Source organism: Sceloporus occidentalis, unplaced genomic scaffold (genome assembly GCF_023333645.1).
Source record: "Sceloporus occidentalis isolate IW3139 unplaced genomic scaffold, rSceOcc1.0.p SCAF_14, whole genome shotgun sequence".
Taxonomy (NCBI): domain Eukaryota; kingdom Metazoa; phylum Chordata; class Lepidosauria; order Squamata; family Phrynosomatidae; genus Sceloporus; species Sceloporus occidentalis.
The window spans coordinates 953,676-1,025,764 of record NW_028316994.1 but is presented as its reverse complement, the minus strand read 5'-3'; the positions used below and the strand labels follow the sequence as shown (position 1 = coordinate 1,025,764).

Sequence of the window (72,089 nt, the reverse complement as noted above, 5' to 3'; positions counted from 1 at the left end):
GGTGGTCATCTGTTGGGAGGGCTTTGATTGTGAATTCCTGCATGGAAGAATAGGGTTGGACTGGATGGCCTTTGAGGTCTCAGCCAACTCTATGATTCTATGCTTTTATGATTCTATCTTCTTTGGTTTTGCAGATACCTTCCAATTTTCTTTCTCCTTTGTCTTCAGGAAGGCTCTCCTTCTGGCTACTAGTAACTCCTTCTGTGGTTATAGTAGGAATTATGTCCTACTTTTTAGTCATATGTAATACATAATTGTGATAGGTTTGTATAAGGTGTTAACGGACACTGAGCTCCCACTCGTGCATTCATCCACAATGGAACATCTTGGAAGAGTGAAGGCAAAGAAAGAAGAAAAAAACCTCCCCCATGTTCTTTTATTGTCTTTGGTGCTACTGTTGTGATTCCTGCTTGCAAAGTTAATAAAACAGAAGAGGTGGGCGTGATTTCAGGCTCACAACTTGAAGGGAAAATCTAATTTCATGTTTGAACCCCTCACATTTGTTATGGAAATAATCTGTTTCCAATTTTGGAAAAATACACTTACTTTGAAGGCAGTGTGAAGCATTCTGGGGGGACTTTCCCCCCTATGGAAAAATGCCACATGTGAACATTTAACCAGCTTTCAAGGTTACAATTTTAGTTGTAAATGAAAATTATAGACACATTCTGTAGGCATACAGTTTAGGCAAACACAACTATGCCCACTCCGAAAATGCTTCTGTGTATTCATTAGGAAAATCCATTGGCTGAAAGTTGCCTCAACTCACTTTGCTGGGCTCTTCTTCCAAATAAAGGGGAGAAGAAAGTCATTTGGGGACATTTCTGTGGAGGCAAAACTGATTTGATTTACAGGTGCATGGTACTAATAGATTATATGGCATGATATTCCAAGGGCCTCTTTCTTTTCTTTCTTTCTTTTTTAGATTAGATATTTTCATTAGATATTTTCAAATGTCGTCTCTTTGGAAATGACAAAGCATGATGATATAGCATATAGTATGGTGAAAGTAGCATTCTCGTGTTAAAAATCATTGTCCACTATACTGCCAAGTGTTCAACTAGGCAATTTCATCACCTTTGCAGTGGGCAAAATAATAATAGGATGAAGAAGAAGAGGAGGAGAGGAGGATGAAGAAGAAAAGGAGGAGGAAGAGGGGCTAAAAACATTTCATAACAAATGTATATGTAAACTACATCACCTGAACCTTTCCTCTCACCTGAAATGCCCACCATTACCCAGACTTTGGAATGCATCATTTATTCATTTATTTAATCGTATAATCCCCTCCCCCCCCCCCAAAAAAAAACCCTTAGAATCAAGGCTACTTACAAAACTGAAAACAAATACAGATAAAATCACATACAAAAGCATAAGTAAAAGCATCCATGCCCCCATGGATCCTTTGGCAGGTTAGTCACTCCAGGTATGGCAATAATGGAGAAACGAACAACTGATCAGATTGGATTCTCTACAGATGTTTTGCTCTCACAGTCAGCAGAGACCTATAGATAGTAATGTCTGCTATGAAGTCATTGTTTTGACTTGGATAACTTAATTTTTTCTATCAATTTTCTAATACTATTCTTCATTTCTGTGTTTCTTAGCGTAAAGATAATTGGATTTAGCACTGGAGTGATTGCTGTGTACAACACTGAGGTTATTTTGTCCATTGGAGATACCCAGAAAGGGCGGTCATAAATGAACATTGCCGGAACAAAATGTAAGCTCATGACAATGATCTGTGCAGAGCATGTAGACAGGGCTTTGTTTTTGCCTTCTGTCACATACATTCTAATCTTTAGTAGAATTACAGCATATGACACAAGTAAAATACAGAAAATTAATGTGAGGAGAAGGCCACTGTTACAAGCCATCAGCAACTCTGCAACATATGTATTTGTGCAAGACAGTTTGACCACCTGTGGAACATCACAGTAGAAATTGTCTATGATATTTGGTCCACAGAAAGACAACTGAAGTATAACCACTACCTGGACCATGGAATGAGCAAAACCACCCAGCCATGCTCCTGACACTAAACCAATGCAAACTCCTTGGTTCATGATAAGCAAATATTGTAGTGGTCTGTAGATAGCTATGTATCGGTCTACAGCCATTACAACTAGGAAGAAGACAGCAGCCCCTCCTGTGCAATGAAAGAAAAATATTTGCGCAATGCACCAGTTGAAGGTGATGGAATTTGTATGAGAGATTAAGTCCCACAGCATTTTGAGTGCTGTCACAGAGCAGTCACTGATGTCTATGACAGCCAGGTTGGCTAAAAAAAAGTACATGGGTGTGTGGAGAACAGGCGTGTAAATCACAGTAATGATAATGATGAGGTTCCCAATCCAGGTTAAGATGTACATGGAGAGAAAAATGAAAAAGAGGATGGATTGAATCTTTGCACTCTGAGAAAAGCCCAAGAGAATAAATTCTGTCACTGTTGTGTTATTCTTCTTCAAAGCCATTGGTCTTTTAAAAATAGAGGCAATAAAAATAATATTTGTGAGAGTATCTTCCTCTGTTGCCCAGAAAAGACATTGAAGCTTTCATTCTTTTCATCAATGGTTGCTCTGTATTGAATAATCACACAATATGGGAAGTCTTAATTTCAATATGCTAACTGGTGCAAAATTTCGTTTTTGTCAGCAACATCAGTGGAATATAAGCTATGTTGATTATTTTCACAAAGAGGACATTTCTAAACATTACTTTCATAAGTAACCATAGTTTCTTCCTGTACTTTCCCCTTCCAAAAAACATTTGTTCCAGGCACTTTTATCTGGAGAAATTCGGTTGCCTTTCTCAGCTGGGAGAAATGTAACATTAAAGAGGATAACATTGGTCAGTATGAGCATAACTCCCTCTCCCCAACCAACTTTACTGGGCATCATTTGCATGGAGAGAAGAAGGTCCATTCTACTGGCAATGAGAGACGTGATGAAGGTCATTTTTGTCAGGATTTATTGGGGGGGGGGGGGTAGATAGAAACTTCACTTAGTTATTGACTTAACTACCATATCTACTTGACTATAAGTTGACCTCACGTATAAGTCGAGGACAGGTTTTGGGGTCAAAATTCCTCCCCCATCCCTGCTGAAGCCACACTTTGTACATTATGGAACATTTATTAAAGCATTATGTAGTGATTCAAGCTACCAACTTACAAACACAATTAGTCTGTTTACATTCCCTTGAATCATCCCCACTGGTAATAATAATAATAATAATAATAATAATAATAATAATAATAATTTATTTATAGCCCACCCGTTCACAGAGAATCAGGGCAGGTTAAAGCAGTAAAAGAATACATCACAAACCAAACAATTTAAAAATTAATCCCTACTATACACTAGTAGAAGGTCCTTCTGAAAGCACAAGAAGATGCAAACAATTTTAACCAATCTTCTGAACTCACTGCACTATATTTCATGAAACTTTGAGGAAAAACAAAAATAACAAGTTTGGATAGCATGGTGATCTACAGTAATATCCTTAAGTAAGGAGAATTCCTGTCCTGTAATGTAATAGATGCATTGTTCTATTGCCAAATAATAATGGGGTTTAAAATGTATACTAATACCTTTGTTAGCTTCAAGCAAAATATCACAAAGTCATAGGAAGATCTGTCAAGGAGTTCACTGAGTGTGATGAAAAATTCTGGGGAATGAATTGCTCACAACTTCATGCCCTTTTGCTTGGTTCTAATAAATCCATAAATAGAATGTCAAGTACCTTAATTCCCAAACCTCAATCATAGTCTCTATTGGAAGAAGAAAACATCTCACTGATGCATGGTTACTGTGATCTTCTGAAGACATGAAAATACAACTCCATCTATCAGCTAGTTTGATTACATAGTTTTATTATATGTGTGGTTTTCTTTGGCTGATAATAATTTAACTTGGTCACTACATCACATAGCATGATTGTAAGATTTAATGGGAGAGACATTGGAATCTCTCTAGGGAGGTAAATGTAAAATCCACGTGGTGTGGAGAAAGTAGATAGGGACACACTTTTCTTTTTCATCATACTACTACCTGAGGTCATCTAATAAAACTGAATGACAGGAGACTGAGTACTGAAGAAATGTAATAATCCTCCACAAACACAGTAAATAAGCTGTTGAATTTGCTACCACAAATTCTGTGAGATACTTATCCTTCCCATCAGAGTGCTCTGATGCTCCACCAAGCTACAAATCCCAGGGCTCCATAATAACAATAAGAATTATTATTTATTTATAGCCCGCCCAATCACAAGGAGTCCAGGTGGGTTACAGCAATAAAAATACATAGAATACAATAAAATAAAATACAAGAAAATAAGATTAAAGAGAGTGATGTAAGTCACAGAATTCACAGCTAGACCTGATGGAAGTGGGCCTGTCTTTTTCACTCTCTCCCAGGTCTGATGATGACAGTTGGTATGGAGGGAGGGTTCTTCTTCTTGAGGCAAGAATTTTATGGAAACCCACTCTGTGACTTTGGGTGACTCACACAGCCTCAGCCCCAGAAAATCCTATTATAGGTATTCCTTAGAGTTGCCATATGTCAGAAATGATTTAGAGACCTACAGCAGCAGCAACAACAACAACTCTTTGAAGAGAACTTAACTGGAGTGGCATCTGAACCTTATTTCAGATGAGCATTTTGTATCACTTCACCATATCTATTTATACTTTGTATTTTTATTCTATTTTTATTTTATGCATTTTATGTTGTATACTCTCTCTCTCTCTCTCTCTCTCTCTCTCTGTGTGTGTGTGTGTGTGTGTGTGTGTGTGTGTGTGTGTGTGTGTATGCCTGCCCAAGGATTGAGATGTGATTACCCCTGGATGTACCTGTAATCAGTCTGTCTGCTATATTCTGAACCAGTTGGAGTTTCTGGACTTGGACAAAGGTTGCCCAACATACAGCTCATTGCAGAAGTCTAGCCTTGAGGTTACCAGCACATGCACTACCATCTGTAGGTCCTCCAGTTCTAGAAAGGGGGTACAGTTGGCTTATCAGCCAAAGCTGATAACAGGTACTCCTGACCGTCACATCTATCTAAGCTGACATTTGTAGAGACGGATCCAGGAGCACTACCAAATTGCTAATTTAGTCTTTCAGGGGGAGTATGACCCCACCCAGAACTGAATGACACACCTCCAGTCCCAGATTAGGACCCTTGATAGCAAGTGCCTCTGTCTTGTCTGGTTTCAGTTTCAATTTGTTTTTCACAATCCAACTCATTATCTCTTGTACAATGTACAAATGTACCCCCCAAAAAGACAATCCTACAATTTTCCACTTATAGGTAATCCTTTTTTCTCTATACTCATCTTTCTGGAGTTGAGATCAGCTCTAAGAACAATAACATAACATTTAGGGAGAAAGATGAACGCCAAGAGAGCAGTGTTGGAGGCCAAGATGGCAAAAATCTCCACAGCCACAATGTTTTTGCCTTTGGTGCTCATGTAACTGGGAATAAAAGTGATCCAAACACAGCAGAACACCAACATGCTGAAGGTGATGAATTTGGCTTCATTGAAAGTGTCAGGCAATTTCCTGGCTAGGAAAGCTATAATGAAACTGAGGATGGCCAGAAAGCCTATGTAGCTAAGAACACAGTAGAACATAGCCAGAGATCCTTCATTGCATTCCAATATGATTTGCCCATGGTTTGAATTCATTTCAACATCTGGGAATGGAGGAGAAGACAAGAGCCATGCAGTACAAAGACACACTTGGACAAGGGAACAGGAAAGGACAATCGCATTTGCAACTTTTTGCCCTAGCCATCTTCTCATCCTGTTGCCTGGCTTTGTGGCCAGGAAGGCCAGAATCACAATGATAGTTTTTGCCAACACACAAGAAACTGCAATAGAAAAAAGAATGCCAAAGGCAGTTTGTCGAATTAAGCAGCCCACTGTCCCAGGCCTGCCAATAAAGAGGAGGGAAGAAAAGTAACAAAGCAAAATGGAGGTGAGAAGAATGCAAGTGAGGTTCCGATTGTTGGCTTTCACAATAGGGGTACTCCAGTTTCTTATGAAAACCTGCATCACCCAAACTGTTATTGCCATACATGAAACAGCAAGGGAAATAAAAGAAATTGCCAAAGGTTCCCTATAGCTTAGAAAGTTGAAGACTTTTGGATTACAGTTGTCTTTGTTCTGGTTTGCATATTCATCTTCTGGGCACTTAAGACAATGAATTGCATCTGGAAAAAAAAATAAACACTGTCAGTTTTCTGTCCTCTTTTTCTTTTTGTCTTTTGTCTTTTGCCTGGTTCCCATTTTTTCTAGGCCCTTCACTACTAGTAAGAACATTGGAGGAAATCTATGGATTGAGCCACTTGTTCTTCTGCAAACTTGACTGACAAGTACATCACCAACCAAACAGTTGTTCACTGGCTGCTTTGGGGCAGTGCCTGAGAAATGGATTTAGGAAAAGAAATCTTTTCTTTTGTCTGCCACTTAGACTTTCATTAAGGCCCACACTGCTGGTGTGGTTATTCTCCAGTTCCTCCATGTCCATTTTCATATGTATAAACATTTTTGTTGCAACATTTATGAATGGTGTAAGCTGCTAGGTGAAAGAGTTAAAAAAGAATTTTACCCAGCAGTGTGATGGTTTGGGTGTTGGAGGCAAGGGTTTGAACCCCTGATCAGCCATGGAAACTCACTGGCTGACCTTGGCAAATTATATAGGCAAAGGGACCCCACCCACCCCGCCAAGAAAACCCCATCAGCTTAGGGTTACCATAAATTGTAAACAGCTTGAAGACACAGCAGCAGCAGCGGCATAATGCTACATTTCATCATTTTTATTTTCTTCATAGCAACTGAGTTGTTGTTGTTATTATTATTATTATTATTATTATTATTATTATTATTATTATCTGAAATGAATAACCACTACAAGCATTACTTCAGTTTCTTTCCAGCAGTAGACAGAGAACTGGAGCACCACCATAAAATATTTTGGATTTTGACTTCAATTTCAGTTCAGAGTGAGGGCCACTACTTCTATCACAGTGCCCACAATGCCAGGTCTCAAGAATGGATGTGCCTCAATTGTCTGTTCTGTGGAAGGTCTGTTGTACTCTTACTAGAACATGCTGTTTCTAACAGATGGACTGGAGCACCTGTGGCTGTATCATCAGGTCTAACACCACAATGAACTCTGTCAACTGTAGTCAGCAAAACTGTACTCATAGTTGCTGCATCACATGACTGTCTTTCCCTCCATCTCACTTCCCTGTTTCCATCTTCTGAACTATACTGACAGTAGATTTGTGTGCATACTTGAATAACGCATATTGAAACATACCTGTCTCATTAGAAAACATTCCTTCTGGGCAGAGAATGCACCCATAGCAACAAGCTGGTTTTCCCTCCTGAACCGTCTTGCTTTGTCCAAGATGACAGCTCTCAACACACTTGGATTGCGGTGGTATCTAATAGGTGAATGAGAATAAACAGCAAACATTTCATACTTTGACTACAACTTATATTTTTACATGATCATGTATAAATTTCAGAATCTGGCTCAGAATTTCTAGAGAGACAGTTAACAGGGCCAGTTTCATAGAGAATGGGGTATGTGTGAAGAAAATTAATTTCATATGAGTAATGGGCTGTAATTTCATAGTAGTAGTTGTCCAGTGGTGCAGGGCTGCTCACATCTCTGTGTTGATATTTTCCTTTTCATTTTGCAAAGCATTTGGGCTATAACTTCAGTTCCTAGCCAATGAGTCCCTCTCATCCTGAAAGTTCATTCTTTAATTTCCAAGGGAATTTTGCTTGAGATTATGTAATGACCAATGAGATGAAGCTATAATTTCAATTTAATATTGCTTTTGAAATTTGCTTAACCAGAAGCTGTCATGAATCATAGGATTATATATATTTTTTTCTTTGCTCATGAGATGTCAAGAAATTCTTTGCACTTTTGTTGGATTTGGTAGACTAATTTTTGTGGAACAACTGCTGATTGTAAAAAACTGCATTTTCTGTCATGTTCTTGACCAAATCTATTTCAAATCTTTTAATCAACAAGTCTTCTTAGACTGTCATTTTGTTCTTCCGTTTGTGTTCCATACATGTAAGTATGTGCTTTGCTTCACAAAGGAACAAGGCAGTGATTTTGCAGAGACCTTTGGAGGCAAAATACAAAAAAACTTAATGAAAGCAAAGTAGTCTATCTGCTTTTTTGCACCAGAGGAGCGGAATCCTGTGCAGGATGACATTTTCTCAGTAGGTTGGCTTGATGTTTCAAGATAGCCTGTCTCACTCAGAATGAAAATTCTGAGGGATGGATGGTTTTGGTCTTGTTTGATAGCAATAGGAGGAAATTCATCCAAGTCTACTTCACTTCTGGTGTAGATTGACCAATGAGTCTGAAGGCATGACCGAAGGTCAGGCAAGATATGGATCCTTAGGATCCATATTTTCTTCTCAATCACTGCATGACCCGCACCATCATCAAGAACAAACAAAGGTGGTGCATTTTTCTGTGGGGGTTAAGAGGGTGAGTGTATGTTTGGTCTTCAGCACCAAGGATGGGTATCTCTCTCCACCCTTTGAAAGGATGATGCAATATATGCCATGCATCCTAAATTATTGTCTAAGAGATACAGGATTACACTAATAATATCTCACAGAATACAAAAAATAAAATAAAAATAAATCATGTTAACTTTATCTGAACCAAAACCTAACATTCAAAGTAACATGATGACTCAGTCTCTTCTGCCAATCTGGATAGAGCAGCAGCTTGATGAGTTCTCTTCAAATCAGAAGCTCAGTTGGGAGGTGGCTTCATTCCATCTTGACTTCTCCAACACAAAAATGCAATGAGAAATTAAGCAATATGATCTGGTATCTTGACAAGCACTATTCAAGATGGCAATTCAGTTAGTAGTCACATTCCATCTCCTCCCTTTCTATATGCCCCAATGTTACCCATGCTGCTCCATATATATTTTGGTATAAATGATAACCCTTAATGACCCCTAGATGAACTCTAATAGCCTGTCCACATTGCCAGCAAGGCATGAGGACATGTACACACACCCCTGAGGGGCACCCACATCATCATATCTAGAGAGTCGCATAAGAGGATTATCATATGACCAGGAAGAGCAAATGTTTGCCTTGCCTGAGGCTCTTGCCCCCTCCCCAGGTCTGTTGTCCGAGCAGCTTAAGACCACTAAGACAATCAGACAGGGACATCCAGCTGAAAAGCAAGTAATTAAACACCTTTGTTCTCACCATCAAGCACCTTTGCCAGAAGCAAGATTTTGCCTATAAATATCATCAGATTTGCTTGTTCACTGGGCCAGTCTGGATGTCAGGGGGAAGCTCTGTCCCCTTGAACCCTGACCTGGCTCCTGGCTCCTGATTCCTGGCCAGTCATTCCATGGCTGAGCCTCATGCCATCCTCATCATATTCCATTTGGATTCCTGGAGGGAGTCTACATTCTGGTATGTATCACCCCAGTGATGCCTAAAATCCTATTCCATGCTAACCTATGCTTTTCCTGAGCCTTGTATGTGTGTGTGTATGCTAGTGAATCGTATGTGTTTTCTCCCATTATAAATAAATTGGTTTTAAATTCTAGAAGTCTGTCTCAGCTCCATTTACTGGAATCCCCTGGTCTACTCCGTATACATATCGGGAGACGACTCTGCAAGGGCCGTCGTAGCAGGCCCTCCTCTTGCAATATTTGAGCTAATAACAATAATAATAAAATTCCCCTAAACGGACCCTTGGCTACACCAATGTGCAGGGAGGAAACTGGGACCCTGTCTCCATAGGCCAAAAGGCCTGTCCCTCCTCCCCAGTTGTGGTGAAAGCAGTCCAGATGATGTCCAACATGTTCCACATCAAAGTAAAACAGCCTCACAACACATTAAAACAACAACAATTTACATATGGCTCATATTCCCAAATTTTTCCTAATTATTGTCTAGTATTTCATTTATCTAGTATTTCATTTATCTGCAGTTTTTAGCGTCCCATACAGGAATGTAATGACCTTTGAGAAAGACAGAAGAATCAAAGACAGTAGGCTATGAAATACTTTAAAATAAGGTCATTATTTCCCCAGCTACAAGCAGTTGGACACAGGCAATCTGATTCTTCTGCAGATACATGGCAAAGCCATAATAAGATGTATGGGTAGAATTTATCTCACAGCAGTGCTACAACATTTTAATTAAAGCAACTTGAAATTCACTTTTGACTTCAAGTTGTGCAATATCTTCCTACCTGCTTTAGTCTGCTATTCCACACAATGTCCTCCTTGCTGATAGTGAAGTCATGATTTGTTGAAATGGTTGCAATCAGGTTTTTAAGGACAGATGCATTGGGGAAAATGAACCAGTTCACTATATCATAGCCAGTGGAGACTTCCCCATTTTCAATCAAGATCTCTTGTCCAGCCCCATTGTTAAAATGGATGTTGTTTAGGAAATAGTTCAGCTGCATTAGAAGAGAATACAATATAAAATTTTATAGAAATAAGCCTGCTATGTGAGCTATCATTCAGTCCTGTACAAGAAATTTTAAAGTCAGTACCAGACTGTGCAGCAGTGCAATTCCGGTGCTATGTAAATGTTTGAGGTTTTTTATATTATTATTTGAAGAATTAAACTGGGAAAGACCATTTTTGCACTGAGGCAGCATATTGTAAAATGTGCACAGCTGGAATTGCAGCATATCCCTGCTTCTCTCCCAACCCCATCTTTTAAGATGCTTCAACCTTTATGTGTATTTGCTTGCTGGTGGGGAGAGGAGTGCGGCAGAGAATAGTTGAACTACTTTCCTTTAACTGGACATATAATGACAGGTTTCCACCAAACCTCCATGGATCTCCTGGAGAGTAACGCTATGCATCTCAACTATAGGGATACAGCTGTATGCTTAGTTGGCAGAGAATTCTTAGATTTCTCTCTACTTGCTGCTCAGAACAATAGAGAATGACAGCATTACTGCTGATTTTTTTAAAAAAATTAAACCCATACTCAAAAGCTTCCAGTTAGTTCTACAGATTCATTCGTTGTGGCTGATGCCAGACCACCAAGATCAGTGCACTGATTAGATTACCTGCCAAGGTTGAGTGTTAATGTTTTCAGATCTTCTTCTGTTTAGAATTGTTCTTTGCTTTAAACCCTGAAGGGAATGCAAGACATGTGCTACAGCATATACTGCATTGTAGATACTGAAGCTCTCACCAGTCATTTCTGCCTCAAATGTATATGTAGGCAAACTGTCCAGTCTCTCTTTTCCATTACACACCCTACTGTGCTCACAGAATGCAAAGTTTTCCCCATTAAATTCACAGTTGAACGCTGTTCCCCAGAAAAAACAGAGAAAACGCATCAGTGCCTTATCATGTGTCAATGTCTTGAGAAAGTCAAGAAACCCTGGCACGGGTTCTCTGTGGACTGAGAAAGAAAATGTGCCATTGTACGTTTTGGTAGGTGAGATGAACCAACTGATTGGTTGAGTGAAATCCCACCGTGCTGTTGTGATCCAAACCTTCCCAATATCGATATTTTCATCATATTCATCCTTTCCTAAAAGGATGGCTAAACCACTCAGAGAATTATAGTCCCCACTGACAATCATCACATTCACTTTCATCAGCAGAAGTTCTGAATTTAATTTTGACATCTCTTCAAGGTAAGCATAATCCCAAATGGATGCTGATCCTTCTAGCCTGTACAGGTATGCAACACAAATGCTATTTTGGGATAGCATAGACGTCAGGATCTTCTCAAAGCTTTCTCCATCCCCATCTTTTGAAACTATGAGGCCAATCCATGTCCATCCAAAATGCAAAAGGAGATGCACAATTCCTATGGGTTGAATAGTTTCCCTTGGTGACATCCGATACAAAGAAGGCAGATTAGCTGAATCTCTTAGCGTAGTTTCAAATGCCCCATAGTTGAGCTATTAGGGAAAGCATTAGTTCTTAGATCAAAGAAATAGCAAGGGTCCAGATTTTTCAAAACTCAGTTTGCAGACCTATTGTTTTTTCAAAGGAAACTGTATTGAAGCATTACACGATATTCTGTATTTTATATGAAAACAACACATATATCTAGTTTTCATAGGGAAAATAATCCTATAAGATGTGTAGATGGAACAGGCCTTCTAATAAATCTCCATTGTATCAAACATTGTACATCAGCTTGCACAATTTTAGGCTACAGTTCAGCTTTTAAGTGGATCATTTGTCAGTCAAAGTTTTTCCAATAAATTGTATTGAGATTTATTAGAGTGTTTAGGTACTAATGACTGTAATATCAAACAACTATTTAAAATCCCTGATAAGAATGCCCATCCCCCAAAAAAGATAATACAAGAGTTGTTCCAATAAAAAACATGTCAATCAAATACTGATCAGGTAGTTTAGGTATTAACAATTAAATAATTTCAGGCCACAGATTATAAACTCCCTGATCATTATGTCGACACATACTGTATCTTTGGTCTTACCAAGCTTATAATAACCGTTATATTTATTTTGGATAATGAGGAAAAAAGGAAAAGCTTTGATTTGTACATAAACTTAAACCATGTCTTTGCATTTTCAGGTAAAGGCTTTAGCTCTAAAGAAGAGGAAATTCTTTTGTTTGCAGCAGATGTTTCCTATCTTCAGTTAAAAACATATTAAGTAGAAAGAAGTAGGAAAAGACCTCTATAGCAGAGCCACTGCCAACCAGAAAAGAGAATGTAGATCAGGAAAAAGAATTGTGTGTCCATGGGACAAGATCAGTGTTAACTTCAGAGGTGTACTGACATGTCTGTTACCCTGACTCACCTACCAATAATTTAAGAGGAAAACATCATTTTTGGCTGCAAAAAATCCTCAAAAACATTACATTTTCAGAGCTGTAACATTTTGTTTTCAGGGCTGCCCATCTAAAAGTACCCATTTAAATAAGGGTCTGCAGGCAATCCATTGTCACTTCCAGGTTCCCCAAATAAGGACAACATTTTCCTCCACAGCTCTGGAAACCTGAAAGAGGGCTATACTTTTTTTTGGTCTCTGGAGCATGCCTATATCTGACATGGATGGACACTTATTCTTATTTGGAATAAGATAGCTTCCGAAAAGTCAACTTAAATGAATGTAGTCCAGGGAAGAATAAACAGGAGGAGAAGGAGATCGTAAATATTGTTATGCATACAAACAAGCATACCTGTGGGATCTTGAAATGACTCAAAACTGTGGCCATCTGTTTGGCATTTTCTATGTTAAGTCCCCCAATGATGGCAAGCACATCTATATTCATATCATCTTTGTAATTAGGTACGTCTTTTTGTTCTGTGAACAGTAAATCCAGCATAATCTCATATGTAATCCTTGCATCATAGAGGTTGTCATAGATGTGGGAGCCCAGTGTTATGTTTGGCAAGAGCTTGGAATTGTTATTGATCTCACCAATGGCAAAAATCAAGGAGAGGACATGTTGATAGTTTTTAATCACCGCACTGCAATGAGATTTGCAAAGACTCACAACACCTTCTATCACTGGTACTGACAATTAGTTCAACATATGTGAAGAAACATGCACATACATAAGTTTTGGTGTGGCTGTAGAATTATTCGTTTGAGTAGGGAAAAAAAGAAGTTACTCAACTGCTTGTCTCAACTAGAGCAGACCATGTAAGCAATGAGTTTACATAAGTGCTGACTTACCTATAGTTATTTAATTCAAGAGGTCTATTATTTTTGCAGCTAACAATTGGATTTGGCAATATGGGGAGCACTTGTTTACAGATTTGGAGCATACTTCACTCAGCATTTTTATAAACTTATAAAACCCCCTAATATAAGTCATAGAACATGTAGGTCACTGCCATGAAGGTATGTGATGGCTAAGGGTGGGAAGACTGGCTGGTGTGGTTCACAATTTATTTATCTCCTGATTAGATTACTATGATGTGTGAGGCTGCAGTTGGTCTCAGGTGTACCTTTTAGTAACTATATCATATTGGTCTTACAAGAACTGCAGTGGCTTTCAATTGGTTTTCAAGCACAATTCAAGCTTCACTGATTTTGATGTAGAAAGTCCTAAACAGCTTTGAGTCCATGATATCTGAAAGATCGCCTTCTCCCATGTAAAGCTGCCTGGAAAATGAGATCTTTAGCAGAGGCCCTGTTGTGTGTCCAGCACCTTGTGAAGCTAGATTGGTGTATACATATGGACACAATTTTCTGCTATAGCACCTGGAGTGAGGATCTCCCTGCTATGGGAGGTTAAGCTGGCTCTATCTGTTCTGAGCTTTCAGGAGACAGCTAAAACCACATTGATCCTCATGACCTTTGGTGTCTGAAACCACTCTGTCTGTTTTAATTGCTTATTTATAAATTATTTAAAAAAATAATTTAGGAAGAATTCAGCATTGTGAGAAATATAATGAAAGAGATATTCAAAATATTCTTAGCTACATTTGTGCTTTTTATAAAACAAAACATCAAGACACAGACTGAAGCAACAACAGTTTCTAACCTCATACTTGTATGTTGACTTTCAGTGATAATCCACTCCCTTCTGTAATAAATACAATTGTTCATATTAACCAAGAGTGGACTTACGTAAATATTTCCCGACTTCTTTTAGGAAGTTCATTAAAATTTACCCCAAAAGGCTGAGGGTATATTAATGAGAATATTCCACCAATTATGGCTTCTCCTGGCTTATATAAATTGTCTTTGACTTCTCTAATGGTGCTACATTTGCCTTTCAAATCTTTAGAAACAAAAGAAGGGAACAGCAGCACAAAAAGTAACAGGATTAAGAACCAGCTGAAGTGAAGGTTATGTCCTTCCATTACAGTTGTGATTCTGAATTACAAATCCGAACCCCAGTGAATGGTATAATGAGCAATTCACCCAAGAATATCAATCGATTTTCTAAGGAAGGAGATGGAAATTATAACTGTGGACATTCACAATCTGTATAAGAACTGTAGTGAACAAGTTTTTGATATTGTCCTACTGTGCTGTGGATGAGCAGACACATCCGAGTGGCATGCTTTAACTGCAGCAAAAACATTGAATTAATGATTATTTAATGTCCTGCATCTTTATTCTGCACTTTTTGGCTGTTACTTTCTCAAGAATGAACAACTAATAACAGTGATTGTGATAATTATAGAGTAGATATAAAACTCCGTAACATAACCATTCTTTCTATGAAATGATAAAAACATGTTTACAACATCTGAGTTCCAATGCAATGGCAAAAATGGTTTCCTTTGGTACTGCTCTGGACATACAAAGATTCAATGGGTATGGATGAGACCTAGGTTTAATTTCCATGGTCATAACGTGAAGTTGTCCTGCTTCTGACAAAGAAGGATGGAGCATGGAGGAAGTGTCTTGTAGGAAGACATGACTTATGAATCATTACCAAGTTCTAAAAAAGAAAAGAAAACTAAAAAAAGTATGGGTTTTGGTGGTATGAAATTACTATAACTGTAGTGTGAGAGAACCCTCATCTTACTTTCAGTGATCATGAGTTTTTCAGAAACAAAGTTTATAGTTTATGCAAATTTGAAAAATATGATTACAAAGGCCAAAACCTTTGACATAGTATGGAGGTTCTTGCTTGGTATGGTTTATACTTATTCTCCTGTATTCTCCATATCACCTGAACATAAACAGCAAAATCAGGCCTATGACTAACATCTTCATTTTTTCCCCTCCTGTCTGATTTGTAACACCTTGTCTAATGCAGAATCCAGTGGAGCTTCAAAAGCTTTCAATGTGTATATTGTGCATTTTGATTGGCCAATAAAGGTATCACTGTCTGGGGGATTTTTTATGTTATTGGATTTGCTATATGGCCAACAGAGCTACCCCTGGACATACTCTCATGTATAACCTACTGTTTTATATTGCTTCTGCATCCCAGAAAAAAAAACCTTCCTTGCCTTTGGCAAGACATGAGCTTTCTCTGACTTGAATAAACTTTCTCAGATGTAAAGCAAATGTGACAACTGTTACTTTTTACAATGTGAACTTGGCCCTGGTCATGATCGGGGAGGGATTTAGGTCAGAGGGAGGGCAAAGGGCGGAACATGCCTCCCTTCTCACACCAGTTGCTTTGCATAAAAAAAATTGTGTGTGTGTGTGTGTGACAGAATATGCGAATGCTTGTGTCCCCTTTTAAATTTGGCAAATTGCTACAATGTGTGAATGCTTTTGCTACATATGTGTTTGTAAGGAGAGATGGCATTCTGGGGTGGCAATCGGAGGGAAAGCAAAGAAAGAGGATGCAGAGATTGTATGAGGTGGCCTCTCCTGCAAGCGACATGTATTATTATTATTATTATTATTATTATTATTATTATTATTATGACAGATTATGTGTGTGCTTTGGGCTGGAAGGAAAGGGAAGAAGCTGGCATGGGAGGGAGGCAAGGGCTTCAGAGGTAGCATTGGGCTTGAAGGAAAGGGAAGGGAAGAGGTTCCAAAGAGGAGGAAATGCTGGGCTGAAAGTGAAGAGGAAGCTAGAGTCTGGCATTCAGAGGGAAGGCTGTGGAAACCTATGACTTTGGGGGAGTCACACTCTCTCAGCCTCAGGGTAAAGGAAATGACAAATCTCCTCAGAACCACTCTTGCCAAGAAAACTCCAGGATGGGGTCATTTTAGGGTTGCCATAATCTGTAATGACCGAAATACACACAAAACACACACACACACACACACACACACACACACACACAAACTGGTTTTTAAATTTGACAAGTGGACAGGATATGTGAACACTGCCATCAGGGGGGAAAGCACTCATTCCGTTGGCCAATGGTTGTAGGATATGTCACCTTTGACGAAAGTGGATGTGAATTTGATTGACAACAAAGGAGACTACATTTTAAAGTGGTACTGCAAATGTGAACTTCAGAGGGGCAAATTGCATTGATCAAAGTAAAGGGTAGTCAGAACTTCTACCCGGGGAGATTTGGTATGGGGGCAACCGGATCTGCTCAGTTCTATCCAGGGCAAATGGGCTAGTGAGAATGGGGCCTAAGTGACAGTTTGGACTTGCATTGTGAAGACAGACCACAATGTCAGTGCGTGTGTGTGTTAATGGCCCATGTAGACATGCCCTAGAACATATAAGATGTAAAATATAAAACATAGATAGAATTAAAAGGAATTTAAAAGCATACCCATTGTCTTTTCTATTTTATTCAACTTTCTTAAGACTGAAAGCCACTCAAAGAAACTAAATAGTTTTGCTCCTGTTGAATATTTTGAAAGCACTGCTTTCAAAATGTCATTGGTATTATCCAGGAAATTGCACTATGTGATCTATGCACTATCCTTTGGCGGAGGAGATGACAAAGCTGTGCCAGGAATATTATTTTTCATACAACCTTTAGAAACAGTGTTATGTGCTCAATGTGCTATTTCCAGGGAAAATACCAACTGCATTCGTAAAGTATTCAGCAAGATCTGTGCTTTCTAGCTTCCTAGAGAAACTTTTGTCTTCAAAGACCTCAATGGAAATAAAGAAGAAAATTGTTTAAATGTCCTGAGACCACATTGCATTAAGGCATATTCATTATAATACATCTGTGCTCACACACATGCACACAAGGCACAGTAAATTAGGTATAGAAACTAAAGTCAAAATCTTGTATACATCCAGAGCCTTGCAGGGCACTGATACCTTTTGGGACACATGGTTCCTCTTTACTCAATTCATTAATGAACATGGTCAAGCTAAAGGGCCATGAGATTCACAATCTCAATCCTGGAAAGATAACTACCGAAGACAGAAGATTCCCCATGTTGCCATAGTCCATTTTATAACCATAGACTCCCTATAGTGCTATACCTTTTGTTGTGTAAATTTTAGAAATAAAAATCTTTGCTTGAAGTACAAAAATACTAAATCATTCTGTTCTGAAGCACTGCTCATTAGACATCCAAATTTCACATTCTCTCTACCTTGTACTTTTTCGAGATGTATTGTTTTAATGATGTTGTATTGGTTTTGCTACATTTGTACAGGACCCTATAATATCAGAATGCAGGGGGCTTTAATACTGAATTCTTTTAATCTTGACAATGCTGACTCTTCGGCTTAGTAACAGAGATGAGTACCACCCCCTACGGTTGGACGTGACTTTACAAACTTGTCAGTGGGGAATACCTTTATCTATAAGGCAAATTTCCTTTTCACCAACTTCCGCAAAGCCTCCTTGAAATCATTATTTCTCAGACTGTAGATGACAGGGTTGAGAAGTGGTGTTACCACAGTGTAAAACACAGAGACTACCTTATTGAGATCTGAAGAAAGGCTAGCACTAGGTTGGATATACATAGACATCATGGTACCATAATATATCATCACCACAGCCAAGTGTGAGCCACAAGTAGAAAATGTTTTTTTCTTTCCAGAAGCAGAGGGGATTTTCAAAATAGTGAAGATAATGAACATGTAAGAGACCATGGTAAGCAGAAAACAAGTGAAAATTACTAATACAGAGAGTGCAAATATGATTATCTCAGTGACTGAAGTGTCAGAGCAAGAGAGCTTCAGCAAAGGTGGGATATCACAAAAGAAGTGATTGATTTGATTGGAGCTACAGAAACTTAGTTTGGAGATCAGTAAAGATGGCAACAATCCTGTGAGGAGGCCACTCACCCAAGACCCTATTGCCAAATGAGTGCAAAACTGTGTGTTCATAGCTACTGTATAATGCAGTGGGTCACAAATTGCCAAGTACCGATCATATGCCATCACAGACAGCAGAAAGCATTCTGTTGCCCCAAAGAAGACAAAGAAGTAGAGCTGGGACATGCACCCAGTGAAGGAGATAGCCTTGTTTCCTATGAGGAGGCTGCTGAGCATCTTGGGCACAATAGTGGTTGTGTACCAGATCTCTAGGAAGGAGAGGTTTTGGAGGAAAGAGTACATAGGAGAGTGCAGGCAGGGCTCCAGCTTGACCACTGCAATGATGATCACATTGCCTGTGATGGTTAACATGTAGATAAGTAAGAACACAGTGAAGAGTGGAGTCTTCCACCCACGAAGGCTCTGGAATCCCATAAACTGGAATTCAGATATGATGCTGCAGTTAGCCATTTGCCTCACTGTTTTGATGTCTCCTGGAAATATAACTGAATGAGAAATTAGACTGTTCAGTACCTTTTCTGGAAAGAAAGAGAGTGAATGATGAATAATAGCAGTTACAATGGTAGAAAATTAAATTATTCTGCATTTCATGACACTTATATGGATATCATCTTTGAATTTTGTACAAAATCCAGTTTATTTGCATTTCCTCATTGCATCTCATTTTAAATGAGTGGCAAAAGGACCTAAGAAGAACCACACTGTATCTAAACAAAGTTTTGTCTAATCTTTGCATTCTGTTTCCAGAGAACAACCCAATGTTGCTAGACAGCTTTCAAGCAAGACAAGCAATATCTCCATGAATTATCTCCAGTATTTGCTATTCAGGTGTATAAGATCTCTGGGCTTGGCTTGGTTGATCTATTTAGCTGTCATAAATATTACCCACAGATAAACTAATTTTCAATTAAGTTATCAAACTACTTCCAGATCTTAGAAGTAACCAGTTTTAAAAAATATAATTACCTGTAAGTTATTTATATTGATAACAAGGTTACAATGAGGTGACATTTCAAAAGACAATATACAAGAAGACATACAAAATTCAATATGATGATAGGCTGAAGCACTGTTTAATCTGGGGAGCAGCAGGAGATATTTGACATATAACTATAAATTACTATGTTTATGTAAACACAAGTAGAGGATGGTGGTAAAACTCCTCGGAAGCAATACATGTTAAAACAGCGATGACTAAAGAATATCCCATGACATCCCCTATTTAAAACAAAATAAAAAGAAGTTCTTTGCATTCTCTACTAGCTATTTGCAGCGGGGTTTCATTTCACCAGTTCCTCAAAGAGCTGTTTTATGTTAGAAGCCTTTTTCTCCCCAATGGTAAATTATGGTAATTCTGTTTGTTTGTTTTTAAAGGATCCCAGAAAGGTCTTATATCTGAATTTGATGATGAATTGTATTGAGAAATATACTTTGTATGTTGAGATGGTACTTTATAGTTTTTTCACTGATCTCCTTAAATGCTCATGTCATATTAAAAATGCTTACTATACTTTAATCCTATTCTATCCCTAACCTCTAACCCTGTGTATCTACAACAATAATTCCGATATGGTTATTTTGATTGTGGTGCAGTTATTCTATAGAATGAATATTACTGACGACAGACTTAAAAAAAAACAGTGACAGAGAATGATGTAATAAAATCACAGACATGTTGCTAATCCTATTAAGCCCTACCAAAAACATATAAACATTGTGACTCAGAACTGCTTTGATATTTGAAGGAGTGCATCCAAGTTGCATTTTGCATTTAATTTCAGATGCGATTATTATGATAGTTTTAAAATAAATAAGATGGATCAAATGTTTAATTCCATCTATGCCAAAATCTTAGAAAAAGCTTCCCAATGCAGCTTCTTTCAGAAATGTTGCCATTCTGGCTGGAGAAGATGAAGTTTGTTATTACTCCAGAAATGGTTTAACAACAACTAAAATAGTCATGCAGGACAGAACAGCACATATTATCCTGTTTGCCTACCTGAAAAAAGTAGAGCCATGTAGACCTATTTATTAATTTATTGTTGTATTGGCCCTTGATTGTTTGCTGCCACAAAACCATTAATACAATGAAAAATATCAAGAAATCATACAAATAATTCAACACTTCTGTCCAAGGAATACTAAAATCAGACTTAAACACCCAAAACGTATTTTTCTTTTTCTCTTTTTTTAAAAAAGTAGGCTCCGAAGACAGATTTTTCCATCTTTGAGGTCCATGTTCTTTGGGGTTTGAGTAGAATGAATGGATTTAAAAGGTAGTTCACAGAGAGAAATGTTCATTGAGAAGGTATTAGAATTCTTTCATAGCTGCTAGCATAACTTAAACATCATCTGTCTGAATTAAAGACAGGTACAAAACCAAATCACAATGATGTTTAATACACAGCTATTCCTCCCCCTTTAAACCAGAGGTGTCAGTATCCTGACTTTAGCATGTAGAAAGGGAAGCTTATCCTATACCAGTTGCAATGGCAAGATAGATTTCCTTCCAATTTAATTATGAGATTTTTCCCCCTTTAGCCCTAATGATAACTTTTCACTAAGTTCTGTAAGGAGTGGAGATCCATTCTGACCATAGGAAGGCTACAAAGGGATAAACCATTCACAGTGATCTGGACAAAATTCCACCCATTTGTAATTAATGGAAAACAGAAGCCATAGGTGTCTGCTACTGAATGAACATAACTTGAAGTCTATCCGATAGAGTAAAGGTTTGAATCCCCACTTGGTGACCTTGGCAAGAAAATCTTATGATATGGTCACTATAAGTCAGAGTCAACTTGACAGTTCATAATAACAAGCCAAATAACTCACCTATGAAACTATTATAGTTGTCTTTTAAAGAGAAAGCTGGAATAGCCACCTGATTATTTAAATTGTTTCACTTCAGTTCAAAAAAATAGATATGAATTTACTAATCAAAAATCATATATTTGGACTGAGCATCCAAAAGGAATAGATAGAACAAGGTGAGGGTTGCTTAGCCTTCTGCGGGGAAAGGTGTTGCGCTTCTAGCAAAAGAGAGAGAATTGCTAGGGCTTTTCAAGACTTGGGAAACACCCCAGGGATACAATTTGTATGGTTTCTGGAGAATTCCCAGTTGGCTACATGGAAAATTTGTCCCCAGGTTTTGTACAGTAATGAAGACACTAAGCTCAAAGCATATAAGAAGAAAAAAAACACTCAGCAAAATATTAATAGGGAGAAATAATTTAAAATGCAGGATGCAATTATCATTATCTTTATCTGACTAAGGAGTGGTTTGAGATAGGCTTCATATCCACATGCTTTAGAAAATGATGCACATTCTGTTCTCCAGTGCATACATTTTATACCATTTTCTACAGTATTTTCCAGTTTTCTAACATCATTTTGGTGGGTGGATTATTCAGAAATAGAATGAAGGAGGCCTTTATTTCTGGGAGAAAGCTAATGCAGTGGCTCTCCACTTGAATAGTTCTGTAAAGTGAAAGAACTACATATGTCCTAGAAGGGCATTCAATCTTGAGAGTAGAAAGCAGGAGAATACTCACTGGCCCTATCTCTCTGTTATGTCAATGCCCCACAATTGTTACCACAGAAAATATTACAGTTAGGGTCTGCTGCTTTGGAGCCTTCTTTAGGGTGGGCAGATCTTGGGATGGAAAAAATATGCATGCATATTTGATTTCTCAGCTGAAATGGGGGGGGGGGGTCTCTTTGCTTAGGAAACTCTAGAAAGAAGACTGTCATTAAGACTCTTCAGTTTGCATATCTTCTGGAACATACCTCCACTCCTGTGCAGACAATTTAGTTGTTTTTAGTTATGTCCCTTCAAGTTGTTTCTGATTTATTATGACCCAAAGGTGAACCTATCATGAGGCTTTCCTGGCAAGATGTGCTCAAAGGGAACATCTGTCATTGCCTTCCCCTGAGGCTGAGAGAGTGTGACTCAAAGGCTGAGTAGAGATTTGGGCCTTGGTTTCCTGGAGTCTTAAATCCAGCACTCAAATCACTACACTCTGCTGGCTCTGTGATATACTGCTATACAGAAGAAGGAAATAATAGGGCTTTTAAAGGGAATATACTTGGGGTCCCCCCCCCCCCCAACTATAATCAGCTTGATAAGGTCCACAGCAGTCCATAGCTGAGGTATGTAAATAGCAAAGATGTACAGATAATTTCTGCAGACTTTAATCTTTTCTTCTAACTCTTTTTCAAAAACATTTTCATGGGGGGAAAAGACCTCTTTTCCACATTTTTCACATAGATGAACATCTTCACATATACATCTAAATAAATGTAGTGGATTTTTTTTTTATATTTTAAAAAATAAATATATTTCAAATAAGTGGTACGTTTGTTTAAAAAATGCATGGAAATAATTTCAAACCGAGAAGGAGATGTATTTCTGGGCATAAAATACTTCAGTTTCCACATTCAGTCAAGATGATAAAGATCTAGGGGGTCATTCACAGGCTTTTTCTTTTTTCTTTTTGGTAGTGGAATGATGCAAATAACCTCACTCACATATTCTACTTTTGTTATTCACATTGTGAAATGATATCAATCCACATCTCCTTGAGTTTTACATGAGAGTTGATGGCTGAGGCAGGGCAGGGGGTCTCCTATTGCCAATCCTGGGCTTGGACTTGGCAGTTGAGGGCAGGGGGAAGATACTGCTTTCCTCCCTGGAAGCCACCAGAAGTCAGCCTGTAGCAACCAGTGTGGAGGGAAAGAGTGAAAATTACTAACACAGAGAGTCCAAGATGATTATTTAAATTACTGAAGTGTCAGAGCGTTTCTTCATAAAACCGGCTGGGAGAAGCCTCAGACCCCTGAAGAACTGGTGATGCAAATATAGTCAAACCACATTTAAGGTATGCTCAGTTTAATACAGGTCTCTTTGCATCATTATTCACACTGCCAACAATACGAATCATTGGGGGGAATGGTATCATTTATCCTGGGTTAAGTGGATTTTTTGTATTCCCTCCCCCCCCCCCCCAAAAAAAAAAAACTGATTGGAGTGCATTTGGGATATATATGATCAACAGGGATTCAACCCACATTTATCCTGGATTATTTTCACCATGTGACTAGCTCCTAGGATGGTTGCCAGTGGGAGGCAATCCAGCAGCAGGGAGAAAAGAAGCTGAGCATAACACTGCGATTCATATAGTCACTTGGGCTCCATCTATATTATATAAATAATTTAGTTTGACAACACTTTAACTGCCACGGCTCAATTCTATGGAATCCTAGGATTTGTAGTTTGTTGTGGCATCAGAACTATATTACAGGGAAAGATAAATATTTCACAAAACTGCAAATCCCAGAATTCAATAGCACTGAGTCATGGAAATTGAAGTGCCATCAAACTGCTTGATTTCTGCAGCCCAAGTCAATGATGGGGAAGAGTGATTTGATATAAACCCTCCACAATATCCTGCCCCTCATTTTGGGGAGAGGGTCATTCAGAACAGGCTTTGCTTCACTATCTAAGTCCAAGTCCCAAAATTTTACCTTTCCCCCTGATTACCATGGGAGAAAGGGGGCTTTCATTTGTTCTGCATAAACTGGAACAGGAGTATGGGAAGAATAGAACTGGGTGGCATTGTAATTTATTGGTGTGACAGGTCACCAGACCTGACAAAGATCATTCAAAAGATAACACCCTGAGTCACCTTTAGGTTGAAAAGTACTTCCCACATCTATCCTTGGATTGTGGGATCTGTGGATGGAGAAAAGGAACACATTGGAGGCACATCCCAAATTATTATTATTATTATTATTAAACTTTATTTCTATAGCGCTGTAATTATACACAGCGCTGTACAAAGTCGGTAAAATTAGAAGTAAATAAAAGCCTGCCCAAGGCGTACATTCTAAGATAATAACAATAAAAGAGGAATAGATAAAATTACCATATAGAAAGAAAAAAACAGAGTAAAAACATCAAATATCAAACAAATCACATCACATCAAATATTGTCAGACAGCCAGATAACAATCACAAATTCCCTGAGAACGCTTCCCTAAACAATATGGTTTTCAGCTCAGCCTTAAAGCTGGTTAGGGAAGTGATGAGCCGTGCATGCAGAGGAAGAAGGTTCCAGGAATGAGGGGCAGCTAGAGAGAAGGGACGGATCCGGGACGGGGCAGAGGAGATCCTGGGTTGAGAGAGGAGGTTTTGGCTACCAGAGCGGAGAGTGCGAGTAGGGATGTAGGGAGAGAGAAGATCGGTTAAATAAAGAGGGGCCAGCCCATGCAGGGCTTTAAAGGTGAGTAGCAAAAGTTTGTACCTGATGCGGAAAGGAAGAGGGAGCCAGTGAAGGGAAGACAACAGAGGGGAGACATGATCATAACGGCGAGCGAGTGAAATAATGCGTGCAGCTGAATGCTGAACAGAAATTAATGGGTGGAGATGAGAGAGGGGAAGCCCTGCCAGGAGGAGGTTACAGTAGTCTAGTCGTGAGACCACTAGGGCATGGACCAGTGTCTTTGCGGTAGAAGCTGAGAGATATGGACGGATTTTGGCGATATTATAGAGAAAAAATCTACAGACTTTGGCTGTAGTCTGGATCTGTGGGATAAATGACAAAGAGGAGTCAAAGATGAAACCGAGACTGCAGGCTTCCTGGACTGGCTGGATCGAGATGTTATTGATGGAAATAGAAAAGGAATAGTGAATGGTGGGCTTAGGAGGGAAAACAAGAAGCTCAGTCTTGGACATATTGAGCTTCAGACGCCGATGGTGCATCCAGTGGGAGACAGCTGTTAAACAGGATGACACTTGCTGCTCTAGCTCTGGTGAAAGATTAGGGGTGGAAAGGTACAGCTGGGTATCATCGGCGTAAAGATGGTAGGAGAAACCAAAAGAACTGATAAGTTTGCCAAGGGAGAGTGTGTATAAAGAGAACAGAAGGGGACCCAAAACAGAGCCCTGAGGAACTCCAACTGATAAGGGGACAGAAGACGAGGTATGACCACCTGAGACCACTGAAAAAGATCGATCTGACAAGTAAGATGTGAACCAATCGAGAACAAGGCCCGAGAAACCAAGGTCAGAGAGTACATCTATTAGGAGACAGTGGTCCACGGTGTCGAAGGCCGCAGACAGATCGAGTAGCACAAGGATAGAATAAAGGCCATTCGCCTTGGCCCGCAAAAGATCATTTGGCCCGCAAACACATACATTAAGTCTTTTGGACATCCATAATTAAAATGTGGCTCTTCAAACTCCAACCATAGATCAGTGTATTCTGGGCATGGATGTTGGACATGTCCATAATTTCACTGGATGAGGACTTTAGGGGATTTCTTTCCTCATGCACTTCCACAGTTTGGAGCTATCACCAGAGATTTTATTATAAATTGTTTCACCATATAGTAGCCCTAGCTCACCCCCCAAAACTGCAGATGTGAGAGAAAATAATCTTGCCATTCAAAGAATTTGAAAGTTATGCAGACTGAAATAAATAATTGACCATAGCAACAAACACGTTTTCATAGTTTTTGTGGGTTTTTCTGGCTATGTGGCCATGTTCTAGGAGAGTCTATTCCTGACGTTTTGCCAGCATTTGTGGCTGGCATCTTCAGAGAAGGGTCTCTGAAGATGCCAGCCACAGATGTTAGTGAAACGTCAGGAATAAACTCTTCTAGAACATGGCCACATAGCCCAAAAAACCCACAAAAACTAGGGATGCCAGCCATGAAAGCCTTTGACTTCACAAACAAGTTTTCACTTCCTGAATTATTCAACAGCTATGCTCTTCAATAGCTAGCAATAACTCTAGTTGTATAGGTCCAGGCTTGTTCCTGTTACCTTATCCATCTTGGCCAGTGTCTGTTGCTATATATTGCTGTATATTCCATAACTGACCTATAATGAACATCATTTTCAATCTATGAAAAGACAAATTGTTCTTGCTAATCTAAACAGTCAGTTCTTCTCATGGTGCAATCCTAAACTTTTCAGAAGCAATGATGCACCTTACACTAAGCAATTTAAAACATAGTTTTGTTTTTGTTTATGTTTTTTAACAACAGCATAGGATTTTCTACATAATTTAAGTATTATTGTACTAACTAATTGGTCTTTATAACACTTCTGGGGATTTTACTTGCATAGAAAGGCTCTTGAGGTAGAAATTCTCAAAGGTAGGTTGGCATATATTTTAAAATCAAATATGAAATCAATGAACAGCACACAGTGAGAGATGACAACGTGAAAGAAGACAGGTTCTTTTACAGGTAAGGAAAATAATGTTTCCTGGCTGCCCATGTTATCTCAGATCGGTTGAGTTTCCCTTATCCACAATTGCAAAATCTGAAATATTCCGAAAATATTTTCCCAATGGTTCAGTGTATACAAACTTTGTTTCATGTACATATCTCATATATTGACCTATACACAAATACAAGTATTCTCAAATAAAGTAAAATAAACTAAAAATATCTGAAAACCAATATAGTTCTCTTTCCAAGCATTTTGGATAAGGATGACTCAACTGTATACATATTTCTTTTTTTTAAAAAAAAAAAAAAGGTTCAGAAACTAAGCTTCACTCTCCTCTACTATGTTGAGAGTATGCATTCATATATATTTAGTAACCAGAGACGCTGGTAAAATTCAGTGGGCTGATTCCAACCCAATCTACTCTTATGTGTATGAGCCCTTTCTTTGTTCCTGAAGTGCATAATGGAATAAGGAGCAGAAAATACTTGTAGACAAAGCTCTGTGTAAAAATTTTAGTGACAACAGCCTACAGCATCTTTGGTGCAGCATAACATTGACTAAGCTAATTTTCATATTCTGCTGTTTTTGTGTGTCTTCAAGTCATTTCTGACTTATGGCAACTTTAAAGCAAACCTCTTATGGAGCATTCTTGGCAAGATTTGTTCAGAGGGGTTACTTTTGCCTTTCTCTGATGCTGAGAAAGCATGGCTTGTACAAGGTCACCCAGTAGGTTTCCATGGTGGTTGGGGACTTGAACTCTGATCTCCTGAGTGTTATTACAGCACCACTCGGGCTCTCAGTTTTGATACAAATTTTAACTATCTTGTTTTTTCCCTGCAGAAAAATGACATCCAGTTTGGAATTAAATATGAAAGTACATAACCAAACAGAACCTTTGGAATTCATCATCCTTGGGTTTAAAGATCTGCAGGAGGTACACTTCTTGCTCTTCATTGGATTCCTGGCCATTTATTTGTTCACAGTGCTGTGGAACACCTTCATTATCATCATAGCCACATTGGATCAGCAACTCAGAACCCCCATGTATTTCTTCCTTGGGAACCTCTCCTTTCTGGATATCTGCTACACTACTACCACTATTCCCCAGATGTTGGATCTTCTTCTTAAGGAGAAAAGTAGCATCTCTTACATAGGCTGTCTACTCCAGCTGTATTTTTTCTTTTCCTTTGTGGGTACTGAATGCCTCCTTCTGGCAGTCATGGCATTTGACCGCTACATTGCTATCTGCAACCCTTTGCAGTATTCTCTAGTTATCAGAAGAAATATTTGCCTCCAACTGGTTACAATATGCTGGGCTGGTGGTTTTCTCAATTCTGCAGTGCACACATATTTTGCCTTCAGGTTACCTTTCTGTGGTGACAATCATCTAGATGCTTTCTATTGTGACATCCCACCACTGCTAAAGCTGTCATGTGGAGACATTACTCTCAACCAAAAGCTTTTGCTAACTATTGGCCTATTCATAGCTTGGACACCACTTTTTTGTATCCTCCTATCATATGCTTACATCATTTCAACTGTCTTGAAAATACGATCCACAGAAGGGAGACAAAAAGCCTTCTCCACCTGCTCTTCTCATATCACTGTGGTTCTCCTCTATTATGGCAGCTGCATTTTTACCTATTTGAGACCCATTTCTTCCCAGTCATCTGTGAATGCAAAGTTGATCCCACTGATGTACAGCATCTTGACTCCATTGTTAAATCCTGTCATATATACTTTGCGCAACAAGGATGTGAAGAAAGCTTTGAGAACCATAATGGCAAAGATGTGAAGAGTTTATACCAACCGTCTATGTATGTATACACTGACTTTCAACCACAAGGCTCTTAATGACCTTTGTACTGAAAATAACATTGCATCCTGAATAGAGAGAAAGGGTAGATATAAATCAAATAAATAAATCATATCATTGTAACACATTTCTTAAAATAAATACAAATTGCCAAGCTTCTCAAGGTTAGCTGCATACAAAATACAGAGATGCAAATATAGTTTAATCATACTCTATCCTTATAAATTTGCTGTTCTTATGCATTAGGGAATTAATTCTTCACTAATTTTCTTCTTGAAGAAGAAAGTGAGTAATTTTAGCAGTTTTTCTATAATGGTGTGAAAGTTTCCAAAAACTGCACAAATTTTGAATGTTATGCCTAATTCAAGACTTCCGTCAAAAATCCATCTGTGAAATTTAAATGTGGAAAATATTACTGTGAGTGTAGGGCGCAGCATCTTCTGTGCAGAAAATGATGTTTTTCTGCAGAAATGATATGTACAAATGCTGTTCTTTGCACAAAAATACTACATGCAGATTTCCCATAGAACAAGCCATGAACTGCAAAGATTCTCATCAGCTGAGGATTCTATTCATCAGGGCTTTTCAGCACATTTTTCAATCATTTTTCAATTTTTTTTCCAGTTTTATTTTGGTATTCTCCCCATCTGTGCTATACATATACTGCCCATTTTTTTAGATCAATAATTGTGTCATTATCATTCTGCTAGAACAAGATTCAATGAATATTTATTTTAAAAGATAAGCTAGTTTAAAACCAGGGTAAAGCTATCAGAGGCTGGCTTGTGCTCCCAAAAGCAAGGAAACGAGAAAGCAAACTAGATGTCTTCATAGATGAACCCCATATCAGGAAGTTGCTCTGAATTGCCTTCTTAAAATTTACCTTCCATACATGCACCACTTGCCTCAGTTTTACAAGCAAAAATCCAGATAGAGTGAATAGGGCAGAGATGCCTTACTTTGTTCTGGTTCTGTGTTATCGAGTTTGGATTTATATCCATTTTGGGTGCCAAGCGATCAAAAATCATGACCCCTGACTGACCCCATTGCAGCCGCCATTACCCTAAAAGCGAGCTGACCACGTAGCCACGCAGCCTTGCTGGACCTGGTCATAGGAAAAGGTAGATTTAAACCTTAAAGAAACCAGTTCTGAGAGTTGCCCTACCAGTTTTTGCAGGCAGCCTGAAACAATGAGGACAAAAGAAGTTTGCCTCACCTATTGATAATAATAATAATAATAATAATTTGTTTTATTTATATACCGCTATTCCAAAGATCATAGCGGTGAACAGCAAGTAAGCTAATTAGCAAGTAAGCTAATTTGCCCCAACAGTCTGGGTACTCATTTTATAGCGAACTCCTCGGAAGGATGCAACCCTGAGTCGAGCTTGAGCCCTTTTGCTAGTCTTGAACACGCAACCTTGTGGTTTTGAGTGAATGGCTGCAGTACAGGCATTTAACCACTGCGCCACCAGGGCTCCCTGATGGCATTAAGTACTCAGCCATCTAGATAGTGGTCCTCTCCCAAAGAAGTGGCAGACCCTTTTTGTGTATCTATTGTTTAGCTTTAGTCTTAGACAAAGATAAGCCATCAAGACCTTTGTTCCGCAGACAGCTATAGCCTGCAGACATGTTTTGCAGTATAAATAGGACCTAGATTTCAGCCTTCCTTGGGGCTTGTGAGCTGAAGTTCCAAACCTCAAACTCTGTTGAGCAACTGCTCAGGAGCTGTCTTGGGTACTGCGCCCTGCTGAAATCACTTGGGCAAGTCAAAGCCCACTGTCTCTTTCGGACCTCTTGTTAGCTTAGCCCGGTGGAACTTAGCTCCTAGCCATTGCGGTCGCCGCTTGCTTTCCCCGTTCCCCGCGGCCGTGTCCACTTTCCAACATCCCTCACATCCGTCGCTTGGAGAAGACTCCTAAGGTAATTATTTCAATGGTGCCTCTATCCTTTCTCCTTTACTCCCAACCTCTCCCCCTCCCTTGCTTTAGCATTGAATGTGTGTGTGCGTGTGTGTGTGATCCCTTTTTGTTGTGTGTCTTTAATAAATGTTTATATTTTAATTGCAACTCATTGGCATTGGAATCTCTGTTTCTTGGGGTTGGACTAAATGACCTCTGGTATACACATAGGGACACGATCCTGCTGCGTGCATTGTTAGGACATGTCTCTTGTAAATTTGAGCTAATTAAATTCCCCTAATTCGATCCTTCCTAACATCTGCATTAACTTATGATGAATCTGAGTATTACTACAGAGGAATCATCCTTGAGTTGGAGCATGCCTATGTTTTCACATATGAAATGTAGCATCCCAATACCCTTCCAGTAAAAACCTATTCATTAATTTGCATGCATGTATGTGTCTTCATTCACTGCCAGTTCAGGTTTCTCTATCATTTGTACATGAATTAGATTATGTAGAATACTACAACACAAATTAGGTGTCAATATTTGGAGACATTTTTAGGCATTCAGAAAACTTTAATGGAAGCCAGAGGGAGAACTTCAGCCTTCTCTCCCTGTTCTACAATTTGACTTTATATGATCACATGCCATAATAATAAAAATAGACATCACATAGAAGGCACATCCCTGTGAAAACATTGGTATGCTAGCTTAATTCCTTCAGAATAAAACTTCTGGTCAATTACAACCACATCATCAGAATATCTGTGATGTTCACTGAGAAGTGAACCTCTGTCTTCCAGGAAAAAAGACAAGAGAAATGACACTTCTGATTCTACTGATCTACTGAATTCTCCTGATTTTAGCTAAACGCTGAGGACAATACAAGCAAGATGATAAGGAATGGGATAGAATTTGGGAACAAATTGAAAAATTTATCGGTTCAGATAAAAGAAAATTATTATAAGTTGATTTGGAAATGGTACCTGACTCCAGTGAGATTACATAATATTAAAAAGAATAATTCAAAAAATTGTTGGAGAGGCTGTCAAGAAGTAGGGTCATATAAAAATATGTGGTGGCAATGTAAATATGCACAAAACCTTTGGGGAAAAGTGCTATTAGAAATAGAAAATATTATGAATCTAAAAATAGATAGAAGACCGAGTATAGTTTTGTTATCGTTATATAATTCAGGGAAATGGGGAAAAAAGATTTGGTAACAAGTTTGCTCACAGCAGCGAGATTAATAATAGCAAGGTGTTGGAAAACGAAAATAGATGTAGAAGTGGAGGATTGGTACAAAGAGGTATGGAGATTAGCTATTAATGATAAATTGACATGTAAACTGAAAGTTAAAAAAAGGACTATGGAAAAGAAATGACTTTGAGGGGATTTGGAAAGAATTTGTTGAGAAAGTACTGAGAAAAGAAGATGGAAGATTACCTCCAGAAGATGAACTGAAATTTTGGATGGAATACAAGGATGGAAATGGCTCCGGGGAAGGGGGGCAATGAGCGGTATATAAAACAATGTGTTAAAATGTAATAGTATGTAATAAAATGTAGTGAGATATTTGTTTATGGAAATATTATAAAAAATTAATTAAAAAAACAAGCAAGATGATTCTTCATCACTGTTCAGTAATACGTTTGAAGATTAATTTTAAAAGAATTTTATGAAGAGATGGATTTTCCTGAAGGACACAGTGAGAATGGGCTAATAAAATACCATTGAGTTACTGGTGGTGGGGGGGTAGTCTTGCCATGACTTGCAGTCACATAATACTAAATTCCACCCTTTCCCTGTATTCAAACGAGCTTTCATTTCTTTATTTCCACCTGATAAAAAGGCTTGGTGGGGGCGGGGGGACAACCTCCATTGGTGGGGAAGAGGATAGGAAAGATCATTGCATAATTGGACCCGGGGCATCAGAAGGTGTGCAGGGGTGTTGGCTCCACCAGTGACACAAATGGGGAGTGACAACCTCAACCATTTGCCTTTGGGCAGAAATGGTCTGTGGTGTTCATCTGCTTTCCTTTAAAACACTGGAGTTCACTAGAAGAGAAAGCGTAAGTAGAGTGATGCTCACTGGATGGAGAAAGGAAAGGCCTCAGGTTTATTTATTTATTTATACTCTTTTAAAATTTCCTTTAAAAACATTGCATATTACCAAATTTTCACTCTAACCATATGAAACTATGTAAACACATTTAAGATGTGTGGATGATATTGTAATTGTCCTCCTTTGGACATGCTCCAGTTTCTCAATGTCCTTTTTGAATTGTGGCGCCCAGAACTGGACACAATAAAGCATCCCTGACAGATGGCCATCCAGCCTCCATTTGAAGACCTCCAAGGAGGGAGACTCCACTACACTCCGAGGGAGTTTGTTCCACTGTCGAACAGCCCTTACTGTCAGGAAGATCTTATGGCACCTTTGAGACTAACTGAAATAAAGAAGTTGACAGCATGAGCTTTCGTAGACTACAGTCTACTTTCTCAGATGCATTTAGTAGAGTAGAATTCAGGGACATACATATATATGCCATTTGTATGTGAGAATGTTGATTCAAATTCAAAATCTTTGGATTCTACAATAAAAAGGAGTTGATGTCATCTACAAATTCCCTTATCTAAGCCATTTATAGAGTTGTTGTTCAACCACTGGATGAGAAACAACCATTGCTAGGTTCTCTCTGGGCTTGTTCTGTTTGTTCTGGGGAAGGGTTTTGACTAGCTGAAATCACTTTCTTAGACTCTACCCCTAATAAAGGATTTTGTCTGCTATTTCTATATAAAATCCTGGTGTGGACCTTGCTTAGGTGATCCTCCTCTTCTTTGTACTTGCTTCAGGAAGGTCCATCAAAGGAGAAGTAATGTTTGTCACTCCGAAAATAATTTCTCCACATTTTGCTACTCCTATTATCTGCTACTTCTTTCGCTGGCATTTGTGTGTGGACAAGGAAAAGCATTATATTGCCATTAGTTTTTAAATCTCTTTTTCTCTCTTCTCTTCCTCCTCTTAGCACCGCTAAAGCAAGGCTGTGGCCTGTGGACAGAAGATAACCCTAAACTCCAGCTTTATGGCCCATGAAGCTCCTTACCAGCCTCCCAATGCTTCTCATCACCCCAATGCCTTTTTTTAATCTGTGAAATTTTCTTTGCCTCCAAACCACAGAGAAAGCTCCCCAAACAAGTGAAAATGGAACATCTCTCCCTCTCATCACTTTGAGACAGTCTGCAGAGCAACTGTATACAATGTAGCTAATTGTATTTTTGTATTTTTCCTACATTGGTTGCATGACACATGAATGACTCACCGTTTATGGTATTTTACCATAATGTTTTTTTTATTTCCAAGTGCAATTATTGTGTACTTTGATTCTTGCATGTACAGTGATAATTACAATTCCCAGCAATATAAATTCCATGACATACGCCTGATTCTCAGTGTAGGAAAAGATGATGAAGTTTAATCTGAGCATTATAAATACATTACTGAAGTTTAACGTACATCATACACATCAGATTAATTACAGAATAGCATTGGTACAGGGAAAGTCTATCTGCTTGTTTGCACTCATAGGACATCCTTCTGAATATTTCTACTACACCTTTTTAGTTGAAATGCCAACAATTCTGCACATGTTTAACAATAGTCAGCACATACTGGGGCCCATTCATGCTGAACAACTATAGTAATGTATTTATTCCACTTTTAACTGCCATGGAAACATGCGAGAAATCCTGGAGTTTATAGTTTGGGGAGGCACTGGAGCTTCCAGGCTAAAAATGCCAAAATATTAAATCTTAAACTCCAAATCCCAGGATTCCAGAGGACTGAACCATGGCAATCAAACTGGAATCATAGCACTTTATTAGTGTAGTGTGAATGGGCTCCTTATCACAGCTCTTTGTAAATTTGAATAATTTTGCCTATAAAATCTTAATGTTGCCATTATTTAGAAGTATTAACCTATCCTCAAAGAGGATTCCCTAGCACTGAGCCAGGGCAGTTAAAGCAGTTTCAAACTGGATTATTTCTCCAGTGTGGATTGGACCATAGAGAGTATAATTTAGTAATATTATTTCTAAGGCAGGATGAAGACACTGTTCTTAGAATGAAGACAGTACTATTTCCCAAGTGATAAATTATCACGGAGTGAAGATAAGCACTTTATAAACTAGTCATTTCTGATCTGCCAACTGGCATGAAAAGCATGTATTTTCTATACTTCTATGTTATCCTCATCTGAAGTGTAAAGAAGCCTTTCTTTATGGCAGTGATGAAATATTATCTTGCAAGATGATTTGGATTAACTGGTTTGCCTTTTTTTAAAAAAAATCATGATATAGGAAATTTTCACAGGCGTGAACAATTTTATGAAAAAAGATTTATTTAAAAAAAACTTATTTATGCTCAAAATATTGTATTACCAGTGACAATGTAATGTAATGTAAAAGTTTATTCGGTCATTGACCAGCAAATACAATAACAATCAGGTCACAAAAACCATTATTAAGCTCTAATTGTAAAAACTTTTAGATTGTACTACAACTATAAATAACAAAAGAGATAAAAGGATAAAATGTAATTGTTATACATAAAATACAATCACAGAGGACAAAACATGAATCAGTGACAATGTATTGGATAAAGACTAGATGTAGTCATACCTAAAACAGATCCACAGAAACTAAAGTGACAAGTTAGTCACATGTAAATTTTCACATTAATTTTAGTGAGTCTTCTTAGCATTAAATCAAGATATAAGCAAACAAATATTGAGGCTACCGTTTTGTACTCCATTTTTAAGGAACTGACAGATTTCTGTATAAACATGAATGCAATCAGGCTTTTAGAAACTAATATACAATATAGACAAATGTATGTAAGCTGTCAATATAAGTTGTATTACTTTTCCAAGCCAAACTTCATTTTACTTCACATTTTTTTTTTAATTTTGTTATTTAGCACTGATGATCTTGTTCTGCTAAATCAGATACCGATGTGGCAAATGATAAAGTCTGTACAAAGCTTGGCTCATTTCAACCTTCTCCACAAGAGTAAATTGTTAAAGACTAAATTGTTACTTCAACTCTACACGTTTTCTGCAGAATACTTTTTTAAGTGCCTCTTTTACCTCCTTGTTCCTGAGGCTGTATATAATGGGATTTAAGAGTGGAGTGACCAGGCAGTAGAACACAGCAACTATTTGGTCCATATTGAAGGAGAGGTTTCTAGTGGGTCAGACATATATAAACATCATTGTTCCATAGAAAATACAGACCACTGTCAGATGGGAAGCAAACGTAGAGAAGGCCTTTTTGCGTCCATCTGTAGAACGAATGCCCATAACAGTGATCAGGATGGCAGCATAAGAAACCACAGTTAGTGTGAATGAGCCAACAAGAATAAAGGTACAGATGAAGAAGCTCAGCATCTCATTAAGTTGGGTCCTATTGCAAACCAGTCTTAGCAAAGGCAAGATGTCGCAGAAGAAGTGATCCACCACATTGGTCCCACAATAGTTGAGCTGAGATATGAGAATTACTGGTATCAATGGTAGTACCAATCCAGTGGCCCAAGACCAGGCAGCAAGCTGGCCATAGGCAACACTACTCATAATGATGTTATATCTCAGAGGAGAACGGATAGCCACATATCTATCATATGCCATAGCAGCCAAAAGAAGGCATTCAATTCCACCAAGAGCATGAAAGAAATATATTTGGACAAGGCAGTTGGTGAAGGATACAATGTTGTTTTCTCTAATGAGATCAACCAGAATTGTTGGGACAGTGACTGAAGTAAAACAGATTTCAAGCAAAGAAAAGTTCCCCAAGAAAAAGTACATGGGAGTACGGAGAGAAATTTCATATCTGGTGATGAAGACTATGATCATGTTTCCTGTCACTGTTAACAAGTAGATAGTTAAAACCAGAACAAACACAGGAATTCTGTTCTTTTGCAGGCTGGGAAACCCTGAAATAACAAATTCACTCACAGTTGTATGATTTGTAAGATCCATCCTATAACTGGTTCTTGCTCTGTGGAATGAAATTGTTTTTTTTTTCAAGTAAATCAATATTACTGTCACAACTGATATTAGTTTTCTATATATACCGCATGCAGGAAGCTTGCCCTTTTAAAAGATTATGTCTTAAGGTTATAGAAAAGTTTTTACATGAAACATTCCAGGGAAAGAATGAAAGTGAAAAGCAGTGGAACCTATATCTGCCACCTTGAGTCCTTTCTGGGAGAAAGGCAGCATACAAATGAAGTAAATAAAGAATAAAATAAAATCAAGAATTTGTGTACAATAAGGATTATTCCTAACAACTATTTATATTCATGCCATAGATCAGGGGTAGGCAATCTTTTTGAGCCGGGGGCCGGGTTGCTGTCCCTCAGACAACTGGGGGGCCGAAGCCAAAAAATAAATAATTAAATAATGTTTTTAAAAATTAAATATATAAATAAACCAGGACAAATGTAGGACAAAATTTTCAAATGGAAGACACTTTTTTAAAAAAAATGGAGGACATGCGAAAAAAATTTGCTGATTTAAAAAAAATGTTCATATAAATGCGTGTTTCTGAGGCTTCTATAGACAATTGCCCCCCAAAGGCCCTGGCGGCAATCGGCGGCAGGACTGGGCTGGGGCCGGTCCCAAGGCCTTGCCGGGCCGCATCCGGCCCGCGGGCCGCAGGTTGCCTACCCCTGCCATAGATCAAGCAGATTATAGTCATGCAAACAAGATTGGAAAAATATATTGGGCACCATTCAGTAAATGGTTGTTGTTGTGTGTGTGTGTGTGTGTGGGAGGGCTAATCTCTTTTTCACATATGCAAAAATGAGAAGATAAATCTATACAGTAGACCATATAGTATTAAACATCCAAATGGGTGCCCACTCAATGTACTGCTCATATTGCAGAAAAACAAAATAATGTGACATGCAGAAAATTACTCTTTCTCCTAACATTTAATTTTCTATGCATAAAGATTATTTTATTTTACTCTTGATTGAAAAAAAAATATTCGGATGGAGGAACGTTTGTTTCATCATCTGATTCCATTAAAGGTATAGTCCAGGCACAGGTTTCTAACTCACCCATTCTTTAACCAAAGAGATCTTGTAGCACCTTTGAGATTAAAAATGTAGAAGAAGTTGTAGCATCGGCTTTCGTAGACTTGGTCTATTTCCTCAGATGCATGGAGTACATCTGAGGAAGTAGACCAAGTATATGAAATGTTTTGCTACAACTTCTTTCACACAGTTAATCTCAAAGGTGTTGCAATATCCCTTTTGCATACTGATATCCCAGACCAACATGGCTATGTCTCTGAATTCTTATGCATTCTTTGTGAGAATTAAGGCACACTGTTAAAATGAATAAGATGTGAGTCATTCCTAAATTCAGGACCTGATTATTCCAATGACGATACACTCATGACTTTTTTTTTCTGGATTGGGTTCAGTGGCTTTTAGAAGCTAAAGACCAGCCATGAGGTGGAAGTAAAGTGCATGCCTAGATGTCCAAACTAACCTAATTTCTTTCCTTCAAAAAACAGAGGAACTAGGTAAAATCAGATGAGCAACTTGTTTATCAGCACAAAGATTCTGGATTCTGAATTTACATTACCCTCTGAGATACTTACATATCTAGGAATAATGTACAGTTATCACTTATTTAACAGATGCGCCCTTTGTGTGAATCATTAATATATTACTGAAATTTATTTGCTTGTTTTTGCATAAAATGCTGAAACTATTTTAGAATTTACAATCAATTCTGATACATTATGTGGAAGGTACATCTGTGAAAGAACTACTATTATACCTAATAAACGATCTATTTATTTGCACATGCATATACTTTGTTCCATTCTCCTGCATCTCTTTTCTTGTAATTTATTTGAAAATATTGCTGAAAGATTAATATGCTGTCACCCCAGCCTACAGTCTTTTTTAAAAATATTATCAGTGAAGTGTATGTCAACAAATACTAAAGTATTTTACATAACATTGCTTTGTAGATAAAGGAGTATACTGCTTAAATTCTGTGGCACACATTTCAGGCAAATGCAAGGAATACAGATAAAAGCAGGACAACATCTCATTTTCTATGCAAAAGTAGTTTATATCCTGTATAATCCAACAGCATGATTATACTCACACTGATGAAAACTGTAAGTCTGAAAGTAGCTGGTATCTTCAAAACTGTTTTGAGGAACATGGGATACAACATAATAAAAATGATAAACATAATAGATGGAAGTATTAAAGAGGATTCTGACATTCTCAGATGTTGCGTTTTGTCCTGCTGTGAAGATTTTATCCTGAATTTATGCATCTTATAAAATGAGTCCATTTCATTACCATAACTAAACTCTGGGGAACCTGGTCTCCAAAGGGTCAGACCCTCGGGTTTAAAGCTGGTTAAACAAGAGCTGTCTTTTTAGCATTCTTCTGAGTATTAGCATCTCACTCTGAAAATAGAGCTCTGAAAATAGAAAATAGAAAGTGGAAAACCAATGTTTATTTTTTTCTTATCGGGATCCAACAAGACTGCCAGAGAATAATTAATAAAGAGATGACTGGCCATAATTTGTTTAATGAAGAATTCATTCTAATGAAATGGAATGATGTACTACCTTCTAGGAGCCCTGGTGGTACAGTGGTTAAATGCCTGTACTCCAGACACTCACTCACAAACCACAAGGTTGTGAGTTTAATACCAGCCAGGGGCTCAGGGTCGACTCAGCCTGGCATCCTTCCGAAGTCGCTAAAATGAGTACCCAGCTATTTGGGGGCAATTAGCTTATATAGTGCACCTGTGCCATGCACGAACGCATTTTACGCGGCTTCCACCTTATGCAGAAGCCACTCGGGAGGGAAACAATGTGGCCGCTCTGCCACATGCATGAGCCCCATTATTTCCTATGGTGCTTGAGCATAGGCAGATTTTTCCTTAAAAGGGGGGCATGCTATTTTAGGCTGCATCAATAGAAGTATAGTGTCTAGATCAAGAGAAGTAATAGTGCCACTGTATTCTGCTTTGGTCAGGCCCCACCTAGAATATTGTGTCCAGTTCTGGGCGCCACAATTCAGAAAGGACATTGAGAAACTGGAGCGTGTCCAAAGGAGGGCGACAAAAATGGTGAAGGGTCTGGAAACCATGCCCTATGAGGAACGACTTAGGGAGCTGGGGATGTTTAGCCTGGAGAAAAGAAGGTTAAGAGGTGATATGATAGCCCTGTTTAAATATTTGAAAGGATGTCATATTGAGGAGGGAGCAAGCTTGTTTTCTGCTGCTTCAGAGAACAGGACCCGGAACAATGGATGCAAGCTACAGGAAAAGAGATTCCACCTGAACATTAGGAGGAACTTCCTGACAGTAAGGGCTGTTCAACAGTGGAATGCACTTCCTCGGAAGGTGATAGAGTCTCCTTCCTTGGAGGTCTTTAAACAGAGGCTGGATGGCCATCTGTCAGGGATGCTTTGATTTGGATTTCCTGCATGGCAGGGGGTTGGACTGGATGGCCCTAGTGGTCTCTTCCAACTCTACGATTCTATGATTCTATGATTCTATGATTACGTCAAAATGGCGGCGGCTGTGTGGAACGGCCGCCGCCATTTGTTACGGACTCAGTCCGTGCTAGGGTTAGGGGCGTCTGGAAGAGACGCCCCTTTCTAACCCTAGCACGGACTGAGTCTGTCCTAGGGTGCCCGTTTGTAACGGGCCATAAATACAGCTAAGATATAATATATAAAAAGATAAGACAACACTCATCAGTCTGTGATACAAAAATATTCATATAGTTCTAAAGAAAGTTATACATACCCTTCAAAAGAATCCACTGGAGTTGTGAACACTCTAGAAAATGCAGGACCCAAAATGGGTTGGCGCCACAGTCCCAAGCCAGCTGCCGGCAGGAATGGATTAAATCTGCTCCTAAAAGGGCAAGCTCTAGTCGGCTTGGCTTGGCCTCAGCACAGCTTCTGGTCACTTTGGGGGCATGTGCCACACCCGCAAACTGGCCAGAAGCCACTTTATTTGGCCTGTCTGTTTCAGGCCAAGGTATAGTTAACAGATACAGGCCAGAATTATCTTCAGGATATATGCACACTATGCATGCGGGGCCAAAAAGTCTCAATTGCACAACATATGTATTTTTCTGATAGCAGCAGAAGTGGATTTGTGTGGACAGGATGCCCATTTGTGCCTGGTTTTTGCAAGTTGTGCATTCTGTATTATGTATCATGACTGTGCACCCTAGCATTTGCATGACGATTATACATCTTATATTTTGCATAATGGTTGTCCATCCTACACAGATTGTAGTTGTGTACTGTGATATTCTACTTGGATGTTGCTCATGGAGTATATCTGCAGACGTGGGTATTTATGCTAAGGAGATGTTGGATTGAAGCCAGGGCATGTTGAAAGTGGATGCTTCATCTTACTGTTTCAGCAGTTATTGTTAATAAATAAAATATGTAATTTGCATGGAAAATGTCCCTGATCACTTCCTTCTACTGTTGAAATGATCTGGGAAAGTAGAACAACTGATCAACAATCAACAATCAACTGATCAACAATCTCTGATCAAAGTCTAGAAGACAACGAGGGAGATGGAAAATTGTGATGGGTTGCACTGTAATTGTGGTTATTATATTGGATATTGGATACATTGTAAGAATAATTCTAAAATGTTCAAATATTTTTTTCATGAATGTCTGTGAATGATACAGTAGGATATAATACAGAAAAATACAAATTATACCAGTATCCTCAGTAGAACATTTTGTCAATTTGTTCCTTGTGCTAATAAACCAAGTACAATTACAATTCTACAGTTCTTTTCATCACTGTCTCAATGGAATATGTAGATGGCCGTGGAAGATTAAACTTTGTATATATTAGAATCTCTGTTTTCTACAAGATAATCATACACTTGGGTCCACTTTATGATTTCAATATTATTTATATTAAGTGTTTAGTAGGTGTCCCTTTGAAATGTGTGAAAAACCAATTCCTTCAAGAAACATGGCATCTCAAGGTACCATTTGTCTCAAATTGATTTTTCACTGGTCATAGTTAGATTTGCAAGACCAAGGAGAAGATGGGAAATTTTGGGTAAACAACCTCATCCCATGACTGATAAATCCCACTACTGCTAATTTATCTTGCAGGCTCAGATGAATCTGACACTTTCCTCTGGGAATAGCTAACAAAGTATTTATCCAGTAATGAAACTTACAACAATAATAGAAGCTTAAGTACAAAAAGATTTTACATTTATTTGGTTTAACCATATATCAAAAGACCTGGACAATATTTAATAATAAATGTGGCACAAGCTTTATTGATCTTAACAACATACAATGGACAAATATGTCATCCAGATTAAAATATGTATCTATAATTCAGCAAAAATATTTTAAAATGCAAAGATTTTTTTTAAAAAATACAATGATTTCATCCATTTGAATTATAGTAATTTATGAGGTTACATAGCTAAATGGGAAAACACAGACACAGTTCAACATTCAACTACTATTCCATACTGGTTCTCAGAAATTGCTGTCTTATATATTTATCTTGTTGCAGAAACACTAATTTCACTTCTAAATTCCTAATCATTGTTGCTGACTACACTATAGAAAATTATTATCCTTCTCATTGCAACTCATTTCTCCAGAAGTCAGAACATTATATAGCTAATTGCATTTTTGACCACTTACTCAATTGTTCATTCAGAGAACAAAACTAATGAACTAAATTCTATGTAACATCAAGTCATTGGATTCAGTTGGCTTTTCTAGTTGCAGAGGTATTAGTGCACTTGTTTATTGTGGTCCCTATGCTGCATGTTATCATATATGCAACCATTCAAAGAATTTGAAACTGAGTTGCATTTTCCTTTTCGGCACAACCCAAGCTACTGTAAGTCTACAAGTGCAGTATTATTTGTGCTACAGGAATGACATAACTGGATATTATTTCAAAACAGCCATATTAATCTGCATCAGCATACAAAGGAATCTTGTAGTAACCTTGAGAGTAACTGTGAGAAAGTGGTCTGTAGCATAAACTTTCATAGGGGTTGTCTGCATGGACCAAAATATCCAGGTTCTCCCCATCCCCATCCTGAGATAAATAGCCATTAATTATACCCCTGTTTTTACTGTGGAGTTTCCTGGAAACTCTGTGGTAAATCCCAGCTGTTTACATGCCCCTCCATGCTCCTTACATTGCTGCTCCGTCACTCTTACTTAGAGGCCTCCTCCTGCCATGTCTGATGCAGAAATGGGGTGCCTGGCCATATGAGTGCACCCAGGCAGCCCATTTCTGCATCAGATGCAATAATGGGGGGTGGGCTTGTGAGTAAGAGCAACAGCACAGCAAGATAAGGATAGTGCACCAGTTGCAGGTCCTGGGTTGGGATTGGGACAGGGGTGTAAACACCCATTCATCCCTGTGCTGATCCAGGGACTGACCCAAGTAAGAAACAGCACAGCACATGCTCAGCACCATAGTCTACTCCTAATCCTATATTTGGTGAAATCTACTATGTATCTGATATAGTCTACTCCAGTATCTGATGAAGTAAACTGAATCTATGAAAAAAATTCCTAATGTCCTGTTTACTTCTACTGAGGAGAACACAGCAGGGGAATATGCCAAGGAATAGTCCAGAGTCAAAGAGCAAAGAACAGCAAGACAGGTTGTCAGCTGCAAAGAACCTCTGCAACTGGATGTGTTTTAAAAGGCCTCTGCTTCTCTCAGCTGAAACCTATTCACTCTCCTCTTGGCTTCTAGCCTGGAAGAACACATCAAATATCCTTGACCTGTCTTCACTCCATAGGTCCTAGCACCTCCAGCCTAGACTCCATAGAGTCTGTTTCTCCCTCTGTGGCTTCCTGAGCCGGCTCTGGGACTGCTGATCCAGGCAGCCCCAGATCTGCCCCTGTCTCTCTCTCTCTCTCTCAGCCACCTCCATGTCTTCAGAATCTGAGTCCTCTGATTGTGCCTCTAAGTCAGGCCCAGGGCAGTCCATGATTCCCAGGTACTGTCAAAGATTCTTTTAAGTGCAATATTCCTTTGGATATTGCCCAACATGCTTAGCAAATATAGAGAAAATAAATACCAAAGACAAATAATTTTTGAAGGCCCATTCATATTCCATTTGATTCTAGGGACTTTTAAATCTGATTTCAGTAGGAGATTTAGGTAAGTGCTAAAATTAATTGGATTCATATAGTTACTAAGCTAGTTACTAAGAGAGCTGTGGCTTCGTGGCTAAGGCACCAATTCTGATGACTGCAAGATCGGAAGATTGGCAGTTCGAGGCCCAAGTGCTGCAGGATCAAGTGAGCTCCTGTCACTAGTCACAGCTTCTGCCAATGTAGCAGTTTGAAAGCATGCAAATGCAAGTTGATAAATGGGTACTGCTTTGGTGGGAAGGTAACAGTGTTTTGTGCAGTAATGCTGGCCACATGACCATGGAGTCATCTTCAGACAACACTGGTTCTTTGGCTTAGTAACGGAATGAGCACCACCCCCTATAGTTGGTTACAACTACACACTCATGTCAATGGAAAATCTTTTTAAGCTAGTGTGAGCTTTTAATTTTAACAGTTTATTGGCAGTTGTTCATTGTTGGACTAATAGTGTCTGTTGCTTCTTTTAAATCAGTTTATTTAATAGTGCAAGATATGCAATTCAGAAACAAATTGTCTGTTAACATAAGTTCAACCAAAACATCTTGCTTGAAAAGAGCATTTTTAAAAGAACAATTATTATTTAAGCAAGCGGCCATAACATCTGAACAGCATTTTGGTACCTTTGATTTAGTACTATATTGTTGTGGTCCTATACATTAATACAAAAAGAAAGAAAAAAGGTTTAAACAAGAAACAACGATGGTTTAAACAAAAAAGAAGGTTTTTTTTGTTGCTTTTTAAAAAACAAACTGTTTTTTTCTCCCAACTGCTGGAGAGTGCACCAATCCCAGGGACCCTTTTAATAGGAAAAGAGGCAAACTAAATATTTATATCATAAGGGGTTAAAGAGTCTCTAGGCGTGACGAGGGAACCAATGGATCTGTATTGTAAAGATGTTCAGAACTAGACTCAGGGAGAGGTTGTCTAAAAGAACATGATAGTAGATATGCCACATTGTCTAAAACTCTGGCAGTCCTTCTTATCCTTATCACTAATGAACAGAAATAGATAAGAATCTCATTCCAGTTGAGATTCCAGTTGAGGATGCAGACGTATACCAGACACAGATGTGTGAGACAATATTACATGGAAAGCTCTGAGGGAAGCAGATGTGTGTGTTATTAAAAGATGAGTGTGCATGCAAATAAGAAACTGGCTGGAGTAAATATTGGGAATTTGACTGGGTACTATCAGTGGGTGTATTGTGAGCATGATGAAATCTGGAACCAATCCCATGATAGTTTTAACTACAGAAAGCTAGTACCAGCACTATGGTAGTAAGCTCTCTACTTTTTTTCCAAACATTCTTCCAAGTGCTCTCTTCACGTCTTTATTTTTCAGACTGTAGATAATTGGATTCAGCATAGGAGTCAGAATGCTATATTGAACAGAGAAAAGTTCATCTAGTGCCACCGAAGAGATGCTGCTGGGTTTCATGTACTGGGACATTCCTGTCACATATAGTAAACCAACTACAATGAGGTGAGAACTACAGGTAGAGAAGGCCTTTTTCTGGCCATCTGTTGAGCGGATCTTCAGAATGGTGGAGATGATGTGAATATAGGACACCAAGGTTGGTAGGAAGGAACCAAGCCCAAAAATGATAACAGAAGAATAAAGTATTATATTATTGAGGAAGGTGTCAGAACTAGCTGTTTTCAACAGTGGTGGAAGCTCACAGCTGAAGTGTTTGATTTCGTGAAGGTCACAGAACTGTACATTGAATGTAGGCACTGTATTTACTACTGCAAACGACAAGCCCATTAGCCATGAACCCATCACCAGGTAATTGCATATGGATTTCTTCATGACCACTATGTAGTGAAGTGGGTGACACACAGCTGTGTATCTGTCATAAGCCATTGCTGAAAGAATAAAGACCTCTGTCACACTCAACAGAAGGCTGAAAAACATTTGTGTAAGGCAGCCAGTGGAAGAGATAGTATTTTGATTCATAAGCATGTTTGCCAACATTTTAGGGACAATGTCAGTAGAGTAACAGATGTCCACAAAAGACAAATGAGACAGAAAATAATACATTGGTGAGTAAAGAAAAGGGTCCATTCTTATCACTAGTATGATGATGATGTTTCCAGAGAGTGTTATCAAGTAAATGGTAAGAAATACCATGAACAAGAACATCTGTAGCTGAGGATCGCTGGAAAGTCCCAAGAAAATAAACTCTGATCTACCAGTTTTGTTTTCCATTCGTACTTACTGATCTGGGAAGAAATAAAAAATAAGGAAGCTGAGCACAATTAAGGCAAAAATATTTATATTGATCCACTTTAAATTAACTCTTGCTTCATATTTAATATATTATTATTATTATTATTATTATTATTATTATTATTATTATTATTATTTCTTATTTGCCTCTCTCTATCAATAAAAGCGGGGAACATCAAGAGTTGAAAGTACAATACATATCCATTTTAAACAAGTAACATCGGTTAAAACACACGAATCAGTTAAAACACATAACACCAGTTTAAATTATTGCTGTGTCATACTCACATGTTAATACATAAATATATATATTACATAAAATGTTCTAAAATATTTAATACATACATTAAATGGTCAGCAAGACAGATTGATGTGGGGAATTATCCTGCATAGAAATACAGTTTGGTTTTCTGCATCAGAAGACTGAATAGAAATCTCTTTTTCCCAGGCAGAAAAGACTAATGGGGACAAAGCGACTGAGAAGGTAGACTTACATCTACAAAAGCTCATGCTGCCAACTTCTTTCTTTCAGTTAGTCTCAAAGGTGCTACAAGATCTCTCTCCATACTTATTCTACAGACTAACATGGCTATATAATGGAAAACAACAAACAGTAGTCTTTGAACAAGAAAACCACACATTTTTCTATGTAGAATAGTTGCCCATAACCCCAATGACCTATAAATAAGGGGATAATATTGCACAAGAATACTGTTTTCTCTTGCAACAACGAAAAAACTGCAGAAATCCCTTGTCCTTTGATGAGAGGATGAAATTTTCATGAGAGGCAAAGAAGTGTCCCTACTGTAAATTGGATAAATCCATTAAGAAAATTAATGGAACAATTATTTATCAACCTCTCGCACATGTGCTAGGTTCTATAAGTACAATTACATGGAGTTTGGGCCCATGTACATACAAACTGAAATGCTTATAGAAGGGACTAAATAAACATAAATTTAATCTTAGAAATGGGAGGAAATTAAAAGAAGCAAATTCACGCTGCACAATTTCAACAGCTGACTAAATTTTTTCTCTATAAAATTAGTGGTATCTGAATGCTTATTAGGGGCTCCTAAATCAATAATGATAAGTATTGAAAATACTGCTGTATACTTTTTCATTAATATTTGTAATAAGGAGACTTTTCTTTTCTTTTTTGGGGGGCGGGTATTATCAGTTCCACTCACAGTCTGTGCCTTTGAAAAATAAAAAAAGTAGTCATTGTTATAAGACAGCATATATCTCTGTGAAAATTGTTAAAAGGCCGATGAACTCACCTGATATGACCACAGTCAATGGGGCAACAGACTAGCACTTATCTTCTATAATGAGCATTAACGATGCAGTGAGGGGGAAAAAACCCCAAATCTCCACAATACCTAAAAAGATTCATTTTTATGTCTTTTTAAAATAGTTCCTGAGTGTTGTTTTTTTCCTTTTATAGAGCCAGTGGGATGTATTGTGAGCATGTGTTGAGAACATTTCATATAAGAGCTTTATTAATTCCCCAAATAAACAAAGCATTTCCTTAGGGGAACGATGTTCTCACTGGGTAACTCACAGCAAATAATGATCACAATCAGTATTTCTACCTCTCTGTCTGCCACATAGTTTTAATGCCATCAAAGAAATAATGCAAGCAATGGCAAGGACTTATCCTGCATCATGTTTTCCAGTGAATTGCTGATTGAAATGTCTGAAATTCAAAAAGAGGAGGGGGTTACACATGTATATGGAATGGGTAGAAGTGCATGGCTAACCCCTTCCCACTTAGTGAATTTCTGTTATTTAAATGTCTGCCATTCATTAGAAAACCTAAGGCATGTTTTGTTTTAAACAAATGAAGCATGGTCAAGTCAAACCAAATTGGTGGTCCACAGCCTTTTATATTTTCCTCAATGTATGATCTCATTTTAAATGGCCTAACTATCCTAAAGACACTATATCCCATCTGATCTTGGAAGCTAAGCAAGGTCAGCCCTAGTACTTGGAAGAGAGACTTCGGCGGGATACATACCGCCATATAGTACATATTGTATACGTACTAGGGTTAGGAAGGGGCGGTGCTTCCGCACCCCCCTAACTCTAGTACGTATACAATACGTACAAGATGGCGGCGCCCCTTCCACATGGGCGCCGCCATCTTTACGTACTGGACGCATAGCGTCCAGACGTGTCGCAGCGCCTATGACGTCGCGAGTCCGCGCCAGGCGCCTCGCGACATCATAGAGGCGCCGCAAGAAGAAGCTCCGAAATGGAGCTTCTTTTTTGCTTCGCGCGGGAGCCGCGCGGTTTGACTGCTGCAGCTCCCGCGCGGAGCAAACGGCGGCGGCGGGGAAGCGCCGCAAAGCGGCGGTTTGTATCCCACCTTCTAATGAATACCAGGTGCTCTGGGCTATATTTCAGACTGAGGAAGGAACTAGCAAAAATCACCTTAGGTATTCTTTGCACAAGAAAACCTTATGAAATTCATGAGGTCAACAGGAGACTTGAAGACAGGCGTGCGCCCACACACACACACACACACACACACACACACACACACACAATATCTTATTTACTATGACAACCTTCTCAATTCATGGCTTAATAGGGGGTGCTGAAAAATTATCTACTCAATCCATTTCCCAACATCTGAGTGTAATTTTGTTACTGTAGCTTACAGTTCTTTTCTATTCTTTCTATTGTCTAACTGTCCATTTGCAAGATTGTAGTTCTAATTTCTGACCCAGCCCCCACCCCCACCCCCACCCCCCCCCCACCCCCCGATCGTTCATAGAACTATGTCAATAAAAAGTGTGGAAATTTCAAATGCTGAACTCTGGGCCATAAAGTTCCTGTTCCCTTAGAAGTAAACTTGAAAGGAAATTCATGTTTGTTAATACAAATATTGAGTGATAAGTGCCTGTCATATTCAGCTGTGAAGAAATGGTGTGCCAACTTTCAGTGTGGAGTTTTGAGACCGAAGATGCAGCAAGGTCTGGAAGGCCTTCAGCAGTGTCGACTCCTGAAAGTGTTGAGTATGTTCATGACCTGCTTTTGGTAGACTGGCAAATCTACCAAAAGTGTCTTATCCCTCCTCCTTATCAGCCCTCCAAGACCTAGACCATGGCAGATGGACTGGAGGGAGGGCTCTTCTTCTTACTTTAGGCCAGGCTTGATGAAACTACTTGGTATACTCAGTATACTCCTACTCAATATGGTGTAGTGGTTTGAGCATTTGACTACCAGCCTATCTGCATAGGATGAAAGAAATGGCCCTGCCCATTTCAGAACTAATATATTTAGAAAAACCACATGGCCAAAACAGACCCATGCCATGCTGTAGGGCTTAATACCGGAGCAAAATAAATCCCAGTGTGCTCCAGCTAAAACCAGAAACAGTAAACTAGTATACCAGTGTGCAGACTCTGCACCAGTGTGGAGATGGGGAAGGGCCAGGTGGCCAGTGGAAGAGGTAAAGAGCCCTGGGCCTGACAAGCCACCATTGCCATTGCTGGCTACAATTACTTTTGTAGCCCACCCACAAATCAATCACACAAGTGCATGAATGATCAGCTGCACCACTGTAGCACTGCATATAGCATGCAGTAAAATGATGACAAACATATCAGATTACCAACAATACAATGACTTTAATGAAAACATTAATAAACTGGCCAGTCCAACAGGGGGTCATGTGGGGATGGGGAAGAAAGGGGATATGTATAGAGGAGGTTCCACGAATGTGCTATGCTAATACGTCACTGGGCACACTGATGTGCTTTATGGGTAGTCGATTGATCTTGTGATTGAGTGGCCAGTTGCACATGGTGTCCAATGCTCTGGTGGCTGAGTTGGACAGGAGGTAATTGCTGGAGAGGTGTCTCCTGCTTGCGTAAATATGTTTGCAGTGGAATGGGGGAAATGGTGCAGCAGAGCTTGTTGCCATGAATGCTCCATTATGGCGGGTCTTTCCTCACAACAGGAGAGGAGCACTACATTCTGAAAATCAGTTGTCAGGTCATCAAGGGAGCTGGTGCTTCAGTCAGTCTGTTCTCCCTTCAAATCAAGAAATCCCAGTGGTAAGTTGGCTTTTCCCATCTGTCTGTTCTCAGCCGATGACTCTTGAGACCAAGGTTCAAGTCCCTGATCACACATGAAAACCCACTGAGTGGCCTTGAGCAAGTCACAACTCTTAGCTTCAGAGGAAGAAATCTAGCCAAGAAAAATTCCGTGATAGGTTCGCCTTAGGGTCACCATGAGTTGGGAGCTACTTGAAGGCACATGACAACCACTCTGTTCAATGTATAGCTTAATCTCTACCCAAAGCAATCTTTTCTCATTTTTAAAAGAAAAACAACAAATCTGATTGATGTTTGCTATATCAAGCTTAATCATATTACTAGGCCCTGCTTATGGTGACATCATTTAGGTTTTCACCCTGGAATCTAGTCTGTGGTAATCCTGGTCTGACAATGCTAGTAGACCTGTGCAACAATGCACTCCTCCTCCTCCTCCTCCTCCTCCTCCTCCTCTTCTTCTTCTTCTTCTTCTTCTTCTTCTTCTTCTTCTTCTTCTTCTTCTTCTTCTTCTTCTTCATATCAAACTTTCTTTTCATGTTTTGATTTTCCCTTTGTTTTCCCTTTGGGAGAAATTTGAATTTTGTTCCCCACATGAGACTGCACTAGCTCTACTTCTTCTACATCTTCAGAGAGAGTTTAGTTGGAACTGGGTATTTATAAGCACACACTGCAGCCCATTCAGCACATGTGCCACCCTTTCTCACACGTATATTCCTGTTCATGATAACAGCTATTACACATTTCTTATTATATTTGGAAGCACTCTCTTTTCTTCTGCAGCCACTGTGCTCTGAATGGGGGATATTTCACACTCCAGTAATGAATGCTTACTAAATTAGCTTATGTATATTTGAGGTTGTTCTATGTTCTCTTGTTTCCACTAAGGACTACAAGCCCTCCAGAATTGCTGGGCTGCTCAGAAGACAAGGGGACCATCTGACTTGTAAGGGCCAGATTTGAGAACCAAAGACCCAGCTGCAAAATGTGAAGTTAACAGCTGCAAAGCCTGAAGTCAGAGAGCTACTCAGAAAAGATTTTGCCTGAAGTTCCCAGAAGTGACTGAAGCCTTAACTGAAGTTGGGTTAAAAGGTATTTATTTTGTTGTTCCGTACACTATTCCAATTCTGTTACAACATTTAAAAACAAACTAACAAACAAAATGTAACTATAATCTATTCCAAAGGAAACACTTAATAATTTTGCATAATAATCCAGAATAGTAATACCCCAGAATACAAAAGAATTCCCCTTTTCCTCCTCAGAAAACAGCCTTCTTATGTATAATTCAACAATGAAGCAGGGCATCATAGTTCTTTATAAACCATGTTATTATTTCAAAGTGCAAATCTAAATTAAGATAGACAGCTAAACGTGCAAATAAAACACATCCTTAAATTAAATTAAAATTAAAATACACTAAACAGGAAAAAACTGTTTTAGCTAATTCTGCCATTTCATGGATTAATGAATAAGACCCATGTTCCAATAAACTGGTTATTTTTCTGGTAATTAAGTTCTATCTATCTATCTATCTATCTATCTATCTATCTATCTATCACGCTCTTTTCCCAGGACTAGGATTCTTTGTAACCCAGGAGGGGAAATAATATCATTAAACCCCACAGATGTTCACCTGAATATATTAGGGGAACCTGAATATATTAGACCTGAATATATTCATGAAATCACAGAATCATAGAGTTGGAAGGGAGCAGAAAGGTTGTCTAGTCAAGCTCTCTGTTACATAGGAATCCACAGCAAATGCATTCATGAAAGATAGCTATCCAAACTTTATTGAAAGACCCCCCCATAAGAGAAGTTTCTATCATCTGAGGTAATCTATTCCACTGCTGAGTGGTTCTTATGATTCATTAAGATTTTCACCTGATCATGCTCTATTATTCTTGCTTAGCATCTGGAAATATGATAACTTCAAAAATGTGATGTAGGACAGAAGAAAGAGGATGCTCCAGAAATTGCTTGCTTTCTCTTCTTGTAAATACATTTGGAGTCATATGTTTTCTGTTTTCATGTAAGAGAATGCCAGCTACTTTAGATGCCCCCCTCAATATAAAAGAAACAGTTATTTGTTGTGGGAGATATTGTGTGCTTTGTTTTTAGAGACTGGGAATGTACAATACATATTCAGCATGTTCTTTGAATGGGAGTTATGGGAGAAACTGTTGAGATGGAGATGCAACCACTAGTTAATTTTTGCTTTAAACAGTGATTTCTCAGATGGATACCCAATAGCCAAAACATCTTTGCATTGATGACGAAAAGGGGAACAATATTTAAGCTGGGTATATCACAATAATTAGAATATATTGTATTTTCATGGAATATAGAATGAACATTAGATTATTACGAACAATTAAGAGAAATTTCTATTCATATCATGTCAATTGGCATAATTATGCATAATAGCTTGTGGGACTTAAAGATTGTATTTTTGCAAAACATGTTGCCAAGATTCTAGATCACAGTCAATATTTCATAATTTGATGAACCCATATCGACACTGCAGAAATACAAAGAAATACTGTTTAGTGAACTACAAGGTACATATCAAAGCAAGTGTGATCGAACGCAGATCAAGCACTTCTGATGAATATCGGTCACTTCTAATGTGCTTCAGGTGCTCGCACTGTGCGCTTCCTAGCAGGTGTCCTGGTGTGTTTCAGTGTCCATTTGACATCTAGCTATGGGGCATTAGTCATTCCACTGGCTACTATAGGATAATGAATACCCCTACAGTGTAATGCCATGCTGGCTCCTGGGTGAATACAAGTATTACAGAACTACTCAATTCAATTTTGCACACACCTAATTTACAGAGATATATTTCCCAAACAGAATACCAGCCTATGTGTGTAATTTTTCAAGTATGTGTCTTGAAAATGCCACAGAATTTGTGTATATTAGTAGAATCTCCATAGGATTTCTGGATTTTGAAAGATTGAAATGGACTTTGCACTTACATCCCATACTGAGAAAATAAATATAAGAGGAATACAAATGCTCACATTGTTTTGTTTTAATACAGGCAGTGTAATTACTACACTGTTGCAAACACAAGATGCATTTAGGGGTTTGTATTAGGAGATAGTTTTCCCCACAATTCATTTTCATGAGCATTTCCAAAACACACTCCTCCCAGATTCCAAATTTTGGAAATATCCCTCTGGAACAATACTTGATTCCAAATTGTGAAGTTATGTTATAGTAAAAACATTCCGGAGAGTAAAACTCACAAATCTCAGCCAAAACCTATCCAAGGAATATTCTGTAAGCATCTCTGCTTTTTTGACTCATAGGCTGGAAGTGGCACATATTAGGAAATGTTTTTCATAAGACCATCAGGAAAGAAAGTATTGGTAAAAGAAGGGGGGAATGTGTACAGTGATATTTTGCCAATTCCTTCAATTGACTACATCTTTCTCTCTTCCCCACAGTATATACATTGAATGGAAATGGAAAATCAAAACTCCACTGTAACCGATTTTGTTTTCTTGGGATTTTCAAATGAACCATTGATCCAAATATTCCTCTTCATCACATTCTTGCTTATATATATCATAACACTAATGGGAAATATAATAATTATGATGATAATAAGGGGCAAGAGCAGTCTCCATGGCCCAATGTACTTTTTCCTGAGTCATCTGTCTTTTATCGATATCTGTTTTTCTTCAGTCACAGTGCCAAAGCTGCTAGCCAATGTCTGTGGGAACTGGCAAATTTCATACAATGGTTGCATTACCCAGCTGTTTTTTATTTTCCTACTTGGAACTGTTGAAGTTTTTGTGCTTGCAGCAATGGCTTATGATCGATATGCTGCCATCTGTAAGCCCTTGCATTATGTACAAATAATGAACCGGGCATTTTGCAGAAAACTGGTGGGAGGTGCATGGGTTATAGCTTTCACACATGCATCAGCAAATACAATACCAGCAATGAAGCTAGTTTTCTGTGGTCCAAACATTATCAAACATTTCAGCTGTGAACTTCCATCTTTACTTGCATTATCTTGTTCTGAAACTTTCCTGAATAGTATTACATTCTTCATTTCTGCTGTTATACTCATATCCTTTTCATTATTTCCTATTTTATGGTCTTATTTCAACATTGTCTCTTCAGTCCTGAAGATTCACTCAGCAGAGGCTAGAAGAAAAACTTTTTCCACTTGCAGCTCTCACCTTATTGTTGTGATTCTATACTTTAGTACTGGATGCCTTAGGAATATGAGGACAAACTCAGCCTCCTCAATTGTTATGGAAGAGTATTTTTCTATTCAGTACACCATTTCAACCCCCATGCTGAATCCCATTATCTATAGCCTAAAAACCAAGGAAGTGATGGAAGCCATCAAGAAATTAATTAGATGTAAATCAATGATGTCTGCTAAAATGTAAAATGGGGATATGTTAAGGAAAAACAATAAATATTTTGACATTGTTTTAAATAAAGAGTGGCTGTCTACTCACCCATGGGTAAAAATAACCCTGTAATGCTTGTGCGTGCTCTGATCATCTCTAGATTGAAATAGTGAAATATGTTGAAATATGATGGGATATGTTATAACTTGCATAAATGTAGGAATTGACGTGGTATTGTTAAATTGTTTCCTTTAAATAATTAGCTCTGGGACAAACAGACTGCTGTGGGAAGGAGGTCAGTATGAGAGATCAAGATGTGGAGAAGATTGCAAATAGAACTGTGCAGAGAAAGTTCACACAAGGAGTCTAAAAGAGGATTTTATGGTAGGACTTCTGAGATTTTTAACAAGAATGCTCTATATACAGGTTTCCATTGAAGAAGTATAAGGTGAGCAGCACTGGTAATCAAGGCTACTTTTCTTTGAGAAGTGTGCCAGAATGACTGGACATTACTGAATTTTGGTTATAATATTAGGAACACATTCATTTCCTGTACACTGAAGATGGAGGAATAGAGTTATGGCAGAGACAGAATTCCCCACTAACTATCGCCCCATACAGACAGGCCAAAATAAAGCTGCTTCGGGTCACTCTGGAGGTATGCTTTTTAAATGATGCATGTGTCCTAAGACTCCAGGAGCGTGGCTTTGGTGTGGCTTCTGGACTCAGGACACATGCATCATTTATACAGCATACCTCCAAAGTGACCCAAAGCAGCTTTATTTTGGCATGTCTGTACGGGGCCTATATGACATTACATCTGGAAATAGAATGATTGTGTTTATAATAATAGTAATAATAATAATAATAATAATAATAATAAATTATTTATATCCCACCCCTTTGAGGTCAGTCGGGGCGGCTAACAGCAATAAAATTCAATACACTGTACATCAAAATTCCCACCCCCCCTTAAAAAAGTATTAAATCAGTTATAATTAAAACCAACAAATTAAACAACATTAACACATACACATTATTGCAAAACAAAAATAAAACAGAACAAAACAAAACAAAACAAATAAAACAGTAAACTACAGTAGCATTTCCAGGGATTTACTGATATACTGAAATTTATCTTGTCTGAATGAACCTATTAAACTTAACAAAAATGAAATAGATATATTAAAAACCCATTCTGGAAGTTTCAGTTGATTTCTTGAATCCTAATGCTTCAAATATTTTTTGTTCTTCGAGTTCTTGGTACTAATGTTTTTCTTCTTGAGCTTTTCTTATGTAACCAATTCATCTCCATTTTATTTTTTGATTTCCCCCCTCCCATGCTCTTTTCTCTCCTTCCCAGCATCTTTTTTTTTGTCTATACCTCTCTTATTATTTTTTTCTCTTTCTTTCTTTTTCTCTCTCCACCTCCACTCACACCTACATTCTTGCTCCTTTGTTGTCTTCTTTTTCTCTCTTCCACACTTCCTGGCTAAATGACTTCTTTTTGCCAAACCTCTCATTTTCATTCACTTTCTCTCTCTCCTCTGTCCTCAATTCTTAGCTCCTTCCCTTTTTTCACACCCTTCCCTTCTTTCTCCCACCACGTTTTTGCAGAGATTTCTCCCTTCTTCAGAATGACTCCTATCCTCTCCCCCTTCTCCAGTTCTTCTGACCACATTTATTCTATTCTTTGTTCCCACCCTTTCAATCTTTCTTCAATTTATTTTTCCTTCCTATTTACCCTACATGCTACACTAATTATCTTCTCTTTTCTCCCCTCACACTCTATTCCTTCAAATCGTATGTCCCTCAACAGACAGGATTGATTTACAACCAGGGCTGTAATATAAAAGGTTCATTTTAAATTTGTAAATCCCATTAAACTCAACTGAAATCTCTTCTGAACAGACTGAATTATCCTACTGATATCTATTTATCTATGAGGCTGCCTTCTATGATACAAAGGCTGGCTTTATAATGCCACTAAGACCTGGCAAATTTTGCTCCTTAGGGATTATGCTGATCTGGAAACACTGAATGACCTAAATGATTTTCTAGTCCACCAACTAGGATGCAAATAGGGTGTGTTTCAAATTATCTATATATACACTTGGTGTATGATAATAAGGCTATCACAGTTTGTGATCAGGTTTCACATTTAGGGACTGAAAGCCATCTATTTACTCTTGTTGTTGCTGTGTAATGTCAAGTAATTTCCATGTTATGGTGAACCTAAGGTGAAACTATCATGGTGTTTTCTTGGCATGGTTTGTTCAGAAGGGGATTTGCCTTTGCCTTACTCTGAAGCTGAGGAAGTGCAACTTGCCCAATGTCACCCAGTGGGTTTCCATGAGTGAGCAGGAATTGATCCCTGGTCTCCAAAGCCATTGTTCAAACCACTGCACCACACTGGCTCTGATTTAACAGTAAAATATATAGTTCTGTCACCATGTTCATGTATCTTTGCAAATGATAGATGATTATTAGGATTAGAGACACAGCAAACATTGTCACTATTCACTTCTGGGAGGACATATGTAAAAATGAGAATCCCAAAATAAATGAAGACTACATAGAAGGGAGAGTAATGAGTTCCTCTTGGCAGAAACAGAATACATTCAGAGTATCATATTTACAATCTGTATATAAGACCCTAAAATGAATAAAAGAGCACCCATTGATATGACAATGCTAAAGCCATAGGCCATAATCCGAATGGGATAGATATCAGTACATGCAAGAAGAAATAATAGCCAACATCACAGGAGAAGTGTTAGCCCATTTGGATTCCTCCTCTTTTGATATCAGGATCGCAATAAATGGCCGGTTAGATGCCCTTCTATTACCCTACCATGGACGTCATTACTAGAATTCCTCCATCATACGTAAGCTAGCATTGGGAGTTGCTTGGGCTCTGTTTTTCCAGGACACTCTAGAAGAGGTGAGAAACGCTGACAATGGGCTGACACCAAGGAGTCAACAACTCTAGTAGTCCTGCACACCAATCCCCCCTGCCTCAGAAATGCACATCCATTATCCACATTGACATCCCAGTGTTACCAACTCGAAAAACCAACCTCAAAGTAATCGAAACCCACTTCAAAGAATGCACCACTAATTTTGCCCCAGGGTTGAAATTCCCTATAAATATTTGTGCTCTTCCTTTGTTTTTTCAGCTTAATCTAGTAATAGGCATACATGCTGTCAGTTTGCTGGGCTTTCCCTCTCTTGCTTGTCCACCTGTTTGCCTCTGAAGGAAGTGAGCTCCCATTTCATCTCTGGACCTGTAACAAGCAGAGTGGCTATCCATTCAGGTGTAGCATTTCCATTAGTTCAGCCTAGTTCATTTTAGGACTAACTTTGATGATATTCCCATCAGGCAAGATGATTTGTAGACTATGGCTGCTGCCACACTGCAGAAATAGAGCAATTTGAGCCCACTTTAACTTTCACGGCTCAATGCTATGGAACTGTAGTTTTGTAAGATAACACAGGTTTTTGATCGGGAAGGCTAAATATCTCATAAAACTACATATCCTAGAATTCCATAGCATTGAGTTATGGCTGTTAAAATGGGGTCAAACTGATTTATTTCTCCATTTTGAATACCCTAAGAGGCTCTGCTGGCCACAAAGCAGGTAGCCTGCATGAAGTGAATACAGACTTAAGAATCTTGGGTGAGGGAAGGCCAAGGGCTGTGTTGCCCAGTGAAAAGTGAAGCTTCCATTCCAGTTCTGAGGCTTCCATTCCAGTTCAAAGTCATTCATTGAAAACCTAAATTAGACGATGTTCTGTATTTTTTCTTTAGAATTGGGGCCTTCCCTCACCAATGTTCCTTGTGGGAAAGGGCTAAGTTAACTCAAGTGGGGAAGATAGAGTCCTAGGGTGAAGCAGCTGGTTATCCCACCTTTAAAACATTTTTTGCATTTATACCATGATACTCATGTCCTCAGTTGTCAGAGAATGATCGAAAGCAAAGCCTTGGTGTCTTGCTATGTTGGAAAGAAGTAGTAAACATTGCTCTATAAAATTAAGCTTTCATTCTTCACACAGAACCTGTCCATTAGAACAAGGTGTTTAAAAAATAAATAAATCCTACCTTGGGCATGTCAATGTTTCAAGTTGTGTTGTGCACTTGGTGCCCGTCTTATGAATGCATGCAAGGAACATCTTTAAATTGAATGTGGTATTTGATCTATTTAAGGTATGTGTAATCAGTTTTGTGCACACAGTGGCCGTAATCCTGCATGGTTCAGCATAATGTAGTATTTCCACATGCAGAACTATGCTATGCTGAGCTATTTACCTCTACCTGCACCTACTGTAGAGCCACTGAAATCTGCCCAACCATTCCATGCTTGGAGGGTGGGGGAGATCACAGAAGAATCTATGTCCCTGTAGCCAGATGTGCAGTGAATACCTCATTTAATGCAGTTTTGATGGGGTCTTTTGGAGGTCTTAGCAGCCAATGTAACTTTTTTCTTTAAAAAAAATTCTTGCTTTAGAACATAGTCAGGTGTTTGTAATCCTCACCAACTCCAGGCATTTTTTTGGAATTTCAGTAAGTCCTGGGATGAACCAACCACTTCACCAAAAATAGACATATACAGGCATAAAGCTAATGTGCAGCTGAATAACAGGATACTCAGTGGCAGCTGAATTCGCAATGATCTGACCATCTTATCAGTTTGGTACTTCACAGGTCATGGTCCTTTGAAGGAGTGAGCAGAGTGTAGCCATGAAGACACATTCAGCTTCCCTTTTTTCTGCTAAAAAGGGGATGAGGTCCATTGTTTGGAAGTCTCCATTAGAGAAATTCACTCCATTAGAGAAATTCAAATAGGCTTAATTGTTAAACATATTTTTTAAGAATCAAAATCAGAAGGAGACTGGTTTTCAGCAACTCTTTGTGTATTCTCCTCCACATTTTATTTTGACAGTCCATACAGGTCCAAGAGGATCCTGGGGCAAGAAATTGCCTCCTAGTTCCCACTGACATTTTTCACTCTAGCTGTGTCACTATGAGATTATTACTTGAAGACCTTCTGAAGGGGAAATGTAGTGATTTCATGATTTTTCTCTACTAAGAAACAACCAGAAGGTCATTTTCAGAGCTAATTCAGTTATCATGAAGACTACACAATAGTTGAGTTGTCTAACTCACCATAGGTTTCTGTCCATCTAAGATGTTTCAACATTGCTTGGTATTTTTAAAATTATTTTTAGGATTTGTTTCTGAGGAATGTTTTCTTCAGAGCTTCTTTCACATCCTTATTCCTCAGTGTATATATCATTGGATTCAACAGTGGAGTTATCACAGCATAAAAAACAGCTACTATTTTGTTGGTGTTCGATTTGTATTTCACTGCTGGACGGACATACATGAAAATAAGAGTCCCAAAATAAATGGTGACTACAGAGAGGTGGGAAGCACAGGTAGAGAATGTCTTCCTCCGGGCCGCAGCAGAAAACATTTTCAATATGGTGACTACAATTTGCACATAAGACCCTAGAGTGAATAAAAGAGCAGCCATTACAATGACAGTGCTAAAGCCATATCCCACAATCTGAATGGCATAGGTGTCAGTACATGCGAGGCGAAATATCTGCCCAGCATCACAAAAGAAGTGGTTGATTCTATTGCGACTACAGAAGGAAATCTTAGCTAACATGAAGGATGGAAAGGTAGGGCATATGAAGCCCACAAACCAACACATCACAGCCACATTTCTGCATTTTCTAGGGTTCATGATGGTAGAGTAATGTAATGGGTTGCAGATAGCAAGGTACCTGTCATAAGCCATAGCTGTAAGGATGAACAGCTCTATAGCAGCAAAGGCGAAGAAGAAATAATATTGGGTAATGCATCCTGGAATGGAAATATTCCTCTTCTCTGACAGTAAATTCTACAACATCTTAGGCACTGTGACAGTTGTGTACCAGACCTCAACCATTGACAGATTGCAGATGAAGAAATACATGGCAGTCTGCAGATGTGAATCCACCACCACAATAACTATAATCAGCAGGTTCCCAACAAGTGATAGGATGTAGATGATTAAGAACAGCACAAACAGTGTGGTCTCCAGATTGGGTATGCTAGTGAAATGAAGAAAGACAAATTCTGCAACCACAGTTCTGTTTTCTGTCTCCATTAAATGAGAATGCTACCTAGGGAATAAATAACAATAAGAACAACAACAATAATGCAAATTGAAAAAGATTGTCACAAGCTTGTCTTAGAAATAAAGAGAAGATCTATTAAATTGCTCTGTAGTTTGATGAGACATTTAGCCTTCTGTATTAGAGAGCTGTGGTGTCAGAACAAACTACAAATTTCAGGATTTGATAGGATGGCTCCATGACAATTAAAGTGATGTCAAACTGTATTAATTCTGCAATGTAGACGCAGCCTTTCTCCCTCCCTCCCTCCATTTCTCTCTCTCAAAGATGAAGGACCTCAAAGGAGAAAAGAAGGTGGCAACACAAAATTAAGCAGCATCATGGTTAAATGCACACAATTCAACTCAAAGCATTTACCTTTGGGCTTGGATGGATCAATCTGTCAGTTTTCGTGTTCTCATTTGAAAAAAGTCCTTTTCATTCGAAGTATGAAGCAATTTGCAAATCTTGGTGCATTATTTCTAAAAAAAAAAAATGAAATGGAAGGAAAATCTTCATTCATATATAATTTGGAAACTGTGGTCCCTTTAACTATCATGCCTAATCATCATTGACAAACCTATCTTGTGCAGAATAGTCTGACTCTTTTAAAAAGGCATCTAACTAAAACATTATCAGCACATATTGTGGCAGTTAATGTGGAGCATTCATAATAAAAGACGCCAATGGAAACAAGGGAAAGAACCGCTATGTAAGGAAACTCACCAGTAATTTTCTGAAATAGCAGCTGTAAACATCGGCAGGACTTCAGTTATTATAAGAAATCCAATCTGATATTTCCCAATAATTAAAAACAGAAGCGAAAAATATAATTTTTATTCAGATCCAGTCAGTCAGTCAACCTTTATTAGGCATAAAAAAACAACATGCATTTACAATAAAAATTTACAATAAAATTTACAATAAAAATTTACAGTAAACCTCAGGATCGTTATTCGAATTTAAGCCATAGTCTTGTTGCTCCACCAGAAAACTGGCCATTAACCTGGTTATATGTGGGTTCCAATCAGATCCAGTCTAATCCAGCTACATACCCTCCAATTTGCTTTCAATATCACCATAGCTGTGACTTGTTATAGCTCATGCATTTGCTCATTCCTCTTATTAAGTATGGGACACAAGGTGCCAGTTTATGGGGTGGCTCCAGGGAGTTTTTGCATCAATAGCAACACCAAGTTAAGTGCCTGCAAGTCCCCAGGCTTAATTTAAGGCGATGAAGACATTTAATTAAGTTCTTTACATGGGAATGATTTACTCTATACCTACCTACCTACCTTCCTTCCTTCCTTCCTTCCTTCCTTTCTTTTTTTCTTTCTTTTTAAAATGAAGACTAATAACATGCAATGGACTTCTTTCTATGCCAGAGTGGCATAATTTGTGCATACAGTAGGAATGTAATTCTTTACTGCTTTCTTTCTTGAAGAAAGCAATTGGCTATTTCAGCAATTTTCTTCCAGCTGTGAGACGCTTTAAAAAAAAAAAAGAGTGCAGTTTTCAAAGTCTATTCTCACATGGTGGTTTTCTACAGAAAACACAATTATCTGTGCAGGAAACAATATGTGTAGAACATTTATTTAGGCATAAAATGCTCTTTTCAGTGGAAAATGTGAATTTTGTGCAAAATAAACCCCCGGCTGAACCGCAAACTGCTTTTCCTGCATAGACTTTTTAAAAAATTCTTTCTATCCCTGGAATGCATTCACCAAGAATAAACTAAATGAATGTTTCCATCTCAGCATCTGACAGGTAGACACTTTACCTTTTAAACAACTCAATATTGGCTATATGGAAGCAGGAAAAAATGAGCCAGTGCCTGTAAGATTGCATGTTGAAGCTCACCATTAATTTTATAGCAAGGCCTATAAAAGTAACTTAGATCCCAATCCATGTCACACCCAACTAGCATGATAGCTGATCATCCTTATTTCTTGTTCCTGATAGTTGGATCGATGTCCTGCCATTAAACAGGCCAATGTCATTCTCATCAGGAAGAAAAAGAAACATTTGCAGTTGGGCCGCGGACCTGCCATGAAGCAGAATTGCAGTAAGGACCATCTAACAATTTTGACAGTGTTCCAGCCATTTTATGCCACCCATTACATCAGATCCCAGACTGTAGAAATATTTTGGTATTTATATTAACCAGAGGGCAGCATGTCCCAGTGATATACCCAGTATGGTAAAGAGCAGGATAGAAATATGCAGGATGTTCTAGCAAGGTTTAAAAGTAAAACTTACATTTATTGTTGCAAGAAATCCATCAGGGATAGAAAAGTAGACACATCAAAAGAAAGCTATCTATATTTTGATAGAAGAGCCCCTAATGCTGACTCTTACGTATGCATGTTTGCCAACTTGAGGCAAAAAAGCCACAGGATGCTTCCTTCTCAGTCACATGGTCATAGAACACTAAGCTAAATTTTGGAAAGTAGGGGGAAGTAACCTCTGTAGGCAGGAAGCAGAATAGGCTTGGGTCACCTGGATCATGAAACAGAGCTGGAACAAGACAAGAACTTCAAAGTTCCCATCACCAACTGGGTTCTGAAAGGGCCATGCTAAGATTGAAGAGTCACCCAGTAAATCAGACTGTACCTACAGAAGATGACTGACTGACTGACTGAATGTAACTCCAAATAATTTGAAAAACAAAAAGCATCAGGCAATCTCTGTCCTAATCCTTTCATAGGTTGACTAAAGCATCCTGATCACCATCTCCTCAAATGTTGGATGTTACAGAACCAGGGTGGCACAGTGGTTTGAGTGTTGGACTACAACTATGGAGACCAGGGTTCAGTTCCCATCTTGGCCATGAAATTAAGTCAACCTTAGGGGAAAGCAATCTCAAACTGCCTCTGAACAAATCTTGCCAAGAAAACCCCATGATAGGGTCAATTTAGGGTCATCACAAGTTGAAACAACTTGAAAAGACACAACAACAACCAACAAACAGATGCTAGAGAGCCCAAAGTCTGCAAAAGACCTGGTAGAGGTGACCAAGTTTGAAATGAATGGATTTCAAACCTATTTCTTCCCATTCTAACCAGCTGGAACAGTTTACTAATTCTCAGCTCACCAAAGAATTCAATCAAGATGGCAGTTTGCAATAAAAGTGCATTATAATCCAAGTAATGGGTGAATACCCAATAAACAGAAAAAGATCTTCAAAATTAGCAGAGAAAGTTTGGATACATGCCTCCAGCACCTATCATGGTTGAAAAATCACCTGTCTGTCAACACCTGACCTTCATGAAGAAGACCATTGCCACCAGTTTATCACGAAAGTTTTGGGATATAGACTTAAGCTGCTCCACTTGAATTGCTCAAACATCATTTAGAACATGTTCCCTCATGAACAACATAAATTTGTTACCCTTCAATGTATAACTCTTCCTACTCCAGAGAGAAAGGTTGAGCCCTATTGTGAGCCTCACAGTTCCAAGCTTCCACAGCCTCTGGGATATATGCTACATTGTGTTCTCAGAGACAAAAGTTGACAGAATTGCTCCATCTGTTAGGAATACCATTGCTTAGATTCTAGCTGGAAGAGTATGCTAATGTTTTAGGGATTATAATATGAAAGCATGGACCAATTCCATAATTCCTATCCATTTAAAATTGAAGATATTAAGTGATGTGCACGATCCAAATGTTGTCATAACAGAAATGGGAAGATGAACTGGTTAATCCAGAAGCAGCCATGAGTGGAAAAAATTTCAGGAGTGTCAGTCTATGTGGTGAGCATGAGCATACTGTACTAATGCTCCCTAAAATAGATGCTGAACCCTAGTATTCTTGAAATGTCAGAATGCTGATACCTTCATATCTCAACAAAATGACACCCTATTATTATTTTCCAAAAAGATGGCCCAAGCAGCTAAATCTACCTTCACTGGACAGAAAAAAATCCACCCATTGTAGTACCACATGGCTTGCAGAGGAATGTCCAGACTTCAAAAATGTGGACTGGTCACTCCTGCTACTCCCTGCTGAAAATATTCCTATTTCTCATCAAATTTTGATGCAGTGTGGCAGCAGCTTAGTCAAATTTTGATATATAATTGGAATGACTTATCTTAATAAAACACACTTATATCATTCAAAAGCCCCTGAATGACCACCTCCATTAAAATATATCTTCATTGAAGCAGCATTGATTGTTCTGCATGATGAGCAAAGGAGGAAGTCATTCAAAGCAAACTTTGCAGGTTGCATATCCCTGCTATCAAGGTGCACTGCTATTCTTGATTGATGATTCCTGACAGTTGGTATTTGAATGCATGCATATGATTAAAGCCATATATAAAAATAACAGTCAATCCCAAGATGATGTGTGCAAAAACCAGTGATTGAAAGGAAACTCTAGTGATGAGATAGGGGTCTCTGTACAAAATTTGCTTCAGGTAAAAGGCTATGTGGGACCTAAATACCCTAAAGGCACTAGATCTTGTTTGATTTTGGTATCTAAGCAGGTTCAGCCCTGGTTAGTACTTTTGTGGGGGATCACCAGTGATTACCAGATGTTGTAGGCTATATTTCAGAGGAAGGAATTGGCAAAACCATCTCTGAATATTCCTTGTCCAAGAAAACCCTATGAAATTTATAAGGGTGCCATAAATTGACAGGTGACTTGAAGGCACATGCACACACAGGGCTGGATTATTTGAAAAGGAACATCATCCAAAACAGTGAACAATCACCAACACTTCCATTTGATTCTGGAAATGAAGTCACTGGATTTGAAGCTCCAAAGTCCAGAGAGACATAAAGGTAAGGAGAATTTCTGAAGCATCTCTAATGTTCAATCCTTTTCATACTCTGTGGTTCAGTTTTTTCCCTTTGGGAAGCAATTATGAATTCCAGTTATGTTTTCAAATTCCTCTCCAAACCATACGCAATATTTTCTTAATTGTGTGTAGACCAGAGATCCAGAGATTAAGCAGGAGGCATCAGAAATGCATAGGCTGATAAATAGATAGAATCTAGTATGAGCCTTAGTTCTTTTTAGGCTCTATGGCACTCTGTCCTTTTGTATGTTGAAAAAGTCTGACAAGGCTCAGAAAAGGACAAGGCATGGACAACTTTTCTCTCCCCTACAAAATGTAGCTTGAAAAATGACAAAAAAATGCCTTTTATGATTGATGGTTTTGGTGAACATATTGGGTGAGTTTGATTTGGTTATTTGTGCTTAATGGCAAAAATATAGATAAAGACAAAGATGTCTTTGTAAATTTTTGAGCACATTTTCCATTTGTATACTATTGTAAACTTTCTTTCTGATTGTAATATAATAGTATATATATGCATACTTTGATTTACAATCGTCAGAGATTTCCAAGTACATCACTCCAGAAAGTTATACGATAATACCATTTCTGATAATAATTTCCTAATATGTCCCAAACTAGGAAAAAAGTGGGTTGATTATAATATAATTACCATGATAAACAATCTGTGTGCTCTAATTATTAACATGATGCATTTTAGAGGGAAAGGAAGAGTCCTATAATGTGTCAGTTATTAAACACAGTGATTTCAAATCTGTATAATCTTGGTGTAAGAATATTCTTATTATATACATATCTGTAGATATATTTACAAACAAAGAATAAATTTTGCCTTCTCAGTGACTCCCGCTAGACTCTGGAGCTCTCTTCCCAAAGAAGTTAGACTGCTACCTTCCCTACTTTCTTTTTGCAGACAAGTGAAGTCTTTTCTGTCTCAACAGTCATTTGATGAGTGACTGTATAAGACTCATCCTAGGTAAACTATGTGCTGGATCCTGCTAATTGTTGTGTGGCGTGCTTTGTGCCTGTGTCTATATGTCTGCTGATATGTGTTTTAATACGATTTCATATTTATTTGATTGTTTAATCTTGTTTTAAATTTTGTATTGTGTGGATTGAATTTGTTGTAAGGCACTTTGAGTCCTGAAGTGGGAAAAAGGTGGGCTAGAAATAATAATAATAATAATAATAATAATAATAATAATAATAATTGTCTGCTAATAATGTTTTATGGAAACAGTAGGAAATCACAGTTTAGGAGCTAGAGAAATGAACACAAGTATAAATGTTGTACCCGTTGTGGTACTATGACTAAGCCTTATGCTGATCACTGATCTCTGCAGCCCATTACTGTCTAATCTGATTAGTAGCTGTTCTCCAAAATTTCATCTAAGGCACCATACAGCCCAAATGGTTAACAAGTTTTAATTATAGATACCAGTGATTGATGCTATAGTGCTAAGTGTGCAGAACATGTGAGCAGGGACTGCCAGTTGGTTTTTGGTCTAGAAAAGGGGAATGCAAAGCACTGTGGTGGATTTTCCTATTTAGAACCCAACAAAGTTGGGGGAAAGTGACAGTCTCCATTTTGTTGACTGCCATTGAAGCATATCCCTCCCAACACAGATGCACAAACCCACAAACATTTTTGCCACAATATATAATACAGATCTGTTTTATGACCTTCATCTCAAAATACAATTTAGTGATGAATAAAAGTTTTGGTTCAATTCATTCTTTATCAGAATGAATTATCAGAATGAATTTAGCACAGTTCACAAAATGACACCACTCCTAGTGATTCCTCCCCCTCCATGTTTTTCAATATTTTGACCTGATAAAAACCTTTGTAATCCCTGCACAGATGCAATTTAGGTGAGTTTTGGTGGCAAGTTTTCAAAAAGGTCCCCCCTCCACTGTCATTACTCTAGAATACTAATGGAATTGTTGAATCCGCCAGATGTCTCCAAGTACAATTCCAACAATCAGAACATGCCCACGCTGGCTTGTGTGAGTTTAGGTCCAAAACATCTATAGGGGTCATATTTTTCTACATAAACTTTACTATTTGCACTGGGTGATTTTTCTTAAAATCTGGATTAATCTGCCTGGATGATGATGATGATGATGATGATGATGATGATGATGATTTTGTCCTTCCCTCTTTGATTTTGAACTGTATCATTTACTACTTTCTTCTTCTTAGGTTTTGTGTGTTACCACAGAACTATCAATGGAAAACCAAACTGACCGACACCACTTTTCCCTCACTGGCCTTTCCAAAAATCTGCACCTCCAGATTCTTTTCTTTTCCCTTTTCTTGGTCATTTATTTGCTAGCCCTGCTGGGGAACTCTTTGATCATATTGGCTGTAAGAACCAATTGTCATCTCCAGAATCCCATGTACTTCTTCCTGAGCCACCTCTCTTTCCTTGATGTGTGTTTCTCATCAATCACAGTTCCAGAGATGTTAAAGATCATCATTGCAAAACAGAAAACCATATCTATTGGAGGGTGCTTCACTCAAGCTTTTTTGATCTTGCTCTCGGCTACGACTGAGGTCTTTATCCTCTCATCAATGGCATATGACAGATACTCTGCCATATGCAAACCTCTGCATTACACTGAAATAATGAACATACCATTCTGCCAAAAGCTAGTGGCTACTGCATGGGTGATTGGGTTGTTGTATGCACTTACAAACATATTGCCATTGTTAGTGTTACAGTTCTGTGGGTCACACATCATAAGGCATTTCAGCTGCGAGCTGCCTTCTATCCTTTCTCTTTCATGCACTGACACATATATGAACAAAGTATTGTTTTTTATTAGTGGAAGTGCTGTTGGGCTGGTCTCCCTGTCCCTCACCATTCTGTCTTACATTCACATTATTGCCACCATTCTGAGAATTACCTCTGCTGAAGGGAGACATAAAGCCTTTTCTACTTGTACCTCACACCTCACTGTTGTGATTTTCTTCTATGGAACTGGCTACTTCCGCTATCTGAGGCCAGCTTCAATTTCATCTGTAATTTTGGATGAAATACTTTCCATACAGTACTGTGTCCTCACACCTTTGCTAAATCCCATCATCTACAGCCTACAGAACAAGGAGGTTAAAGCAGCATTGAAAAAGATGCTGCGATTAAAATCTTGAAATCCTGATTTTCAATCAAAAAACAAAACAACCTGTAATGAAGAAAGATCAGTCCATTTAGCTCTACGACCACAACCTTACTTTTTAATTGATCCCTTAATTCACATTGTTAGTCTGTCTTGCAAGGCAAAAGTGAGGGGCTTAATCCCAGGATTGCAGCAGCCTCCTTGGTAGGAATGCGGGAAACTGTTGTTTGTTTTGCCAGTTAATAGAAACTTATGTCATTAGGCAAAATTTTGTATAATATACTTGCTTTGGGAAAAATTAATCCTGGATTGTATAAGAATGTTCATTTATATCTTTTAAAAATCCCAGCCATGTAATCCTCTTCACCATTGACTTTTCAAGCTAGAGATGATTGGGGCTGAATTCCAACAACATATTTGAATTGCATAGTTCCCATTAACTAGTCTGTTGAGTTCAGGTCTGGTGGAAAATGATGTCCCATTATCAGTAATGTAAAAAAACAAACCCAAACCCTACAACTACTTATCTACTAGCTTTGTACATAGAATGGGACAGAGCAACAATTTGTTCTTCACCCAAGGCAGGAAAATATCACAGGGCAGCCTTAAGATTTTAGCAAGTGTGTGTTCAGAAACCACCCCAGTTTCTCAAATATAATTCTTTGTTTCTTTATCTTCTAATGACCTTCCTTTGGTAACAGGGACGGAAATGTCAATTTGGTTTTGTTTGTTTTCTCATATTTCCTTGTAAAATCTTTCATAATTTGAATGGTGATGCCTTCTTTCTGAAACACTGTGCAACTTGATTGATAAGGATGGTTTTGGCAATCTACTAATCGTTTTTACAATTCTTTAACATTCTATTTGGGAAAAGAGAACATTCATGCTACTGCTTCTTATAAAAAGAAGGTCTGGATATAAAGTCTATAATAACTATGGTGGGATACAGACTGACCAAAAAGGGCGGTCTGCCGCCGCCTTCATTTCTGCCGGCGGGAAGCTTCAGCCTCCAAATGGCGAGGCTTCCCGGTGGCGGAAAAAAAGCCACAAAAAGCAGCTTCTTTTTGTGTCGCCCTTGTGACGCCCGAGTGCGCAAATGGCGCACTCGTGATGTCTCCAGCATGTGCAGATGCTAGGCATCTGTTAACGTCAAAATGGCGGTGCCCATGTGAACAGGGCACCACCATTTTGTATGTACTCCATATGTACTAGGGTTGCAGGCGTCTAAAAGAGACGCCCCCAGGCAACCCTAGTACGTACAGAGTATGTACTTGAGTGCCCGTCTGTTCAGGGACTATATTTTCCCCTATTAAATCGACTATGAAAAAGATAATAGCATAATAGATCCAGCTACAGTGCTGTCATGCCCAGCCTGGAAGATGGCTTGGAGGACTCAGAGGATGAGCTAGAGCCTCTGGGATCTGAACCTATAACGGAGGAGCCAGAGCCCCAGGGGCTTGAACCTGTAATGGAGGAGCCAGAGGCTGGCCCTAGTTCTGCTGGAGCAGAGTCTGTGGCCCCTCCAGAGGTTCAGCAGTCAAGTTTGCCTGGTGCCGAGGCTGTGGACATGGAGGAGGATCTGGGCAGTGTGCCTACCTTCAATGAGCGTCGAGCAGAAAGAGAGGGCCTTCAAAGATCTCGGAGGCTTTATCAGAAGCGTCTTCGCAATCAGGCACAGCTGAAGGCCAGCTCCTTGCCTTTATAAACACCTGGAGCATGTGTGGTTCTTTGCCAGTGGATATCTGACTCTTTTAGAGGAAAGACTCTGTCTCTGGCTCCTTGGCTTCTTGTCTTGAATACCCGGAAACCTTGACCTTGGACTGCTTCATCGACCTGCCTATCTGTTGCCCTGAACCTCGGACTGTCTGACAATTCTCTTGGTAATCCCTTTTGGTAAAGCTACTGCATCTCTCTAGGACTGACTTTGCTGTGCTGGGAGAGGATTGTTTGTTTGGGAACTAGCTGCCTTATCAGCCTTTGGCTGCTTTCCCGGACAAGTGCCTTCTAAGAAGCAGAGCCCTCCCTCCAGTCCATCTGATGCCATCTGGCCATGGAGGGAGAGATGCAGGCCCAGCTCCATCGGGCCAGACCTAGATTAAGAAGCAGAGCCCTCCCTCCAGTCCATCTGCCTTGGTCCAGGCCTCAGAGGGAAAGAAGAATTGTTGGACCTGGTCTCCTTCCCTACTGTTATTCCCGTCTCCTTTTATGTCATGTCTTTTTAGATTGTAAACCTGAGGGCAGGGAACCATCTAATTAAAAATAATAATAATTGTAAGCCGCTCTGAGAGCCTTTACGGTTGAAGGGTGGGGTATAAATACTGTAAATAAATAAATAAATAAATAAAATCATATGGTTCACCCACTAATCGGAACCATTTAGAAAACCTATAAGCTGATAGTCGTTTTCTGCCATTATATCCCAGAAATGGATATTCAAAGGAACACTCCCTTCAGATATTGAGGTTACATTTAGTCAGAACAGATCATACTCATTGACAGAACCTTTGTCAATTGATTTAAAAAATAATCTCTTAAAACCACTTTAGGAACAAGCTACCTGTTTCCAAACTACAGTTAATACCTGTTATAGTTAATAATAAACATGAGCCATCCTAATTTTCATTGGCACCATAGTTGTGAGATTTATTATGCTATATAGTTTATCCTTCCCCACTCTTCCTATGATCCTGATAAAAATTGTCCTGGTACTGCAATTAGTTTTAGAATGTAGGAGTTTGATCTCAAGATGGAAGATGCCGCCACATCACATAGAAGCAAATGATGAATGCAGTTTAGCTGTTAGGAATCTATCGACAATAAAGAATCTATTGCTATTTCATTGTGTATACCCATTGTGTTAGTAATGCTTGCGTATTTGGCTACTATGAGAATTTCTAAAAATAAATATTATAAGGCATCAAAATTACAGTTTCAAAAGGACAGATTTTTAATTCTTCTCTCTGTTGTTGTTATGTATCACACTTTTATCCCAAGTTTGGGAGATTTTTTGTTGTTGCTATTTATGAAGGGTGTTTATTATACATGTTTATATATTATACTTGTGTTATTATACATTATACTTTTTAAAATCATGACTTGGTGAAATTACAATGGTCCCCCCCCCTCTATTTTTAATGTTTTTTTCCCCATATTTCAGGATTGTTTGTTTTTGGAGAGGGGAAAGTGAAAAAGAGCCTCCTGCTCTAATTACACTTGATGTAATTTGTCTCAAGGGGAAAAATGAATATAAGACATAGACGCTAGAATATGTCCATGTTTTGAACAGGATTAGACAATTTCTAGGCAACCAAATGCAAATGTACCATTATAAATAGGAGCACAATTAAGACTGGACTTTGATGTGGTTATCTGCAAGTCCCACTCAGCAGACAGACCCTACCTCTGAACATTTAGCTTGAGGACTAGGCAGAACCAGAATAGCAACA

At 38.6% G+C, this 72,089-nt stretch overlaps 6 protein-coding genes and 2 pseudogenes across 7 annotated transcripts; 3 read left to right on the top strand and 5 right to left on the bottom strand.

Moving 5' to 3' along the window:
- Nucleotides 1-1,532: 1,532 nt before the first annotated feature.
- LOC149303440 (olfactory receptor 4D1-like) lies at nt 1,533-2,474 on the bottom strand. Its single transcript, XM_089480322.1, has one exon. The coding sequence runs from the start codon at nt 2,472-2,474 to the stop codon at nt 1,533-1,535; it is 942 nt and encodes a 313-aa protein (XP_089336448.1).
- Nucleotides 2,475-18,190: 15,716 nt separating this feature from the next.
- On the bottom strand, nt 18,191-20,344 carry LOC149303439 (olfactory receptor 11L1-like). 2 transcript variants are annotated; one of them, XM_089479873.1, is made up of 2 exons: nt 20,316-20,344; nt 18,191-19,106 (listed from the first exon to the last, which is right to left on the bottom strand). In XM_089479873.1, the coding sequence occupies exons 1-2, from the start codon at nt 20,342-20,344 to the stop codon at nt 18,191-18,193; spliced, it is 945 nt and encodes a 314-aa protein (XP_089335999.1). The 2 variants fall into 2 exon arrangements, with proteins under 2 accessions (XP_089335999.1, XP_089336000.1); XM_089479874.1 differs by lacking the exon at nt 20,316-20,344 and having other exon boundaries at nt 18,191-19,132.
- A 7,436-nt stretch (nt 20,345-27,780) lies between these two features.
- Nucleotides 27,781-28,707, top strand: LOC149303438 (olfactory receptor 5V1-like). Its single transcript, XM_089480801.1, has one exon. The coding sequence runs from the start codon at nt 27,781-27,783 to the stop codon at nt 28,705-28,707; it is 927 nt and encodes a 308-aa protein (XP_089336927.1).
- Nucleotides 28,708-35,728: 7,021 nt separating this feature from the next.
- Nucleotides 35,729-36,670, bottom strand: LOC149303437 (olfactory receptor 6N2-like; annotated as a pseudogene).
- Nucleotides 36,671-45,144: 8,474 nt separating this feature from the next.
- LOC149303436 (olfactory receptor 7D2-like) lies at nt 45,145-46,083 on the bottom strand. The gene has a single exon (XM_089480709.1). It carries the CDS (start codon nt 46,081-46,083, stop codon nt 45,145-45,147), a length of 939 nt encoding a protein of 312 aa, XP_089336835.1.
- A 7,561-nt stretch (nt 46,084-53,644) lies between these two features.
- On the top strand, nt 53,645-54,586 carry LOC149303435 (olfactory receptor 8S1-like). Its single transcript, XM_089480708.1, has one exon. The coding sequence runs from the start codon at nt 53,645-53,647 to the stop codon at nt 54,584-54,586; it is 942 nt and encodes a 313-aa protein (XP_089336834.1).
- Nucleotides 54,587-59,775: 5,189 nt separating this feature from the next.
- LOC149303434 (olfactory receptor 6N1-like) lies at nt 59,776-60,708 on the bottom strand (annotated as a pseudogene).
- Nucleotides 60,709-67,753: 7,045 nt separating this feature from the next.
- LOC149303433 (olfactory receptor 5A2-like) lies at nt 67,754-68,677 on the top strand. Its single transcript, XM_089480433.1, has one exon. It carries the CDS (start codon nt 67,754-67,756, stop codon nt 68,675-68,677), a length of 924 nt encoding a protein of 307 aa, XP_089336559.1.
- The last annotated feature ends 3,412 nt before the right edge of the window (nt 68,678-72,089 follow it).

Bases quoted from the DNA above. Each gene is read 5' to 3' on its own strand.
- LOC149303440 (XM_089480322.1), bottom strand. From the start codon at position 2,474: ATGGCTTTGAAGAAGAATAACACAACAGTGACAGAATTTATTCTCTTG.
- LOC149303439 (XM_089479873.1), bottom strand. From the start codon at position 20,344: ATGTCTGTGATTTTATTACATCATTCTCT. The intron at 19,107-20,315 runs GTCACTGTTTTT...GGCTAACTGCAG, and splicing joins ATTTTATTACATCATTCTCT to CATCATATCTGAATTCCAGT.
- LOC149303438 (XM_089480801.1), top strand. From the start codon at position 27,781: ATGAAAGTACATAACCAAACAGAACCTTTGGAATTCATCATCCTTGGG.
- LOC149303436 (XM_089480709.1), bottom strand. From the start codon at position 46,083: ATGGAAAACAAAACTGGTAGATCAGAGTTTATTTTCTTGGGACTTTCC.
- LOC149303435 (XM_089480708.1), top strand. From the start codon at position 53,645: ATGGAAAATCAAAACTCCACTGTAACCGATTTTGTTTTCTTGGGATTT.
- LOC149303433 (XM_089480433.1), top strand. From the start codon at position 67,754: ATGGAAAACCAAACTGACCGACACCACTTTTCCCTCACTGGCCTTTCC.